The sequence below is a fragment of the Rutidosis leptorrhynchoides genome, chromosome 6 (genome assembly GCF_046630445.1).
Source record: "Rutidosis leptorrhynchoides isolate AG116_Rl617_1_P2 chromosome 6, CSIRO_AGI_Rlap_v1, whole genome shotgun sequence".
NCBI lineage: Eukaryota > Viridiplantae > Streptophyta > Magnoliopsida > Asterales > Asteraceae > Rutidosis > Rutidosis leptorrhynchoides.
In genome coordinates, this window is record NC_092338.1 from 411639645 (window position 1) to 411711733 (window position 72089).

The window sequence follows — 72089 nt, forward strand, 5'->3', positions numbered from 1 at the left end:
TATATTTAAGCCTAAGATAGTTAGGGAGTAGTGAATATTTATTTTGAGATTTTCTAATAGATAAAGTAAATGCGATAAAATTCGTAATTCAGATAAGGTTAAAGTGAGTGCATGCTATGACTTCATCAGTTATTCTGCCGAGATTATGGAATGATGGCTCATGAATAGGCAGAGGCACTGTATTCATTACACTGGTCCTAAACGCCCATGTCATAAGACATGTCACTGGGTACTGCGTTAGGCTTGAAGATTCTGAATAGACAGCAACATCCCTTACCCCCGACACCCGTGCAGTCTGACTACAGGCATACACGTTCAGACGGCTCATCCAATTGAGCGACTCGGTTGGGTGACGTATTAACATTCCAAAATGGTCTAAACTTTCTTAAGCATAGTAGAATACATGGTTTACCATATCCGAGAGACGTGATGCGTTTCAATGCTTTTGTTAATGATTGGTAAAAGATAGTTAGGCCCTTAAAAAGAGTTCAACAATAAAGAACACCATGGCCAAGTCAAGCTGACTTCTATGAACACGTTCGGTTATCCTAACGGTCCAATCCATTATGTGTCTAAACAAACAGTTCCTTAATTAACTAAGAATCCCTAAAGCGGGGTGCAATGCTTGAGACCGTGTTATGGTGCAGTGTACTGGTAAACACTAACCGGGTTCCATGGCCTTACTTAGCAGAGGTACAGCTTACAACAACTGCTGTGCTTCAGCGTGCACGTACGAAGTTTATATGCTTGCCTGCTTGGTGACTACACTAGGATGGTCTAGGACTGACAATGTACTAAGGGTCTAGTCAGATGTTTCACTACAAAAGAGTCCTCAGTCAGAATCCAAAGCTTGATAGACTTACTACAACCGGTGTGCCTCAATCGATCTTACGTTGTATCCGATAGACTTCTCTTACCAAGGGGTGACACATATAGTATACTCTGAATCGGGGTTCGCGACTTCCCAATAATAGAGCCTATAAATACGTTCTATTAGTTGGAAAAGCGATTGAGTTTAAAGCATAATCAAAAATCATTTCAACAGCATACACATACCATAATATTATTTCGGCATTATAACTGCTTACATCATAGCAAACACTAAAGATAACTACTCGCTAATCATGGAAACAATAACATAAAACATTATATAAGATAAAGGATAGAAGTACCAGTAGATTAAACGAGTTTCGAATACAAAAGTGACAACTTCAAGACTCCAGACCGCTCCTAATACAATCTTCAGCGTTCTTCTCCGGGTACTAGGTTTCCCGCACGGAGTCGAAGGTCTTGAGAGTATGACTAATATTGTACAAGAAAGAGAAAGAAGTGAATTGAAGTGTGTGTTGGAATGAATGATAAAGACCCTTTAAATAGACTAGGAATTTGCCAAAATACGACTGGCAGGCCGTATGGCAGCCCGTTTGGTGGCCCGTATTTGGCAGGCCGTTTTCCTGGCAGCCCGTATGGCAGGCCGCTTGGTGAGCCATATTTGGCAAGCCATTTACATACTGGCAGGCCGTATGGCATGCCGTTTTTAATGCTGGTCAGCCTTGATTCACTGTATCGTAACTTGATTTCTTGTCTTTCACCGTTTTTGCTCTAGAATCTTCGTTTTAGCTCTGATTCTCTTGATTCTTTTTGCACCGCCTTCGTAATTACGTGTCCTTCAATTCTAACTGACGAAGTGGGTATTTTTCCGATAAAGTTCGAATCTTTGTTATTTTTGGGCCTTAATACCGGGGTGAAAACGTGACTTTTTAGCTGATATCAAATATCCCACACTTAGACTTTGCTTGTCCTCAAGCAAACTCTCATTTTTTAAGAATCTTTTCGGTGTTTCTTTTCTAATAGCCTAAGCGGTTTGCTTTTATTATAAGAGCAGAAAGATAAGATGAGTTATCTATGTTAGGATTGAAGTTATCTCTACAAGCATGCGAGGAGGTTACATGACATAGGCTAGCTTTCACGGGTCACTCGAATCACTCAAGTGTTTAGGGTTCCCTATAGATCTAAGAAATGAATACACTCATAGCCAGTCATGCTGCACCCATCGTCATAGGCTTGATAAAGACTCAAATCCTTGCTGCTAATGCGAGAACGGTAGTAATCTTAGCTTTATAGGTCATTTGTCAATGATGGAAAAGGAATTTTGGAGTGGTAGTGAAGTTGTTTTTGAGGGGTGATATAAAAGGGTAATGCAGTCTTTATATAGACTTTTATTCGAAAAGATAGGAGTGCTGAAGTATTTTGAGAAGCACTTTGGAACTTTTCTTCAATTGATAATCATCTTTGGCCGAGTTCTCTTCGGCATTTCTCTTATTAAGTACTGCTCCTTTTCTCAGAACTAATATATATATATATATATATATATATATATATATATATATATATATATATATATATATATATATATATGTATAAATATATTTTGGAGACTTTATCTCGAGAAACTTTTTGCCGGCAAACTTTTTCAAGACCTTTTCCATGATTCTTGAGAGGTTTATAACATCGGGTTTTCGGAAGGAATCTCATTTTCTGAATTTTTCAAAGGTAATGTGGATGTGATAGTCAAGAATATATCAAGAATTAAAACTGGATGGGACATATTGACGAATGTTTTGGAAGTACGAAGAAAGGAAGAAAGTATAAAAGATGGGAGATGTGGAAATAAGGAAACGTAGGAGGTTGATTTATAGTAGAACATCCGACAGAGAAATCGAGACAGATTATTGCATTAAATCGAAGAGGATCATAATTTCCTTAATCGTCGAAGAATCAAATCTTATATCGATTACAAAGATTTTCTTTAATCCGGAGATCAACCGTGATGACGTCAAAAGATAAGACGAATCCCTATTTTCTCATTTCACTCTTTTACGATAGCTTCACTCATACGTTTCGAGTAATCGAATTATTTTATCCATATTTCTCAATCATGATAAAACCCTATGAATCAACTTATATTCGTCATAATAACATTCTTATTGTTAGCCATGACGACCTCCATCAAATTTCGGGACGAAATTTCTTTAACGGGTAGGTACTGTGACGACCCAAAAATTTCCGACCAAATTTAAACTTAATCTTTATATAATTCCGACTTGATAAGCAATGAATTTTAATAAATGTTGAACCTCTGGAAAGAGTTTTACACAAGCTTTTGGTATTCCGACGATTCACGAACGTCATAACTTGATTTAATTGTTTAATTGTTTAATTATTGTGTATATATATGGATTTATATATATTTAACTTGAAAATATGATAATTAAATATCTCATTAAGTATATTAACAAAGTATTATATATATATATTTTCATACTACTAATTTAAAGAGTTTTCAAACAATATATATGTTACTATTTAAATGACGTAATTAACTTATGTTAAAATGTATTTACATGTAATGTATTACGAGTGTAAATACATCCTTACAAGTATTGAATATACTTTATAATATACCAATACATATAAAGGATAGCTATACTCGTATTTCCATTTAATTTTCTCAAGAATTCTACTAGCATTCATAAAGTATTTTTACCCGTATTATACACAGCTTCTAGAAGTATTTACTATTGGTATATACCAATAGAAATCTGCAATTATTTGTGTAATATGTCATCTATGACCTAATCAATTTAATATGTCATGCATGACTTAATACAATTTAACTTATCTTAGATATTTTCACTAAAAGCCAAAATTATAAGCTTATAAATAAGGACCATTTTAACTCATTTTTACTCCACATTTTCTTAAACTAAAAACACACACTTGAATGCTCTCATATCATACTTTAATCTCAGCAACTTTCCTCTTCATAATCAAGGTAAAATACTTCTCAAAATCCTTGTTCAATTCCTTGTATAGTTGCTATCTTATTATACTTATAAAAACTTGTAAAAACTAGAACTTGTTTTGGTGAACACCAAGCTTGTTTGAAAAACTAATCTAATCTTTCTAACATAACTCTAACAACACTTATTTATATGTATTATGATATTATATTAAGTTAATATAAGAACTTATAACTTGTACATATGAAGAACACCTTGAAACTTAACGTATATCCTTTAATCTCCATTCGGTAAAAAGCGGGCTGTTTTGGGTTGAGAATTAAAAACCAATCTTAGACTTTGAGTTCTAGGATAAGACTTTGGAAATATGTTAATATATGTAAATAAGACTTTCAGTATTTTTTTCATGATTTTAGACAAAGTGAAAGTATTTTATCAAAAATCATATATTGGGTGGATGCCGGGATTTTTCCAAATCTGTCCACCGACACAAAAAGAGGTTAAAGCTCTAAAAATTACTACTTGGGATGAACTTTTCGAATTGGTTTTGTAAAACTTACTTCTTAAGAAATCCATAGCAATTTGATCCACTTTAAACGGAGTTGTAATGAATATTTGGCGAGCAAAACAAAATCTGCTAAAATTAACGTTGTATGGACGAAATTTATATTATAAAAACTATATTAACCATATCCTTGTTAACTTTTCCTATATCCTATATATATATTTGGACATGTTATCAGTAGTATAACAAAATATTATAATCTTGGTTAATTCTGTGATTGTATATATGTATAATAATATTCTTGGTACGTCCTAACACAATAAGTATACAATACGTTTTGATAAATCCTAAGACAATACGTACACAATACGTCTTAGTTATTTCTAAGATAATACGTATACAATACGTCTCTGGGTTGATGCAAAGACAATACGTATACAATACGTCGTGGGGGTAATTCTAAGATTATATATATATATATATATATATATATATATATATATATATACCGATTATTGGACTGTTGGACTTTTCGGACTATTTTAGACTACTAACAAAGGACTACTAACAATGGACGGACTACTAACATAAAATGTTAAAAATTATTATATAAGTATTCTATGAACTTGCTTTATTTTATTCATATGTCGTATTATTATCTGAATCATTATTATTGTTATAGGTTCGTGAATCCAAGGATGACGGTCATATTTTTAATAAGTTGAAAACTTATTATTAATATACTTTTACTACTGTGAGTATATAGTCCCATTTTTAAACTCTAAAAATATTTTGGGATGAGAATACATGCATTTTATGTTTTACGCCATGGACACAAGTACTTAAAATATATTCTACGTTGAGTTGTACCACATTGCATATCTTCCCTAATAGCTTGGTAACTAATATTTACATATTGTAAGAACATGTAAGCGCGAATCCTATTGATAGATCTATCGGGATTGACAACCCCAACCGGGCTAGTCGCTCTAGTATCGTAAATGGTTGCATAGTACTTCGTTTTTACTACACTTGGCACAGTGTAGGGAGATTTCATAATAAAGGGAATATGCCACATTAATGGTTAAGTATGGTTACCGAAGCGCTCAACAACTTATAAAATACTTTTATACACTTGCGAGTGTACATATATTTATAACTATGAAATCTTGTGGTCTATATTTATATCGATGCTAAACCTATATATCTCACCAACCTTTGTGTTGACTGTTTAAGCATGTTTATTCTCAGGTCCTTAAGAAAGTCCTCCGCTGTTGCATTATCTGAGCAAGCTGTGTATGGAGTCTCATGTTTTTGTTTAAATGAAGTGTTGCATTCAATAAAACCTTCGTCATGTATTATATTCAACTTTTATGTCACGTGTGTAGTATTTGGAAACCGATGTATTATGGGGATTATTTCTTAAATAATCGCCCACTTGTTTAAAACATGCATTATGTATAATAATGGTGTGCCTTTTATAAAACGAATGCAATAATTTCTAAAACGTATCATATAGAGGTCAAATACCTCGCTATGGGACCAATGAATAATGTACTGCGTTTATAGTGATATGAACGGGTCGTTTCAAATGATATACAGATTTATATTTTACAAGTGTTTAGTATACCAACTTATTTTACATGTTAAAAGTTATTTTTGGAAAATGCTAACAACTAGTCCCGTTCGGCCCGGGCGATGCGGCGGGGTATTTCGGCCTGCATATTCATATTTAACGTAGCGTTGTGTACATACGAAGGGGGAAACGACTCATATGTTAAGACCCGTTTAGACGCCAGTGTTCTTAGCATTTTTGAAAAAGTGTCCGTTTCGAACGTAGTTAGTCTCGTTTAATTCGTAAAATTATTTTAAGTTTAATGGTTGTAGCGGTGAAATTTAACACGCGTCGAGTAGGGAGATAAGGTCCGTGAAAGTTTACAGTGGGTGTTGGGTTTTGATTTAAATTAAAAATTAAAATTTATAGTTTATACCCCCGATGATATGTATAAGTTGAATATCTTTGAGGGGGTGAAGCGAAATTTCATAGTGTGAAAAGGGGTGGTGGGACGAAACCTTTTTGGCCTGGAATGACATTAAGTTCCATGGCATTTAGTATATAGTGGATAATTGCCTTAAGAGTCGTCGTTAAGGTGCGTAAAAATTTGTACTATTCAATAATCGCTACATTAAAGTCAAACGTAACTGCTGTATAAAAGTTATTTATGCATCTTAATGACAGTCCTTAAGACCGTCGTTAGCATTTTTCTTTATTTTTTACACAAGTTCTTGAAAATTCTGTTACTAAACAGCTTATAAAAATTTAAATATAAACTACAATAAGCTAGCATACAGTGTATGTCAAACAACGATTCTCAAATTTCATGTCATTAAGCAATTTGAGAACCACGCAGGCTTGCGTGAGTGATCACTGAGTTACTCGATTAAGCACACCACTTGGGTTTGAATCCTGGCAGAGCCAGTTCATTCAAAAAAGGAGTGTGACTAGAGTGTACACTTTGTGTGCAATTCACCCTGTACCAGATCTCGCGCTCAAGGGGCTTGATTATCCGAGGTTTTTACCCTGTATGGGGGAGTCAATGTACTCGCTCATAGGGAGTTTTCGAGCTAATCCAGAGAAAACAATTTGAGTAAGGTTTCTTGAAAAATGCCTTTTAAAGTAAAAACTATTATTTAATAGATAGGATATCACTGGGATACATTGCTAAGATGCTGTCAGGTAGGCGTTCCGTCATTATGCATTTAGGCATTTCGTCGTTACACATTTGTTACATTTGTTGAAGAAGCTGCCATGTCAGCCGTGTATACTCTTAATGGGTCTTGTGTGTTTGGTAAACCCATATATGTGGAATGACCTCGTAGGAAAGTGCAGGTATCATCCGGCAATCACGGGGTGCTTTCGGGTTCAAAACTTCATTGTTGTGTCTCTATAAATGTTGCCATTACTGGATAAATGGAGTGTTCGGTACTGATTGTTGACTCACTCCTTTTAAAGATGAAAAGGTAAAGAATTTTTTGATTAAACATAAGGTTGTTGTTAGTCATATAAGCCATTTCGGTTTATTTGCTTGTGTTTGTGTTTGCGGTAGTTCGGTTGGGGTAAATAAGATTATTGAGTGTGGGAAAGATGAATTCGCTTTAGCCATTCCGTTTGTTGATGTGGAGTTGACTTTTTGTCGTTTTACTTGGATCGAGGTCAAAGGTGTCTCGGCCACTTATTTTTCGGCCGCTAATGCTAAGGTTATTGGGGGTGTTTTAGACGAAGTTATAGCTGTGGCTAAATCCTCGGTCATGTTGGGTAACATCGGTTCTTTATTCTTGTTTATCAAGTCATCTAATGTGAAACAAATTCACGAATTGATTAGTGTTGATATTAAAGATCCGGAGTGTTCTAACTTTCAAGTTTGGGCATCTGAGATTAACGATTTGGCTGTGTTAAACCAAGCTCTTTTTGATGAGTTTGATAGCGATATGTTGGGGGACATTAACCAGGCGATTTTAATGGGATCGGGTTGTAATCATAGGGTGGAAATTCCTATTGTGTACGAGATCGTCACGCCCTTAATGAATAAGGTTACACCTTATTCAAATCACTACGAGAAGACTAAAAAAGTGGTTGATGTTGCTTGGCCGTCGCTTGGAGGCGGGGTTTCTTGTTCTGATTCTAAATTTAAGGGTGTTAATGGAGAACCCTTTAAAGGTGAAATTCGATTTGGTTCTTTAAACTTTGGTGATGCTAGTGAGCCTAAAAAGAATTCTGACTATGGTGTAGAAGATGGTGCGTTGAAGCAAGTGGACCCTGTTTATGTTGGTGAATCTAGTCAGTCTTTGAAGTTGAAGGCTGTTTCTCATGTTAAGTTCAAGGTCATTGAAGTACAGGCTAATTCTTGATGTGTTGGGACTGAGCCTGTTAAAAGTCCGTTAGTGGTTAGTATGGATCCTGAAATTGAAGATGAGGCGCCAATATCTTCGTTTATTGATAGGATTGGTAAGTTGATTAAGGAGAAGAAGAGAAAGAAGGTGATGGTTTCGGGTAATCGCGGTGAAGCTAATGGTCCCAAAGTTGTCATTGGGTTAAAGAAGAAGGCGTCGAGATTTAATGGGAAAGACGTGCACATTGAGAGTACTTTTTCTCTTAAAGATAATGCCGACGACATAGAATGTGGAGAGGAGATATAGAGGTCTTTCATGGAGTCCAACGATGGGGGTTCTTTCGGTGCCGAGCATATTGGTTTTTTTCAACAATTTAAGGATCAAGGAATGCCTTGGGTTCCCGAAAAATGTATAGGGAGTTCCTCGTCTAATGTTGTTTCATACAATTTTGAATCCCGTGGTGGCAAAGGGATTCATATCGACAAAATTGATGGTTTCACAAATCGACCAGACAAGAGGAATGGTACAAGCCTTCTTAATTCGGTTATTTTTCGTTTTATGTCTTTGTTGTTGTTATTTATAATTGTTTTTTCAAATAGCATTTGTTAGATTGGTAGTTTGTATTGATTTAGGTTTTGGAAGTCAAGGTTTGGCTCGGTTGGAGTGAGTGTCGACTTGTGACGTTTACTAGTTTCAAGCCTTCCCGGTCTCTTGTCGTTGTACGTTTCATTTAGGATCTTCATTTTCCGATGAAGATCTCATCTATATAGTTTTTGTTATTTTGCCCAAAAAAAAAAAACATTGCTAAGACATCTACAATCAAATGTTTTTTTTTTTTTTTTATGTTAGTAACATAGAAACATCATAAACAAGTTGGTGCTCCACATCTGAGTTTAGGTACTAAACATGTCTTTAACATCAAATGAACATAACGCATAATTTCTCTAAACATGTCTCTATACATGACCCAACTTTTTATAAGGGGGTAAATCATCTGATCTAGTAACTTGCACCAAAATTCTCCTTCGAGTTTTCAGCCATTAACGAGACCAAATATACTATTTGCTTAAATAGAGTATGTACAGTTCTGTCACGGTTCATATTCAGGCCCATAATCAGCACTAATACCAACTTCTTGCATATCGTAAAGTGCCTAAGCACTAATACCAACTTCTTGCATATCGTAAAATTAACCGAACTACGTAGACTTTGATGGTTCTGAGTTAGGTTGCAATCGAGATGCAGATGACGTGGCACCATTATTTGATGACTTAGATGGAGCTTACTTCTTGAACATCCTTTCTTTGTTTTCCTTCCACCACTCTTCAGCCTGTTGCGCTACGAACCTTCTTTTACTGCAAATAACAAAAAAAAAAAAAAAAATTATGATCAACTAGTGTGACTTAAAAACTTGCACAAAGGTAGCAATGTCTACCCAATTACATATAGATGGGTTGATTTGGGTTGTGTTTCAACTCTAACGGGTCAAATAGATTCAGCTTAAAACTTTTACATAAAAAAAGGAACATGTAAAATCGGTTATGCAGGTCAAATGAGTTAAAAGTCAACCAAATGTATCTAAATGCATAAAGCACCATATATAGATTTAGTTTCTACTCAAGAAAGGAACTCTTAGTGTAATATAATACTCTGTTGTAAGACCCGAATATTTATTTTGTATACTTGTTTATAAAAGACATACGAGAACGGGCTTCGTTTAATATTTATATTTAGTTAAAAAGCAAAAGAACCTGAAACTAACTACTTGCGCGCCGCGCGGGTCTGGTGCGCGCCGCGCCGAATCGCGCTGACAGAATCCTTTGTTTTTAATTATTTTAAATGAAGGGTAATTTGGTAAATTCACTTGGGGCCAGATTTGTGAGCCATATCAGTTGGTTTAGATCCAACTTTGGATCATTTCACATCCATTCATCATCTTCATCCATTCTTAGAGAGAGAGAGAGAGGTCTAGAGAGAGATTTGAGGTTTTGGTGAAGAAGAAGCTCGAATCGTTCAAAGTCCCGGGTTTTAAAGTTGTTCCTTTCGTTCCTAGCTACGTTGTGGTGGTATTGGTAAGCTCAAACTCCGAATTTCATTTATTTGATTTGATATTCAAGTTAGGGTTTTGAGTTAAATTGTTGTGTAACCCTTTTAGGTGATGAAATGGGTTTATGGTGACTAGTTATTCTTGTCACTTGGCGGGTTTTGGGTTGGATGACGATTTGGCCTTGATTAGGCTTTGGTTTGGAGTTTAATCACTAGGTATAGTGATTATTGAAGTATTGGAACCCATTTAGGGTATTATGGTTGACTAATTGTGACTTTGGGTCAAATTAGGGTTCGGTGGTAATTATGACCCAATTGGCGATTTAATGATGTTTATAAACTTAAAATGGATTAAGTTGAAGTATAGAACCGAGTTAAATGTGTTTAGGTGTCAAAACTTGTAAAGGATGAGATTTTGACCTTTATGGGTCAAAATTAGGGTTTAAGTGTCAAAATGGGTATGACACGTGTTTAACACTTGAGTTCGAGTTTAATTGACATATTGGGACCATTCTCACTTGTGTTAGTGATTATGGGTTAGTTTGGGCACGGTTTGTGCTTGGAAGTGCATTTGGGTCGAAATTGCACTAATGGTTGAATTGGGTTGAATTGTGAATCCACTCTAAGTGTAATGTTGTAATTGTGATAATGGATTAGGTATTTCCCATTGGCGACTTGCAGATTACTTGGAAGCACTCTTCAAGACTTCAAGGTGAGTGATATTATCCTATGTACATATGTATGTGTAGGATGGGTGCGGGTCGGGTGGAGTGATTCTCGGCTATAGAGCTCACTTCACATGTAGGTGGACTTGATGGACTTTTGTATAAGTCCAATTGGCACGGTTGTGCGTTTGGTTGACCATCTTTGGCGAAGTACACGTTCGTGTGTACATTATCACACGTGATTGTGATTTGGATGTTGTAGCCCCGATGTGGTGGATTTTATAATCCCGTGACCGTGGGTTTGAGTTGGAGATGTTAATCGCGTGTGGTTTCGGATTCACGATGACGCGTGTGGTTTCGGTCATCTTATCAAATGAATCTCGTGTAGTTCGGATTCATGGTGACTCGTGTAGTTCGGTCATCTTATTGAGGTAGTAATCTCGTGTGGTTTCGGATTACTGAGGCTCGTGTAGTTCGGCCAACCTCGATGTTGTGAAGATAGTAATCTCGTGTGGTTTCAGATTACTAAGGCTCGTATAGTTCGGCCAATCTTCATTGTGGTTTTTGGTTCTCGGTATTTGGGTTAAGGGGTTAACCTTGTGCGTTTTATATATTGTTATATTTATTGACGTGTTGTTGTGTTGTAGCTAACCCTTCGGGTGTAGCTATTTGGCGTTGTTCACATCGTTGTGGGTGAACTCATATTTATTGTTGTATCTTTAGCTCGTTGCTTAGATCGTACGGTACGCTTAGTGTAGATGCTTTATACTTGGATGCTTCGGTATGCGGTATTTGTTTTATGTGGCGTGTCCATTTTATACATATATATGTATGTAGTATATTATCATTCACTAAGCGTTAGCTTATCCTCTCGTTGTTGACTCTTTTTATAGATTGCATGCGGATGGTGGCTCGGGTAAGTGCGGGGACTAGAAGACTTGCATAGTTGCTTTAGAGACTCGCTTTTGGATTTATTAGGATTGGGTAGCGTATTCCCAATCGCCATGCTCGGCTTTGATTTGTATTAAAAGTCTTATGGTCGAACTTTATATTTTGGTACTTAAAGGGTAATTTGGGTCAATGTGGGCCCCGCTTCGTAAACTTAATTTTATTAATGGAACGCGCTAGTTTTTATATATTGAAAATGTGGTTAAAAGCGATTTGTCTAAATACGTCGGGAACTAGTCAATCTTTTTCGCATTTAAAAGTCCCGGGGACAGCCCGTTTTGGCGCGGCGCGCCAGGTAGGGGGCGCGGCGCGCGGGTATGCTGTTCAGGAAATTTTTTTTTATTTGTACATTTTAACGGGGTTTTTCCATGGATTGGTTTGGGTTGTTACATCTGTGTAATCATGTTTACTACACAACAACTAGAAAACAACCTGATCCAAACTGTTTTTGACTATTACCCCGAGATTGGATTGTTACCCATCACACTCAACCTGCCCATTAAGCCACATTTATGAACAAACTAGGATTCAACATATAAGTTAGTATAGATTCTAACGTAACTCTAGAAGTAAGTTATGTCAGCGTTACACGAGATACTAGATACATTGTGCGCATCAAAAGGCAAGACTATCACAAATCTAAATGTGATGTCTTATGACGTACCTGAATCTAACTCGCTTGAATATTTTGGAGCCATTTGAAAGTAAAACCAGATTTACGTATATGCCAAGTTCAAATTGTTCAATTACTTCTTTGAAGACGAATATATTACATGACATGACATGATCTTCTGTTCTCCTTCGCCAGAAGCATTGGCATCATAAAGGATAACCTATATGAATTACAACGGCAGTGACTAATAGAAGAGCGAAAAACTTGATGCATATTAGCTAATTAGCTAATGAATGAAAAATTAAGAAATTGAGCTGCATACAACATTGAGATTAAACCGTCCCAACATAGCCCATTGGTTGAAGTCTTGATAGGTCTCATGTTCGAACATCACTTGTAGCATATTTTGGGGTTGGAAACGGTCAGGAGATAATACAGTTGGTGTTGGACGGTGACATATTTTACACATTTAATATGTGTGGCTGAATTATTGAAGCAAAGAAGTCAAGTATCCTATTACTTTAGTGGCCACCTACCATGTTTGTTTTGACCACATGTTTGTTGCAGCTTATTTACATTCGTATGAATCAATGGGTAGATGGCATGCATGCATGAATTCAACTATAAAAGGAAGGCTGTGGAGCTTCATTCTAAGCATCCCAAAATCATTTCTTTCTTTCATGTACTAAAAGAGTTAAATAGAGAGTTTGTGAGTAATCTCCTAATTACAAGAGATATAAAGATTAATGTTTATCCTTGTAATTAGAGAGAAGTGTAATTCCTATTATTCTTATTAGTGAAGCGTTTCTTTCCTTGCCTGTGGTTTTTACCCTTTTGGGGTTTTCCACGTTAAATCTCGGTGTCCTATTATTGTCGTTATTTCAATTATTACTAGCGGTTTGCTATAATTTGGTGTCGCTTTTCTCAACAAGTGGTATCAGAGCTAAGGTTCTAATATCTAGTGTGTATTAATCTACTTATCGTATGCTCTGTGGTTGCCACAGGAGTGGATCGTCCACATCAGAAAATAAGTAAGATTAATTTCACTCTATAAAAGTTCTCGAGTACTATTTCTCAAAAAAATAGTATTGTCGAAAAGAAGATTGTGATTATAGTAATGTCTACGAAATTCGAAATTGAAAAGTTCAACGGGAGTAACTTCTCGTTATGGAAACTAAAGATGAAAGCCATCCTGAGAAAGGATAAGTGTTTGGCGGCCATCAGTGGACGTTCCGCCGAAGTCACTGATGAAGAATGGGAAGAGATGGACGGCCAGGCTATCGCAAATCTTCATCTGGCACTAGCATATGGCGTTTTGTCTAGCATAGAAGAAAAGAAGATGGCGAAAGAGATTTGGGATCACCTCGTAAAATTGTACGAGACCAAATCACTCCACAACAAAATATTCCTTAAGAGGAAACTTTATGCGCTACGAATGAATGAATCTACTTTAGTTAATGAGCACATTAATTCTTTGAATACTCTATTTTCTCAACTCGCTTCATTAAGTTGCAATATAGAGCCAAAAGAACGTGCTGAACTTTTACTTCAGAGTCTACCTGACTCGTATGATCAACTCATTATTAACTTAACCAATAATGTCCTCTCGGAGTATCTAGTCTATGATGAAGTTGCGGCTGCTATTCTAGAAGAAGAAAATTGGTGCAATAACAAGGAGGACAAACAGGCCGGTTCACGACAAGTAGAGGCCTTGGTGGTGTCAGGAGGGAGATCAACGGAACGTGGCCCAAGTGGGAGTCACATTCATGGTAAACCGAAGTCTAAAAAGAAGAAGACCTATACATGCTACAATTGTGGCAAGAAATGTCATCTGAAGAAGGATTATCGGAGTTTAAATAACTCTAATCCTCAAGGAAATATCGCAAGCATTTCAGAAGATGGGACTGCTTTGATTAGTGAAGCAGTGGTAGCAAATGAAGGCAGAAAGGCATTTGTTGATGTCTGGTTATTTGACTCAGGGGCTACTTTTCACATGACCCCTAGAAGAGAATGGTTCAAACAATATGAACGTATCTCAGGAGAATCTGTATACAGTTGTAGTGATCACAAACTAAAGATCATTGGAATTGGAGATATCATTCTGAAGATGCACGATGGTATAATTCGTACTATTCAAGGTGTACGACACGTGGAGGGTTTGAAGAAGAACTTAATGTCTTTAGGATAATTAGATGATCTTGGTTGTAAGATGGAGATACAAGACAAGATCATGAAAATCATGAAAGGCGCAGTTGTACTTATGAAAGGAGAAAAGGTGGGTGCTAATCTATACATTCTGAAAGGTGAGACGGTACGGGAAGCGGAATCATCCATTGCTTCGAATAGTTCAAATGATAAAGCTGCTATAACATGGCATCAAAAGCTTGGACACATGTCTGAACAAGGTATGAAGATTCTTGTTGAAAGAAATCTTATTCCTGGTCTTACAAAGGTATCGCTACCTTTTTGTGAGCATTGTGTAATCAGCAAGCAGCATCGCCTGAAGTTTAACACATCAAATTCTAGAAGTAAATTGGTTCTAGAATTGGTTCACTCTGATGTGTGGAAAGCACTAGTTCAATCCCTAAGAGGAGCAAAGTATTTTGTATCATTTATTATTACACTAGGAGATGTTGGGTGTACCCAATCAAGAGAAAGGCGGATGTGTTTGAAGTTTTCAAAGTTTACAAAGCGCGGGTTGAACTTGAATCTGGTAAAAAGATCAAGTGTTTAAGGACTGATAATGGAGGAGAATACACTGGTGATGAATTTGATAAGTTCTGCAAACAAGAAGGTATCAACAGGCAGTTCACGATGGCATACACTCCTCAACAAAACGGAGTGGCAGAGCGGATGAACAGAACCTTATTAGATAGAACAAGGGCGATGATGGCAACTGCAAGCTTAAGGAAATCATTCTGGGCAGAAGCAGTAAGTACTGCCTGTTACGTGATAAATTGGTCACCATCAACTGCAATTGAGTTGAAATCGCCGATGGAGATGTGGACTGGAAAACTAGTTGATTATTCTGACCTTCATGTATTTGGAAGTCCTGTGTACGCAATGTACAATTCTCAAGAAACGACAAAGTTAGATCCAACGTCCAGAAAGTGTTTGTTCTTGGGGTATGCTGATGGAGTTAAGGGGTATCGTTTGTGGGACCCCACATCCCACAAAGTAGTCATCAGCAGAGATATTGTCTTTATGGAAGACAAAGATCTTGAAGATGTTAGCACTTCAAAAGAAACTACACCGATACAGGTTGAAAATGAATTTCATAAAGATTCTTCTGAAGCAGTACCAGAGCACAATGAAAATTAAGTAGTCATTGATGAAGCTCCAGCGACTCGTATTTCTAATCGGGAACGAAAACGTCCAGGGTGGCACTCAGATTATATTATGGAAAGCAATGTTGCATATTGTCTTCTAACAGAGGAAGGAGAGCCAACAACTCTTCGCGAGGCACTGAATCATTCAGATGCATTTCAGTGGATGACAGCTATGCAGGAAGAAATTGAAGCTCTTCATAAAAATAAAATATGGGAACTTGTGCCATTGCCAAAAGGTAGAAAACCTATTGGAAATAAATGGGTGTATAAGATCAAGCGAAATGGAGATGATCAAGTGGAGTGGTATCGTGCAAGACTGGTGGTTAAAGGATATGCTCAGAAAGAAGGTACGGACTTTAATGGAATATTTTCTCCTGTAGTTCGACTTACGACAATTCGAGTAGTTCTAGCGATGTGTGCTATATTTGATTTCCATCTAGAGCAGCTAGATGTGAAAACTGCATTTCTTCATGAAAATCTTGAAGAAGAAATTTATATGCTTCAACCAGAAGGTTTTGAACTACAAGGAAAAAGAACTTGGTTTGCAGGTTAAAGAAATCTCTGTATAGTCTCAAACAGGTGCCGAGATGTTGGTACAAGAGATTTGATTCTTTCATAATGAGCCTTGAATATAACAGACTTTATGCAGACCCTTGTGCATATTTCAAGAGGTTTGGGGACAATGATTTTGTCTTTTTGCTATTATATGTAGACGAATGTTGGTTGCAGGCCCCAACAAAGATCGTATTAATAAGCCGAAGGCTCAATTGGCCAGGGAGTTTGAAATGAAAGACTTGGGTGCCGCAAACAAGATTCTAGGGATGCAAATTCACCGAGACAGAGATAATAGGAAGATTTGGCTTTCTCAAAAGAATTATTTGAGGAAAATCTTGGAGCGTTTCAATATGCAAGATAGTAAGCCAATCTCAACCCCACTTCCTACTAATCTCAAGTTATCCTCCATTATGTGTCCTAGCAGTGAATACGAGAGGAAGGAGATATCTCGTGTACCGTATGCATCAGCAGTGGGAAGTTTAATGTTCACAATGATATGTACGAGACCAGACATTGCACATGCAGTGAGAGTAGTTAGTCGGTTCATGGCGAATCCTGGTAAAGAGCATTGGAATGCGGTAAAGAGGATCCTTAGATACATCAAGAGAACCTTAGATATTGCATTATGTTATGGGGAACCGGAATTTATTGTCAAAGGGTATGTTGATTCAGATTATGCAGGCGATATCGATAAAAGTAAATCAACTACTGCATATGTTTTCACACTTTGTGGTGGAATAGTAAGCTGGGTTTTAAAACTGCAGTCAGTTGTAGCCACGTCAACAACAGAGGCAGAATATGTAGCAGCTACTCAAGCTACTAAAGAGGCAGTATGGTTGAAGATGTTGTTGGAGGAACTCGGGCACAAACAAGAGAATATCACTATATTTTGTGACAACCAGAGTGCCTTGCATCTTGCAAGGAATCCGACATTTCATTCAAAGACAAAGCATATACGAGTTCAGTATCACTTTTTTCGTGAGAAAGTGGAAGAAGGAACCGTGGATGTGCAGAAAATTCATACTGATAATAATGTGGCTGATTTTCTAACAAAGTCAATCAACAAAGACAAGTTTATTTGGTGCCGTTCCTCATGCGGCCTAGCAGAGACGTAAGCAACATCATTGGCAAGGAAGGATTATCGTGTGAAGATTGATTTGGTAACAATCAAATCTTCAAGTGGGAGATTGTTAGACGGTGACATATTTTACACATTTAATATGTGTGGCTGAATTATTAAAGCAAAGAAGTCAAGTATCCTATTGCTTTAGTGGCCACCTACCATGTTTGTTTTGACCACATGTTTGTTGCAGCTTATTTACATTCGTATGAATCAATGGGTAAATGGCATGCATGCATGAATTCAACTATAAAAGGAAGGCTATGGAGCTTCATTCTAAGCATCCCAAAATCATTTCTTTCTTTCATGTACTAAAAGAGTTAAATAGAGAGTTTGTGAGTAATCTCCTAATTACAAGAGATATAAAGATTAATGTTTATCCTTGTAATTAGAGAGAAGTGTAATTCCTATTATTCTTATTAGTGAAGGGTTTCTTTCCTTGCCCGTGGTTTTTTCCCTTTTGGGGTTTTCCACGTTAAATCTCGGTGTCCCATTATTGTCGTTATTTCAATTATTACTAGCGGTTTGCTATAATTCGGTATCGCTTTTCTCAACAGTTGGACCACATACATTTGAGTAGAAATAATCACCCTCCCCAGAGGAGGTATGTTTTGATCAGGGAAAACTTTATCCGTTTATCCATTTCGTTTATAAAACCTTGAGACTAATATAATATTTACCTTTAAAGGTTTCCATCGGGGATCGTTGTTTAATATTTTATGGATAAAATATGTTAGGAAGAGGGGATCGGCTGGACGTTGGGAGATACAAATTTGAGAGAAAAACAACTCTATTACTCACAAGAATAGATTTATAGAGTATTACAAAACTCTTAAAAAAAAACTCTCAAAACTCACACACACTATCTTGGTTGTGATTACACTTCTCTGAGTGATTTGGGATGATTTACAACTGAGGTTTGCACCTCTATTTATAGTAAAAATTCTATGGCAGTGGAATGGTGTGAACGGAGAAGGTTGGCGGCCGTCATCGTTATCAACTTTGCTACTTCCATATGAGTTGTCAAGGTTTCCTACTTTGAATATCTAGAAGGTGGGCTTCTAGATTGTAGGCTGGAAATCTTCAATTCTCCCCCTCCAGCCGAATCCACAAACATTCCAGTTATGTCTCTGCATAACTCCAACTTCTCTCGAGTCACCACCTTTGTTAACATATCCGCAGGATTCTCCTTTATATGGATCTTCACTAGTCTCAACAGTTGTCGATCAATTACCTTACGTATCCAATGATAGCGAATATCAATATGTTTTGTACGGGAATGGTACATGGAGTTCTTGCTCAAATCTAGAGCGCTCTGACTGTCACAATGTACCTTGTACTCCTTTTGCTTGATTCCAAATTCTTGGAGATAACGCTTTAACCACAACATTTCTTTTCCAGCTTCTGCGGCAGCAATATACTCTGCTTCAGTTGTGGATAATGCAACACACTTTTGTAGTCTTGACTGCCATGAAACAGCTCCTCCTGCAAAAGTGTAAATGAATCCTGAAGTAGATTTCCTACTATCAGGATCTTCGGCCATATCCGTATCTGTATAGCCTTCCAAGATTGGATCAGCTCCCCCGTAACAAAGACAAAGATTCGTTGTACCTTTAAGATATCTGAGAATCCATTTTACCGCATTTCAATGCTCTTTCCCGGGGTTCGAGAGAAAACGACTCACCATTCCCACTGCATGAGCAATATCGGGCCTTGTACACACCATTGCATACATCAAACTTCCAACTGCTGAAGAATATGGTACTGAAGACATCTCCCCGATCTCTTCCTTGGATGAGGGACAAGAACTCTTGCTTAACTTGAAATGGTTGGCTAATGGAATGCTAACAGGTTTGGCATTGTTCATATTGAAACGTGAAAGCACTCGTTCAATATACTTCTCCTGAGATAGCCATAACCTTTTATTCTTCCTGTCTCGGGTTATCTGCATTCCCAAAATCTGTTGAGCCTGTCCTAAGTCTTTCATGTCAAAAGACTTCGAGAGTTCCTTCTTCAGCTGGTTGATCTTCGTTGCGTCTTTCCCTACGATCAAAATATCGTCTACATATAGTAGAAGAGCAACGCAATTTCCTTCAGAAAACTTCTAAATGTAGACACACTCATCTGCTGCAGTTTTCCTGTACCCTTGACTCACCATGCACGAGTCAAACTTCTTGTACCACTGCCTAGGTGCCTGCTTCAAATCGTACAAACTTTTCTTCAACTTGCATACGAGGTTATCTCCTGAAACCTCAAAACCTTCTGGCTGCTCCATGTAAATTTCTTCTTGTAAATCTCCATGAAGAAAAGCTGTCTTTACATCCATCTGTTCAAGCTCCAAGTTCATACTTGCGACTAATCCAAGTATGACTCTAATTGAAGTCATCTTGACTACCGGTGAAAATATCTCATCAAAATCAATCCCTGTCTTCTGTTGGAATCCTTTGACTACAAGTCGTACTTTGAATTTCTCCACTTTTCCGATGCCATCCTTTTTCACCTTGTACACCCATTTATTTTTCAGTGCCTTCTTTCCGCGTGGAAGTTCTACAATCTCATAAGTTTGATTTTTCTGCAGAGAATCCATTTCATCCTGCATTGCGAGCAACCATTTTTCTTTATCCTTATGAGTTACTGCTTCATGAAAACTCTCCGGTTCTCCATATTCAGTAAGTAGAAGGTACTCGGATTCTGGATATCTACTCGATGGAATCCGACCTCGTTCAGATCTACGAACTTCTGGAATATACTGAGGAGATCCACCATCATCTTCGCCTTGTGATGGTCCTGGAACGTCTGACAGATGGGGTTGTGGCTCCCCCTGCTCAGCACCGTCATTTTCCTCATTTTCTTCTACTTCTGGCATTTCTTCCTGCACTGAAAATTCATTTCTCATGAATGATTCCGTTGTTGCCTCTGGCACCTGAGCAGCAACATTTGACTTCTGAGATATTGTGGGCTTTTCAATATCTTCTATTGTCTGGCTTTCATGGAACACCACGTCCCTACTTCTGATCACCTTTTTCTCCTTTGGATCCCATAATCTGTATCCAAATTCTTCATCTCCATAGCCTATGAATATGCATGGAGTGGTCCTTGCATCCAGCTTCTGCCTGAGCTCCTTGGATACATGTGCGTACGCCAAACATCCAAATACTCTTAAGTGAGAGTATGATGGATCCTTTCCAGACCAAAGTTTCTTCGGAACTTCAAAATTCAGTGGTACTGATGGAGATCGGTTGATCAAGTAACATGCGGCTCTGACTGCTTCTCCCCAGAATGGCTTTGGCAGCTTAGCCATACTGAGCATGCTCCGAACACGTTCCATGATTGTTTGGTTCATTCTTTCTGCTATACCATTGTGTTGAGGGGTACGTGGAACTGCCTTCTCATGTCGGATGCCATATGATCTGCAATAGGCATCGAACTTCCTGGAAGAGTATTCACCGCCGTTGTCGGATCGAAGACACTTTAACTTCTTTCCTGTCTCACGTTCTACCATGACATGGAACTGTTTGAAGTAATCGAAAACCTGGTCCTTCGTCCGCAAGAAATATACCCACACCTTTCGAGAAGCATCATCGATAAACGTTAGAAAATATCGATTGCCGCTAATTGATTTAACCTCCAAGGGACCGCAAACATCAGAGTGCACCAGACTGAGTAACTCTGATCTTTTCGTTGAAGAGGAATTAAACGAGACTCTATGCTGCTTACCAAACAGACAATGATTGCAAGGATTTAGTGCAGCGTCCTTGTCTACATTGATAAGCTCCTTCTTTATTAGGGTAGACAACCCTTTCTCACTCATGTGACCGAGTCTCTGGTGCCATAAATTTTGTGAAGCCTCCTTTTCTGCAACATTAATACTGTCTGTGCAGATCTTCACATGAGTTTTGTATAGTGTGCCACAAATGTGTCCTCGAGCGACTATCATAGCGCCTCTTGACAATTTCCACGTGCCTCTACTGAAATGACTATCATAGCCCTATTTGTCGAGAGCTACTCCAGAAAGTAAATTCAGCCGAAGATCTGGCACATGGCGGACATCCTTCAGAGTGATTGTGCTCCCGGAACTTGTCTTTATCTTGACATCACCAATTCCGACAATCTCAGCGGAACTGGAATTTCCCATCTTCACAGCTCCAAAGTCACCAACTTTGTATGTTGTGAAGTATTCCTTATATGGAGTCACGTGGTAGGAAGCTGCAGTATCTACCACCCATTCTGTTTCTTCTCGTGAGACGTGAATGCATGTCTCATCATTGGTTGAACAATAAGCTACATCACCAGGGACAGTCACTAATGTTTCTCCACCCTTATTCTTCGGTTGTAAACTGCTTTGACTTTGTTCCTCTTTCAATCTATAGCAGTTCTTCTTCATATGTCCCTCTAATCCACAATGATGGCATTTATATATTGGTTTTCTGCCATCAGCTGACCTGCCCCTGCTCTTGCTTCTGCCTCTCCATTTATTTTTGCTACTCATTCGTTGTCTCCCCTGATTCTCTGTGACAAAGGCATGGGTCTGATCTGTGCCCATGTCTTTTCTCCTTGCCTCTTCACTGAATAGGGCATCCTTGACCATTGACATGGTAAGTTTGCCATTCGGGGCTGAGTTGCTGAGTGTTACTACCAGCGTTTCCCAACTATCGGGAAGGGAACTAAGTAGTAGTAGCGCCTGAACTTCATCGTCAAGCGGCATCTCTACAGACGATAACTGGTTGACTAAGCTCTGGAACTCACTGGTATGCTCGGCAACTGAAGTTCCACTTTTGAGCTTCATGTTGACTAAACGCCTCATCATCAGGGCTTTATTTCGAGCAGTCTTGGCCTGGTACATGTCCTCCAACTTTTTCCAGAGGACATATGCGTCTGTCTCTTGTGCAACATGGTGGAAGACACTATGATCAATCCATTGATGGATCTGACCAATAGTTTTTCGGTTTGATTTCTTCCACTCTTTCTCTTTGGCAGAATCAGGGTTTATACCCTTCAATTCAATAGGATCGAACAAATCCTTACAGCTGAGGAGATCTTCCATCCGAGGTTTCCACAACGTGTAGTTTGTTGATGTGAGCATAATCATAGCTCCGGAAGATGATGTTGACTCTTCTGTGGACATTATCACCTTAAAAATAATTTTTCAACACAAACGGGGTTGAATTGTAGAAAACAGAGATCACCGTTACGTCTGGAACGGTTGAAAATGGTGGAATAGACACTTCGCGGCTTAAATTCCACTTATGGGGCAAAATTATAATTTTCTAAACTTTCAGGGACCAAAAATGAATTTCTGAAAATTTCAGGGACCAAATTGTAAAATTTCAGAATTGCTACAGTACTGCTACAGTACTGCTACAGTGACTTGCTACAATGCCGCCAGCTGCTACAGTGAATTGTACAGCGATCGTCTTCTCCGGCGAAAATTCCGGCACCGGTCGTCTTCTCCGGCGAGATTCCGGCGAGTTGACCAAACTTTGACCGCGTTTTCTGGGCTCGTTATAACTCCGTTTAAGTCGCTGTTTTTTGCGTTGGACTCGGTTCGTCGAGACGAATCCAATGGTACACTCAAAATTGAATTTTGAGAAAACTTCTGAAGACCCAAAAACTCAACCAACGTCTCTAACCAAGCTCTTGATACCACTTGTTAGGAAGAGGGGATCGCCTGGACGTTGGGAGATACAAATTTGAGAGAAAAACAACTCTATTACTCACAAGAATAGATTTACAGAGTATTACAAAACTCTTAAAAAAAAAAACTCTCAAAACTCACACACACTATCTAGGTTGTGATTACACTTCTCTGAGTGATTTGGGATGATTTACAACTGAGGTTTGCACATCTATTTATAGTAAAAATTCTATGGCGGTGGAATGGTGTGAACGGAGAAGGTTGGCGCCCGTCATCGTTATCAACTTTGCTACTTCCATATGAGTTGTCAAGGTTGCCTACTTTGAATATCTAGAAGGTGTGCTTCTATATTGTAGGCCGAAAATCTTCAAAATATTGTAGAGCAAGTGACAAAAAAAGACGTAAAGAAAAAACATTCGAGGAGTTCAAAGGTGATCACAACAAACCAATTAAGGTTCCACAACACAAACACATTGATAGGAACCTAAACCCAAAGGAAGAGCCTAGCCCAAAAGACATGTCTAGTGGTTAGGAGAACCCCTTAGGCTTAAGTACCCTCATGTAGTTTCCTACATGACCAATGTGGGATTGTATCATTGCACACCCCATCAAGTGCCGACGTCCTCGTTGGCCCGTTGGGTGCTCGTTGGCCCACTCTAGGTAGCTCTCACTCGGGTTTTTTTTTATTTCGCTAGGTCGCCCCTCCCACAACGCACGTTGGCCCGTTGGGTGCTCGTTAGCCCACTCTAGATGGCTTTCACTCTAGACTTTTTCGCTAGGTAGCCCTTTTCTAGGTCGCCTCTTCCGCTATGCGTGGTGCCCACTCTAGATATTCCAGGTAGCTCTCTCCTAGGTCGCCCCCTCCGAAAACGCGGCCTCTCAATGAAAGCACCAAATGATAGGAACCTAAAACCAAAGGAAGAGCCTAGCCCAAAAGACATGTCTAGTGGTTAGGAAAACCCCTTAGGCTTAAGTACCCTCATGTAGTTTCCTACATGACCAATATGGGATAGTATCACACATAGACTCTGATTTCATCACACAAATTAAACTCAAGTTGTAATCCAACATAACATGTAACTAGAACTAAAATCCTAACTCAGATACAAAAGGAAAAAAAAAACAAAAAACAAAGAAAAAAAAGATAGAGTAAAAGTTTCATTCTTGATAACCACCTTATATATTCCTATATACAAGAGAAATCAGAAATACATTATTCTTGCTCGTCTCTGTTACGTATTTCTTCATGTGATGTGATGGTTGAAGAAAAGAAATGTCCACTGCCAGCATTCTACTTGTTTTTTGACCCGTGGATATCAGCTCGGTCTCGAGTACGATAATTCCATTTTCATCTATATTTAAGCCAATGATTACATCCTGTGTGAAGGCAGGGGATGGTGGAATACCATCTAGATCAACCGATTCAAGCAAGAAGTTTTCATCTACGTTCATGCTCTCACCCTGATATACTTCAACTAATAGAGTTTGTCGATTTTCGGGGATTATCCAGTAGTCACGCTTCATGACGGTGGGTATCGGTGTGTTCCTTGGGACTATAACACTCATTTCATTTTCAAGAACCGGTATGCCAAGAGACAGAGGAGTCACATCAAATAGTATCAAATCCTTCACCTTTTCATTACCATTACCATTACCACTCAAGTTTGATGCCAATACTGCTGCACCATACGCCACAGCTTCATCCGTGTTGATGCTCTTGCAAAGTTGTTTCCCGCCAAAGAACTCTCTCAACATTTCTTGTACCTTTGGAATCCTTGTAGACCCACCAATAATAACTACATCATTAACATCCTTCTTGTCCATATTCCCATCTGTCAAACAGTTCTTCACATGCTCAATGCACTTGGTAAAGTAACCAACATTTAGCTTCTCAAATTCTGCCCGGGTGATTTTCATTGAAAAATCAACTCCGTCGTATAAGGAATCAACTTCAATTGATGTTTTAGTTGTTGACGACAGATCTCTCTTTGCTTTCTCACATGCAACCTTCAACTTCATCATTGATTTTGCACTAGTACTCATGTCCTTGTTTTCTTTCTTCTTAAATTCTTCTACACAGTGTTTCACCAATTCCTTGTCAAAATCTTCACCACCCAAATGAGTATCACCGCCCACTGCTTTAACAGTAATATTGTTGCCATCCTTGCTTATATTAAGAAGAGACACATCAAATGTCCCTCCGCCCAAATCAAAAATTAAAACATTTCTCTCTTTGTCAGAATTACCCTTATCTAGACCATAGGCAATTGCTGCTGATGTTGGCTCGTTAATCAACCTCAATACCTTGAGGCCCGTTAGTTTAGCAGCAGCCATGGTTGCCTGTCGTTGGTTGTTATTAAAATATGCAGGAACAGTAATCACCGCATCTGTGACTGTTGTTCCAAGGTAGGATTCAGCAGCCTCTTTTAAATGTTTTAAAATCGCTGAAGATAAGTATTGTGATGAAAATTCCCTGTCCCCATATTCATGTTCAAATACAATAATTGGCTCCTCTGCAGACCCTTTCTTTACCTTAAAAGGCCATAACTTCATGTCCTCCTGTACTCTACTATCACCAAATTTGTTTCCGATTAGACGTTTAACGTCTGAAATTTAGTAAAACAAATAGAGGTTAGCGAATTCGAACACAAAATTACTACAATATATAACTTGACAAAACTAACTGGAAAAAGCATGACAATTTTTTGGGTAAAGGGGATCAACCGGTGAATATAATAAATGATGCCAAACAATTACATGAGGAGTTCAACACTACACGAGTAAGCTCTATAGTCTAAAAATAAGCCAAAACAACCAAACCTAGCAAAAGCTAGAGACAACCAACATGGGCTGCAACCCAAAAAACAACAAGCCAACCCTAACATGAACAAGATGATCATACAATCTGCCATTTAGACCTTAGCTTCCGCACTATATCCGAGTCCTTGAAATTCAAAGACATTAACTTCATGCGAACCGTAGAAAATAATTTTGAACGCTTGATCTTCTGACAAAAGAGGGGTTAGACACGTTTTAGTAACTTTCAGGCATTGTTCGTTTCTCATTTATGTAAAATTTATTTTCTCTTTTTCAGATGGCATACTCTGTATTCTTACCATTGTATACAGTTTATCATCTTTCATCCAATAGTAAGTCAAAGATTGAAAGCAGGTAATGGTTTGTAAATAGAAGACTGACTGATCACTTAAACCCATCTTAGTTACTTTGAGACCATGTTAATTCCATGATTGGTATATCTAATAGTAATAAAAGTAGCTATATACTGTTTTTATTTTTGTCTACATTAAAAGACTACCTTATAATCCAAAATTCTAAATTCAAGATTCATCATCATCATCATCATCATCATCATCATCATCATCATCATCATCATCATCATCATCATAAGAATAAGATCGAATGTAAGTAACAGCAATATAAAAACATCAAATAATGAAAGGTAATTGATCAACTTACCAAAACCGGTGTTTTTAGGATTTCTGGTGTTTTGATTTTTTGCAGCCTCGCCTACCAAGAGGTCTGTGCCATCCCACGCAACACATGATGGAGTAATCTTGTTACCTTGTTCATTAGGAATTATCTCAAAACGATTGTGCTCATCAAACCACGCAGCAACACACGAATTTGTTGTTCCAAGATCAATGCCAACTGCAACTGATTTGGACGACATATTTACAAAACAATAACAAAAACTCGCAGTCCTAAATCCTAATGTTTTTGACCTTATTAAATAAACATAACAAACCTGGCTTTTTTGTTAAATCAAATAGCGGTGACGATGATGCATTTATTTATATTGATGATATACATAACTGTGTCGTAATCCGAATCCCAATCCAACTATATCTTCTATCTATCTAATCTATTCGAAGTGTTTTGACTTTACAAACAAATCGTACAAACGATAAAGCCAAAGCCCAAACCCACGTCTAACTCTGATTTTTATACTTTCCGGTTCTGACTCAGTCAATGTATCTATGATTTTTAGCTTTAACTAGGAAGGATTGTTATTTTTAATAATTTGATTTGATTATCAAATAATATAAGCATATTTCAAAAAATTCTTACCATGTTTTTAAAATGCCTTTCTCATAAAGACAAAATTACATGGATAATTAAATTAATGTGGTTTGTACCAAAATTGTTTTTATAGTCAAATAAAACTTTTGTATGCAGATAGTTTTTGTGGTTTGCACATGGAAAATCCAATTCACTAACGTCGTCAATTTATTTCGTTCAAATTTAGCACGTGAGTCGTGCGATGCATGTGAGACAACGTCTTTTCATTTTCCAACTCTTTCACCGTCTTCTCCATTTTCTCCATCTTCTTCATTCACTTCACCTTCATTCATCCCGAAAAATCAAACAAAACACAATTAAGAAAAAAATTGGGACTTCGCATAGATCTCAACAAAAACCCAATTAAACAAAACATCCATTGGGACTGCGAGGTTGGTAGTTTATCTAGAGCGCGGATGCCTCCTAAAGAGTGACAAGGGTGTGCGAAGGTCCGAAACAAGAGATCAAAGTGATATTTCTCCTTTTTCTCAATAAGTCGACGGTGGTACAAGCATTGGCGGAACATTGTGGAGACGAGGCGGGGCACCCGCCCCCAGCTGGATATTTTTTTAAAATAAAATTTACACTAAAAAAATAAAAAAATTTATTAAAAAAAAAGGTTTTTTAGTGCGCGCCAGCTGATATTAAAAAATTTAATAAAATATTAAACCAGCCACATCTGTGGTCGGGTTCAAGTTCCGCCACTGGGTACAAGCCATGATCCCAAGACTTGTTCGCATGTTTCCGAAACTTGTTCGCAAACACCAGATCAACATGTGGCTCTCTCATCAGACATGGCTATGCTTACCATATTGCAGTATAATGGGCAAGATCTCCTACGTTGTATACGTTCTTGAAAATTTCTTCACTAAACAGCTAATAAAAATGTAAATTTAAGTTACCGTAAGCGAGCATAAGCTCGTTTGTTAAACATAGTAATTCTCAGTTGGTTCCAAGACATCTACAATCAAATGGTTTATATTCAAGTTAGTAACTTAGTAACTTCATATATAATTTTGTGCTCCAGTGTATTTTTGAGTTTAGGTACTTAACATCAAATGAACACAAAGCAAAACATCTGTAAACATTGTCTCTACACAAGACTTAACTTTTTCATAAGGTTAAATTATCTGATCTAGTAACGTGCACTACAATTCTTCTTCAAGTTTTCAGCCGTTAAGGAGACCAAATAAGCTACTTGCTTAAATGGAGTATGTACAGTTCTGTCAGTTCATATTTGGGCCCATAATCAACACTAATACCAACTTCTTTACTTATGTAGACGTTGATGGTTCTGAGTTAGGTTGCGATCGAGATGCAGATGACGTGGCACCATTATTTGATGACGTGGCACCATTATTTGATGACTTAGATGGAGTATACTTCTTGAACACCCTTTCCTTGTTTTCCTTCCACCACTCTTCAGCCTGTTGCGCTACAAACCTTCTTTTGCTGCAAATATAAAAAAGGAAACATTATGATCAACTAGTATGACTTAAAAGCTTGCACAAAGGTAGCAATGTCTATCCAATTACATATAGATGGGTTGATTTGGGTTATTTTTCACCTCTAACGGGTTCTACCAAAAAGTTTTACTTCAAAAAATGAACATGTTAATTCGTTATGCAGGTCAAATGAGTTAAAAGTCAACCAAATGTATTAACATGTTAGATATACCCTCATGTGCCAGCCATATGATTAGTTTTAACGGACATATTTAACGAACTTTAGGATCAAGGACTGTACGCGCAAGAAGTGTAAACCACAAGGAGTGGCCAAGCAAGAAAAAAGGTTTAGGGACTGAGCGTGTAATCTGTACAAACAACACGGACTGCTCGAAAATTATGTCTTTATTTTTTACTCAAGAAAGGAACTATTAGTGTAATATAATACCCTCTGCAATCATGTTTACTACATAAAAATAATAACGCGTCAAAAGACTTTTACCCCGTGACTGGCCTATTACCCAACACGCTTAACCCGCCCATAATGCCACCTCAATGAACCAACTAGGATTCAACTTATAATTTAGTATAAATGTGATATCTTCTGAAGTACCTGAATTTAACTCGTTTGAATATTTTGGACCCATTTGAAAGTAGAACTAGAGTTACATACACGCCAGGTTCAAATTGTTCAATTACTTCTTTCCTTTCAACGTTTTGCGGATACCTAGGAACTCTCACGACACTTGTGCTCGGTTGACTTGCAGATTCTGCATTTGCATCAACCGAAGATCGTTTTTGCGCAGTGGCTTTACCTTTTTCATCCTTATATTTCTTCTTATTTATGATTTTGCTGGATGACGCAATCTGAGTTGGCAGATCAGATTGCAAAAAGTCATCAACTTTGGACGTTAACGCCTTAAACGTTTCATCCTCAGTTGTTTCAGGAGGCATCTTCTCTGTTAACTCTTTTAACTGACATAAAACATTAATAAAACAAGCTCCATCATTTAATATTTTCAAATTTATATAACTTATTGCGTCTTAAATAGCCTGTAGAATTTTCGATTACCTGAGATTGAACACATTTGAAAACATCGACAGCAACTAGACACTTTGCAGTGCTGTCAGATGCCAGCTCAGCAGATTCTTGAGCGTAGGATTGAACTTTTCTAATCTCTGCATCTTGACGGTCAGTCTTCTTTTTTAAACTTTTCACCTAACATTGAACAAAACAAAGCATAATATGTCAATTTTCACCTAACATTGAACCAATTCTTGTTCTAACTCAGTTCATACAACTGAGTTCGAACCAGTTCTTGTTCTAACTCAATTCAAACAACTGGTTCGGACTCATTTGAACTGAGTTAGAACAACAATTGGTTCGAACTTGACTTAGAACAACAATTGATTCGAACTTGAGTTAAAACAACAATTGGTTCGAACCCAGTGATTGGGTTCGACACATATTTTTACTGGTCATCAAGGAATAAAAGCACATTATTTGGAATTTGAAGATATAATGGCACGTTCGAACCAATGGTGTATTTTGACAATTCTTTTATAAAGAAAGTGTATTTTTGTTAATTTCCCGAAATAAGCAATCGTACTTGGGTCTGTAACTTGGACACTTCTTGGTTCAAAAGCTCATTCGACTTCTTTAAACTTTCCATTACACCCCTCGAGAACATAGGAGAACCAGAACATTGAGGACTCGGTCTTCTCGTGTATGGTGACGCAGGTCTCGTGTTAGTCGACATAGGTAACGGTGGAGGTTGCGGTTGAGGCTGAGGTGGCGGTTGTGGCGGCGGAAGAAACGGTGTCTGCATCTGAAACGACGATGACGGGCCACCAGGTTTCGCACCATTATGAAATCCGCCCAATGAACTTGGAAATGTAATATCTTTCAATTGTTGTGATGATGGAATTTGTGATGCTCTTGATGATGAAGCATAAGAACCGGATTTTGGCCCGTACATTGCTGACATAATCTCAAGATATTTGACCGGTTCAATATTGGGTGACATCAGCAGTCTCGAAGTTCTCCCGGGCCCACGATCTTTCCTACCGCTATCCGGATTACTAAATCTCCTATGATAATTCTGAATACTGTTATTACCAACATCTTCAGGCTTCTTCAACAGTTTCGTGTAGCACAAGTCACACACACGATGCGGTTTACCTGGAATCGGAGCTTGCGCGGCTTTTAACGCCTTTCTTGAACTACAAGCATGACAATGTACAAGACCACAGTTATAACAATTATGTCTTTTTCTAGTGAAACCGAACGCTTGTTTACACCCCGAACAAACCGATTGATCAACCCCAGACACCCATTTATGTATGCATATACTCGCAGTATAACTTGCACCACAAGATACACTTTTAACATGCCTATCTTTTAAAGATTCAACTAAAGTTGGCGTTTTTCGATCTTCATAATCCCCGTGTCCTAATCTTCCATTCGCACCCATTCCCCAAGTGTAAATTTCACTTCTTGATGTTAAACAAGCAGCATGGTAGGCCCCACACGCGATTTCTTCGACAAACTCACCTACTAATTCATCTTGTACTAAAGCCGGAACTTTTCCATCAGATTTTGGGTTACCCAATTGACCATACGAAGTACTACCAAACGAGTAAACATGTCCCGAAGTCGTTAAAGCTAACGTCATCGTATGTCCACACGCAAGTTGATGAAAATTGTAATCGATAAGAGCCGAAATACACGTCGGTTGCAAGTAACTATCTTTGTTACCATGACCCAATCGATATTTTTCCCCATCACCCCATGAAAACAGTTTTTTGCTAGTCGAAATCCCGCCTTGTTGATTCGCGATTTCTATAATCGCAACTGTATGCCAAACTCCACATGCAACTTTTAACACCTTTAACCCTTTTAAAGACTGCACTTCTTTTGGGAATTTTACGCTTTCGCGATCACCATGACCTAAAACACCAAATTTACCATCACCAAATGTAAATAACTTACCATCAACAGTTGCTAAAGCTGTATGCCACGTGCTACAAGCAACTGCAGATACAACAAGTCCTTCGAGTGGGCCCGAAACTCGTTTCGGTATCCAATGACTAGTATCGGTCCCATGACCAAGTAATCCAGCATTGTGGGACCCATCTCCCCAAGTATATAAATCCCCAGCTGTCGATATAGCACAAGTATGAAACTCGGCACACGCGACATAATCAACGTTAGTCACTGCAAGAAATTCAACAAGACGTGGTCGACCAAAGTCTTTTTCGAACCCATGTCCGAGTCTACCTCCAGATTCTTCACCCCAAGTAAAAAGCTCACCTTGTTTCGTTACTAAAGAAAAATGGCGGACCCCACAAGCGATTTGTTGGACGTCGATAACTACGTTTGATTCTAGAAGCCTAGGATACATAATGTCGGTTTTCGATGGAAATGTGTTTACGGATCCATCGGTTGAAGTTACATCGGACCAAACTTCACCCCATAGAAAAACATCTCCTAATGATTCGATGTCATCATGTCCGGAAGCAGTATGATTTGATGTTGAACAACTAGGAGTACTTGAAACACTAATCCTGAAACCATCTGCTGCACTTGTTCTTATTTGCATTTTTGCACCTCAAAATGTCACACAACTGTAATGATTATTTCAAAAGATTGTGTTACACTCAGAGCACCAAATACTACAAAATAAATAATCTCTTTCTGCATATATATAAAGCAAAACAAACATACTCACATTGTCAAATCGTACAAGTACAAGTTAATATTAATTTTTGACATTAACATTAAATTGCCTACCAAAAAACCTACACTCCATATACACAAGAGTTACTTATTGTCTGAAAACATTTTAAAATAAATAATTGATCTTCACATAATCAATATTTCAATATTAAATCTTACAATAACTCACAATTTTCTACATCTCAAGCATATGCCATTGGAAGGAACAAATATGATCAGGATCACCATTTATACATTATATATTCACATTTAATAATAATAATAATAATTAGATAATTAATAATAATAACAATAGTATGATGTAATCATAGCAATTATTTACCTTTTCTTTTAGGCAATCTTAACCTTAAATTCTTCGCAAATCGGTTGCCTGAAAATCTTTATAAGATGTGAATTGCAGAATTTTAAGAATATTCAACTGATTGGAAAGAAATGTTTGTGGAGAGAGGTTGAAGAAGAATCGAAAATTTGGGAAAAATGTTTGCAGCTCAAACAAAAGGAACCAATTTTGGCGGGGGCTTATTTGCCCCATTTCTTATTTATTTATTTATTTTGTTTACCCTTATAACAATTTATCGTATTTAATTTAATTATTTAATTTATTTATTTATATCTTTGTATTTCTAATCAATACATATACATATTAATAGGGAGATGATTCTTACACACACTTTTTTGATCCTCACACACCAATTGAGCATTATTAGAAGAGCAAAAGGTTAAAATAGGTGTGTGAGGATCAAAAAAGTGTGTGTAAGAATCATCCCCATATTAATATTAATATTAATATTAATAATTAATATTAATATTAATAATTATTAATAATTAATATTAATAATATTAATATTAATAATTAATATTAATAATTAATATTAATATTAATAATATTAATACAATTGAGCAAATTTTTTTACTATTCACAAATAGTAAGGGCGTTTTCGTCATTTCTCTATATCTCATTCTTAGTTACTCTGGAACCTTCCCCTGGTCTACATCGCTTACATCTGAATCTCATCTCATTTTTCATCTCACAATCACCTTCTTAACTCTCCATCTCCATTCACCGCCGCTTCACATCGTTAACCTTCACCCTCCCTCGAGAGATGTTTGACCCCCAAAATTGTCCGTTACGGTCATCGGATTCAGGAATCCATTTCAGATCTGATTTCGTTCTGTGCTACGCGACCGGATACGACACGGATCTTGCCACATTTCTAGACGGTTACATCAGAGTACGTTAAAGCTTCTTTTTTGTTGACTATGCAACGCTAGATACACCGTATTCTCTTTTGCTTTCGCCATTACTATATTGAAAATTATAAACATATCTGTGTTATTCAGACTTCTCTACCATTATTTTCCTTATTATAAGCTATAGAGTAATGTGGCCCATTTCAAATGAATTTGTTGTTTCATACGATAGTTAATGGCTAATATTAATGTATGCTAATGTCGCGTAGTCAGTGATATTCGTTAAAGAGCGATTCATGGTTAGAGTTTGGATTTACTTTTTAATTTGTTAGTATTTATTTGTTCTTTGATTTCATTATTGTTAGTTCAATTATGTCATTTTAGAAGAAGATTACGAAATGACCAAACTGATGCGAATATGGTACAATCCCGTATGATTCATAGCAAATCAATTGTTCATCATTTGATTATTCATATTCAATTTTTTTTTATCATATTTTTGTTTTCCTTTACGTTTTTAATTTTTAATGGTTTTGTTACAGGTATTATGATGAGTTGAATTGCAGGTGCAATGATGAACAAATCCTACTCTTCTCGATTCTATTGGTGAGTTATCATTTTGTGTTATTTGTATATATATATATATTTTTTGTGTTATTATTTGCTTGCAATTTTTGCAGGTGCAACGACGAGTCAATATCAAATTACATCTGCACCACAAACTTTTGGTTCCCGTGGAGCTGATGTAGACAGTAATGCCAGTCATCTTTCAAACACATAAAAGTTGGCAACCAAATCGGTGTCCACATCAGCAGTTGTTTAAAGTGTCAAGACCAAAAAAGATTATGACGAGGAAGAAGAGGAGAAGATGAAAGTTGAACACCGTCAAATGGTCCATCAAAGATGGCTAACGTGCAGTAAGTTTTTACTCCGTATAAATTAGTGTTTCTTTAACGTTTTCTGATGTGATGGTTTGTACGTTATCGGTTGGAAGTTTATATCGTCCTGGACCGTTTTCCTGATTTACTGTAATTTAAAAATCGTTTATTGCATCTTCATATTTGTTTTAGTGTGCTTGCTTGCTTTGTTTAGCTTTCTTGATGTCTGTAGCCTTTGGACCATGTTGCGTAGGTATTTTAAATATTTGTAGTTTTATACTACATACTCCATTGCGATTTCGGTATAGTTTAAATTGTAATTAACAAGATGCTATATGTTTTAGGGGGACTGCTATTATTGCCTATTTTGCTGCTCTTATAATGAGTTAGATAAAAGATAAATAAATTATGAGTATTCCGTCTCAGGAGTTTGATGCATTGGACGCCTTCCACTACAAATGAAAATCAGTCTAGATCATCCATTGTGTGTCTTCGGCTTCAGCACAAAGGTACACAACTTTTTTTTTTTTTAATAATATATTTTTTTTTTACTCTGACGGGTTATGTATGTATGCGTATGTTCTCTTTGTGCTTTAATGTGTTTGATATACTGCTACTTCTTAATAACTTATATTGTTCGTGTTGTGTTGTACAACACAGTAATGATCCGTTCACCATTATGTTGTATGAAACATGAATTGAAATTGGTTGTATTGGATTGGTCAAATCAATCAAAAGTCGCTTTAAGCATATTGAAATGCTTACGACCTCCTAAACTGCTCAATTTAGTATAAGCATATTATTCTTCTAACACTTTGATATCTTTAATTAAATCTGATTTATTGATAGTTCCTGTAAACTTATATTTATAGCTTTATATGTAAAGCTACTTTAACATGCACAATTACAGTATGATGAGTCATTTTACACATGTGTATGATGGTTTTTATATTGTATGTAGGTATCGTATGTAAGCAACGCACTGTTAGCAATTGACTGCCAAAAACACTCCCAGCCAATCAACAGCAAAAAGAGTCTTATTCTCATCCCAAGGTAATAAAATTATTAAGCTTCCTATTTGTGAAACACTAACAATTTCTATAACAGATGAATAAACCAGCTCCTCAAAGAAGAAGAAATAATTATGTGGGAGAATAACAGCGGTTACATATTTACCTTGAACATGTTTAATATTTATTATTATCATTGTTGTTGATATTATTATTAATTATTATCATCATTTATATAATTATTATGATTATGATTAATAGCATTATTATTATTATACTTATTTATTTATTAATACTAGAATCCAATATTTTGTTATACATTACCATCAAGTCAAAAATCCTATCTGTAAACTTGCACTGGGCGAATCTAAATCCACAGACACAAACAAAATTCAATTGAGAGTCATACTCAACTTTTACTGTTTCTTTATTCTAATTTATCTATTCCTGATTTTTACCTGATCGATCCATTCACAGAAACAAAACAAAAATTTATTGAATTGGGAGGGACAATTGATGTAATTTTTATTTAACAAACTAAGGATCGAATTTTATACCATAATGACCAAAATAAATAAAACTTACCATCACCTTCACATATACATTCGGTCACTATTGGTCATTGTTTGAATTCATTTCATCACTTGCAGAATATATATGATATATACATACGCATACTCGATAAACAAAACTTACCATCACCTTCACATATACATTCGATCACCAATCACCACCATCATAACAACCGTCACCCATTCACCTCACCACCATAGCCATTACATCCTCGACTAACCATCAAACGACTACCAACCACCTTCATGTTTCGACCAAATAATAACCACCATCATCGTTTAACGTACTGTTGTTCATTACTATCATGTCTTGTTAAAATATCCACAAACCCACGATCCATACATACGTAATGTGATTCGGTTTCAATATCCACACAACCCACGAAACCTTCTTGGTGATGATACCGTTTGAACATATAATCACTAAGTTGCTACTTTCTCCTGCTAAAACCAACCATCTCATTTCATCTTTAATCATTAAACCGTACGCCATCTTCGACTATTGTAAACCACCGGGAACCACCACTCAAATTCATCGACCCATCATCATCTAGCTACATGAAGCGACCCGTCCTAATCCATCTGAACGAATGCATTAACATATGATTACATCGCGAGGTATTTGACCTCTATATGATACATTTTACCAACGTTGCATTTGTTTTTAAAAGACAACCTTTCATTACATCAAAAGTTGACAGGTATGCATACCATTTCATAATATCCAACTTATAAATGACCTAATCTGTCATTTACTTAACAATAATCTCTATTGAACTCAACGACTTGAATGCAACGTCTTTTGAAATATGCCATGAATGACTCCAAGTAATATCTTTATAATGAGCAAATGCACAGCGGAAGATTTCTTTCAAACCTGAGAATAAACATACTTTAAAGTGTCAATCAAAAGGTTGGTGAGTTCATTAGTTTAACATAAATAATCATTTCCCTCATTTTAATAGACCACAAGAATTTCATTTCTAGTTCTCAAAAATATACGTCCCATGCATAGAGACAAAAATCATTCATATGGATTGAACACCTGGTAACCGACCTTAACAAGATGCATATAGAATATCCCCTATCATTTCGGGACTCCCTTCGGACATGATAAATTCGAAGTACTAAAGCATCCGGTACTTTGGACGGGGCTTGTTGGGCCCAATAGATCTATCTTTAGGATTCGTGTCAATTAGGGTGTCTGTTCCCTAATTTTTAAATTACCAGACTAAAAAAGGGGCATATTCGGTTTAATAATCCAGCCATAGAATGTAGTTTTAAGTACTTGTGTCTATTTCGTCAAACATTTATAAAAACAGCGCATGTATTCTCAGTCTCAAAAATATATATTGCTAAAGCATTTAAAAAGGGAGCAAATGAATACTGTATTTTGTAGTAAAAATACATATGACGACATTGAACAAGTGTAGGGTTGGCCTTGGATTCACGAACCTATATTTATTGCATTTCTATTAAAACATATAATAGAAATATCATAATTTCATTTATTAATATGTATTATTTATATATATTTTGTAGTTATATAAGATTTATACTAGGTTTCATTTAAAAACATATACTTTATGTTATATATTAAATTATAAAATGTCCCGTTCTTATTGATTAAAAACGTTCCATATTAATTGATTTCGTTGCGAGGTTTTGACCTCTATATGAGACGTTTTTCAAAGACTGCATTCATTTTAAAACAAACCATAACCTTTATTTCATCAATAAAGGTTTAAAAAGCTTTACGTAGATTATCAAATAATGATAATCTAAAATATCCTGTTTACACGCGACCATTACATAATGGTTTACAATACAAATATGTTACAACGAAATAAGTTTCTTGAATGCAGTTTTTACACAATATCATACAAGCATGAACTCCAAATCTCGTCTTTATATAAGTATGCGACAGCGGAAGCTCTTAATAATTACCTGAGAATAAACATGCTTAAAACGTCAACAAAAATGTTGGTGAGTTATAGGTTTAACCTATATATTATCAAATCATAATAATAGACCACAAGATTTCATATTTCAATACACATCCCATACATAGAGATAAAAATCATTCATATGGTGAACACCTGGTAACCGACATTAACAAGATGCATATATAAGAATATCTCCATCATTCCGGGATTCTCCTTCGGACATGATATAAATTTCGAAGTACTAAAACATCCGGTACTTTGGATGGGGTTTGTTAGGCCCAATAGATCTATCTTTAGGATTCGCGTCAATTATGGTGTCTGTTCCCTAATTCTTAGATTACCAGACTTAATAAAAAGGGGCATATTCGATTTCGATAATTCAACCATAGAATGTAGTTTTACGTACTTGTGTCTATTTTGTAAATCATTTATAAAACCTGCATGTATTCTCATCCCAAAAATATTAGATTTTAAAAGTGGGACTATAACTCACTTTTATAGATTTTTTACTTCGTCGGGAAGTAAGACTTGGTCACTGGTCGATTCACGAACCTATAAAAAATATGTACATATATATCAAAGTATGTTCAAAATATATTTACAACACTTTTAATACATTTTGATGTTTTAAGTTTATTAAGTCAGCTGTCCTCGTTAGTAACCTACAACTAGTTGTCCACAGTTAGATGTACAGAAATAAATCGATAAATATTATCTTGAATCAATCCACGACCCAGTGTATACGTATCTCAGTATTGATCACAACTCAAACTATATATATATATTTTGGAATCAACCTCAACCCTGTATAGCTAACTCCAACATTCACATATAGAGTGTCTATGGTTGTTCCGCAATATATATATAGATGGGTCGACATGATAGGTCGAAACATTGTATACGTGTCTATGGTATCTCAAGATTACATAATATACAATATAAGTTGATTAGGTTATGGTTGGAATAGATTTATTACTAACTTTCACGTAGGTAAAATGAGTAGTTTTTATCAATCTTGTTTTACTCGCCATTTCTTCGTTTCTAATCCGTTTTGAGTGATTTCAGTGGCCACAGTTTCGTATTGAACTTAACTTTATGAATCCAAACATAAAAAGTATAAGTTTATAGTCGGAAATACAAGTTACAAGTCGTTTTTGAAAGAGGTAGTCATTTCCGTCGAAAGAACGACATCTTGATGACCATTTTGAAAAACATACTTTCAGTTTGAGTTTAACCATGATTTTTGGATATAGTTTCATGTTCATAAGAAAAATCATTTTTCCAGAAGTATAGCTTTTAAATAAAAGTTCTTCTTAGCTTTTAATTATCCCAACCAAAACAGCCCCCGGTTATACTACGATGGCGTATATCTAGTTTTATGGTGTTTATCGTGTTTCCGGGTTTTAAATCATTAAGTTATCATATCATATAGATATAGAACATGTGTTTAGTTAATTTTATAAGTCTAGTTAGAAGGATTAACTTTATTTGCAAACAAGTTTAGAATTAACTAAACTATGTTCTAGTGATTACAAGTTTATAACGTTGAATAAGACAGCTTTTTATGTATGAATCGAATGATGTTATGAACATCATTACTACCTCAAGTTCCTTGGATAAAACTACTGGAAATGATAAAAATGGATCTAGCTTCAAAGGATCCTTGGATGGCTTGAAAGTTATTGAAGCAGAATCATGACACGAAAACAATTTCAAGTAAGATTTTCACTCGAAATAAGATTGTTATAGTTATAGAAATTGAATTAAAGTTTAAATATGATTATTACCTTGTATTAGAAAGATAACCTACTGTAAGTAACAAAGGTTTCTTGATCTTGGATGATTACTTGAAATGGATTTAGAAAACTTGGAAGTAAACTTGCAATCTTGGAAGTATTCTTGATTTTATGAAACTAGAACTTTTGGAATTTATGAAGAACACTTAGAACTTGAAGATAGAACTTGAGAGAGATCAATTAGGTGAAGAAAATTGAAGAATTAAAGTGTTTTTAGGTGTTTTTGGTCGTTGGTGTATGGATTAGATATAAAGGATATGTAATTTTGTTTTCATGTAAATAAGTCATGAATGATTACTCATATTTTTGTAATTTTATGAGATATTTCATGCTAGATGCCAAATAATGGTTCCCACATGTGTTAGGTGACTCACATGGGCTACTAAGAGCTGATCATTGGAGTGTATATACCAATAGTACATACATCTAAAAGCTGTGTAATGTACGAGTACGAATACGGGTGCATACGAGTAGAATTGTTGATGAAACTGAACGAGGATGTAATTGTAAGCATTTTTGTTAAGTAGAAGTATTTTGATAAGTGTCTTGAAGTCTTTCAAAAGTGTACGAATACATATTAAAACACTACATGTATATACATTTTAACTGAGTCGTTAAGTCATCGTTAATCGTTACATGTAAGTGTTGTTTTGAAACCTTTAGGTTAACGATCTTGTTAAATGTTATTAACCCAAAGTTTATAATATAAAATGAGATTTTAAATTATTATATTATCATGATATTATGATATATTAATATATCTTAATATGATATATACATTTAAATGTCGTTACAACGATAATCGTTACATATATGTCTCGTTTCGAAATCCTTAAGTTAGTAGTCTTGTTTTTACTTATGTAGTTCATTGTTAATACACTTAATGATATATTTAATTATCATATTATCATGTTATATATAATATAACAATGTATTAATATGCTTCATATATATTTAGTAAGACGTGGTTATAACGATAATCGTTATATGTATCGTTTCGAGTTTCATACGTCAATAGTCTCCTTTTTAAGTATATAATGTGACAACCCGGAAATTTCCAACCAAATTTAAACTTTAATCTTTATATGTTTCCGACACGATAAGCAATATTTGTTAAGTTAAATTGCAAGAATTTTAAACTATGTTCATACATTCATTCAACCTCGACCAAGTTCCAACGATTCACGAACCATTAAACGAATATGATTATATATGTATATGTGTATATATATTATAACTTGAAACGTAAATAAAATATTAGATTAAATACTTTATATGATTGTATCTGTTTCAAAATGTTTATCAATGGAATTAGAAGATAAGATCAAATGATTGAATTATCAGATATATTGAATTATGATTACAAGTCTCGGTTGAAAGGCCCACGTTGATTTGAGAAATCTTTCCATTTTAACAATATTCCGAAAATGGTAAAGTGATTTATAAATAAGAACAAATTGTCAATCATTGAGAACTAGACAAAGGATAGTGGAAGATTGAATATCATAAAGACTCGATTGATCTATTTAGTTTCAAACGTACAAAAACGTTTTCAGTTTAAAAAAAACTTTATTATTAAAACGTATATAACTTTTATAAATATCTAGAACCATTTTTGACAACTCATTACTTAACTAGTATGATAAAGATAACGATATTTATATTTTATTTTATTAAATATATATAACGATTTAAATTAATATTATATATATTTATACGCGTATTATACGTACATAGTTTTATACTTTTACTATACTTAAACTTTACCTTTACTTTATTTTTACTTTACTTTAACTTTAATAATTTACTTTAATAATTCATACTTTAATAATTCACTTTAATAATTCATACTTTAATAATTCACTTTAATAATTCATACTTTAATAATTCACTTTAATAATTCATACTTTAATAATTCACTTTAATAATTCAAAAATCTATTATAAATAGAATTTAATAGGTTTCATTATTTCATAGAAACTTGAAAATATTTTTCTCTAAACTCTCTCAATCGATTTACATATATATATTTACTCCGTATTATTTCAAGATATTATTAGTATACATAAAATATTACGACGGAGTGCTGTCCGAGTGGTTTCGAAATTGTTTTTCGAGTAGGATAGGATTAAGGAAATTATGGGTTATAGCTATGGAGGTGATTGAGTATGGTTCATGGGTATGCTCATGAGGTCAATATAGTGTTTATCATTTCCGTTGCGTCTACATACCTTTCCTGCAATATTGAATCTCAATATTGATACGTGAGTACTCATAATTTAACTTTTACATACTAATAGTGTATCCCTGACTAGTGCTCGAGTATTTAGGATTATGCATGCTTGTACTTTTGATATTGCCCTTAGACAGGTTAGGTTGAATATTGAATTAGTTACACTTGCGGTTGAGATAAGGTATAAGATATGCATGTCCTTGGAAAGCTAGCGAAAAATTAAGAACTTTTCCTTTAGATATCGAATAGTTTCGATGAACGGATTAGAAGTTATAATCAATTGAATTTTTGATATTTTTATTAAAAATGATTATTATTATCGTCGTTTTTTATCGTCGTTCTAGTTTTATCTTATTATTATCATTATTATTATCTTTATCAATAAAAGGGATTTATCATTAAAAATTATTAATTTTTTTTAATTATTACTATCGTTATTATCGTTAAAGTTATAATTAGTATTATTATTATTATCCAATTATTATCATTATTATTATCATTATTATTATTATTATTATTATTATCATTATTAATATATATCATTATTTAAAAATGGTTATTGTTATTGTTATTATTATTATTACTATATTATCATTAAGATAATTATTAGTATTATCGTTAATAATGTTATAGTAACTATCATTATTAATATAAGTGTAATTAAAATAAATATTTGTAACACCTAATTATTTTGATTACTATTATTATCATTATTATGAACACGATATAAAAGACGATTAAAAGCTATTAAACGAAACGATTAGGAAATAATGAGTAAGAGTATCATGATGAAATTAAAATATTATAAGATATTGATTTAGATAAAATTATCGTTCTTATTATTTTTATCATTACTATTATTATTAAAAGTATCGTTAGTATTAAAACTATCATTTTAACAAAAATTATCATTTTAATAGAAATGTCATTGTTACTATAAAATATCATTATTATTATTATTTTAAATTGAATTATTATTTTAAAGATAATATTAAAAATTATCGTAAATATTAAAGTTATCATAATTAGAATTATCGTTTTATCATAATGTCATCTTAGTAATTATAAATATTGATATTTTTATAATAATAATTATTATTACAAAATAATACAACTTTTACTTACTATCATTATAGATATTATTTTATCAAATAAATATGTGATACAAATATATTTTACTACGTGTAATAACTTACTTTAATAATACCTTTCATATTATCTTTATGATATTAAATGAACCCTATAAATTTTATTACTTAATATATATAAAAGTATATTTTATTACATAAATTTAATATAAAATTTTATTTATTAATAAATAAATTATATTATTACTCTAATAAATCTTTTAAAAATATTTAAAAATATAAAACGACGATATTTAAACTATATATTAATCATGTATAGATTTTTGGAAATTATTTTGAGTCAAATTTACTTTTGTTGACTTTTGCATATTAGTCTCGAGCATTAGGATTGTGGTACACTATGACTTGACCTAATTTGTTAGACAAATATTGACCAACACATAATTATATATAATTAATTTAGGTTCGTGAATCCGAGGCCAACCTTGCACTTGTTCAATGACGTTATATGTATTTTTACTACGAAATACAGTATGGTGAGTTTCATTTGCCTTTTTATCCTTTATATTTTTGGGACTGAGAATACATGCGCTTTTATAAATGTTTGACGAAATAGACACAAGTAATTGAAACTACATTCTATGGTTGAATTATCGAAATCGAATATGCCCCTTTTTATTAAAGTCTGGTAATCTAAGAATTAGGGAACAGACACCCTAATTGATGCGAATCATAAAGATAGATCTATTGGGCCTAACAAACCCCATCCAAAGTACCAGATGCTTTAGTACTTCGAAATTTATATCATGTCCGAAGGAGGATCCCGGAATGATTGGGGATATTCTTATATGTATCTAGTTAATGTCGGTTACCAGGTGTTCACCATATGAATGATTATTTTTGTCTCTATGCATGGGACGTATATTTATGAGAACTGAAAATGAAATTCTTGTGGTATATTAAAATGATGGAAATAAATGATTATGATAAACTAATGAACTCACCAACCTTTTGGTTGACACTTTAAAGCATGTTTATTCTCAGGTGTTAAAGAAATCTTCCGCTGTGCATTTGCTCATTTTAAAGATATTACTTGGAGTCTTTCATAGCATATTTCGAAGAACGTTGCATTCGAGTCATTGAGTTCATCAAAGATTATTATTAAATCAATTTATAGTTGGATAGTGGATATAATGAAATGGAATGCATGCCTGTCAATTTTCAATGTAAAGAAAGTTCGTATTTTAAAAACGAATGCAATGTTTGTAAAATGTATCATATAGAGGTCAAATATCTCGCAATGTAATCAACTATTGTGAATCGTTTATAATGTATATGAACGGGTCCTTACAGTTGGTATCAGAGCGGTGGTCTTAGCGAACCATGTCTGCATTAGTGTCTAACTGATAAGTCGTTAGGATGCATTAGTGAGTCTGGACTTCGACCGTGTCTGCATGTCAAAAGTTTTGCTTATCATTTTTAGTCGGAAATCATCTGCTTATCATTCTTAGGAAATTACCTGCTTATCATTACTAGTCTAGACATGTCTTGCTACATTAATTGCATGAGTAGTGTATAGACACAATTCATATCTTAGCGTATCTGCTAAATCATATCTTATCGTATCTGTTACTTTAAACTTTACCTAACATATCCCGCAAATTCCTCCGTAATCTACCAAAATCTTTTGTTCTATATCTATGGATATTCTATGTTATTAGAATACCATCCGATAACCGAAAATCATTTCATATCGAAAAAAAAAAACCTTATTCAATCGTACAAAATGGAATTCATCATTAATTCAAGTTTCTCGGATTCCGAAATGGAATCCCACTCCAGCTCTGAAAGCAGTGTGACTGGAATGGATCAACCAATCAGCCATCATCTATTCTGGATGAATTGGGGATGGGTTCGTAGCCTCCTCAATCATTGGAGACAAGAAGAAGGTGATCCATTCCATCCACCCCATTGCCCTCTTAACGAAGAACCTGAAGCACTTACCGGCGAACCAATCCGAAACACCATTTTCTCTCTCATTTCTAGAGTATCTCGTCACGATTATATACTACATCAAATTCTAGATTATATTTATCCGCTCATCCAAACCGACAATCACCCCGGTATAATAGAAGAAGTCAACGAGCTTCGCGCTCGGGTAGTGGCTTTGGAGAATATGGTGCAAAGATTACAAACACCAGCAGCAGCACCAGCAGCATAACCAGTACCACCATCATCAACGCTAACAGTACCATTACCACCTCCAACCACAACCGCGTCGTAAACCTCAACTTCACAATCTGTCCCGCGAGCATCAACGCCATACGCACCATAGATACCAAGGAGTACCAACAACAATAACTGACGAAGTATTAATTCATAACTTCATTGGAGAAACATTCCGCGGCGATTATGTAATCTCTAAAGTCTTAGAGATTATCTAATCTAGCCCTAACCATAAATCAGTTAAGCGAACCAAAATGATAGAAGGAAGAGTAGAAACCCTGACAAAAATGGTGTGTGATTAACAAGCTAAACTTGCTTTACCAACAACATCAACAGTACCGTCAGCGTTACCAGCATCGTCAGTACAGTCAACATCCGAATCAACAACACAGATAACATCACAAACTACGTTAGTTCAAGAATCATTGTGGACATCATTACGAATCAATAACTTGTATATTGTATCAACGAGTTATGAAGAATTAACTCATTCCCTCTGAAGAAATTATATGTATATTATATATATATATATATATATTGAAATAAATCTTTCCGTGCTAAGCTATTGTGTGTGAATCTTAACTACTCGGTTAATTCATATTACAAATATGCAATAATGTACGTCCTTCGGCCGTAACTTAACCATCGTTAACTACAATCTCTGTCGCAATTCAACAAATTCCAATTCATAATAAATCAAGTATATATTTGATTTTACACTTTCATCATCGATGTACCTGAAACTTTTCAGATAACATCATTCGTACTTTGCGAAATTCACAAGAATTTCACGAACCGAACATCATACATCAACACATAACGAAGTATTGATTCATAATTTCAATGTCATTAAATAAATACTGCGTAAAAGTTATGTACTTTTTAAAGCCTTTAGGTATTATTCAATTATAGTTTCAACCGTAAATCAAATGAGTTTAATTTAACACTAACTCATTAAATCTATGTTACATCTGAAGAAAATATACATATATATATTTTCATAAAGACTGTAATAAAATTCTTTTGTACAAAATATTAATTGTGAAATTTTTTTTAACGGGTAGGTAATACCCGAGAGATATATAAATTCACAATTAATATGTTACATTCTTCGAATCTGATTCAGCAAATCATCCATTATACTCCCTACTTTCACAACAATATACATTCTTTTATAGAAATCAAAACAACCATACTCATTCAAAATTTAATTACATATTCTGATTTTGAAATCTCAAAATTCAACTTGAGATATGACCAAAATCATCATTCTTAGATCCTTACATCTTTCACAAGCTATATTTTGACTTCAAAACTGTGTTAGAACATCAAATGTATGTTAACGATTACAATCTGTGTTCAAACCCTTCGAAAATTTCTGAAGACACTTCGAATGATGAGCAATCGAGATGATGATCCAACCACATGTTACCCACAGTTATGTACCCGAAAAACTCTTGAAACTAAAGTAAAAGTTTAAACAACGTATCCGCTTCAGATTCTTTGGCATTTATTAGCAAAAATAACTTTGCGACTCCTATTCAAAGTAGCCAGTTTTGTCACAGCTCCAGCAAGTCAACTTCGACTTTTCAGTCAGACTAACCTTATTATAACCTTAAGATATACACCATCGTTACCAGAGAACCTTTTACATTCCACCACATTATTAGCAGATGTACCAACAACTTCATTACCCTTTGACTTTAGCCTCTCCAAAAAGTCATTATAATTATTCATTGAAACCCCATCATTTACTCATTCGCATCTTGTAATGAGAATTTCCATACGAATCATTGGGAATTAGCAATCAGTATTTTGAAATCTCGCAGCATGTCTACGCCAATAGTTATATGTGTATATATAACGTCTATCTTCTGGACTTAATTTGAATGTGAAGTTTCTGAAAAACACTCCGAACTACGAATTGGTTCTCCGAAAAAAAAAAAATGCTGATGAAGCAGCAAAAACTATAAACGACTTTAAATGGTAAAAGCTGGATGATAATGATGAAGTGTGCTGGCAAAGCGCAGAAAAAGAGAAGTTTTGGAACTGGAAAACGAATTGAGCAAAGTAGGAAGGAGGCTGTGGACAAATTACAAAGACTGAACCTGACTTCAAAGGATCCAAATGATTCAGTACCTGCTGAAGTCATTAACGAATACCTTGCTCCTGACTCTAAACCCCTGCGAACAATATTCTTCATCATCCTCTGATATTAGAAATTCTAAAATATCATCATATCTTTCATTATAAATATCCTTCATATTTCTGAAGATATTTTCTTAATTTTTCTTATTTGAAATCATTTACCTCTTCGCGCTACCTGTATTACATCATAAAAGAAACTATTTTAGTTTCTAAATTCTGAAACATTCAAGTTTAAAATAGGAATATTTTGAAGTAGTGTTGGGAATTGAAGCATGAATTAGTATAATATAATGACACTTGATCAATGTGATTATATTACAGTAAGTCATGCTGATTTTCTAAATGAAACGTGATGATTCACAGATCATAACATCATCATGTGCCATGTTATATGACTCTTGTATTCTATTTAACCTCTAAAATATCAAGAAAATATTTCTTGATGATTCGGCCTTTTCCAAGGTATTCTAGTAATTTGACAAGTTAAGATCGTGCCATCACAATTTTCTTCCTAGAACATTAACAATGTTCATTCCGAAATTCATATCTGTGAATTCTGGACCATTACAAGCGGTGCTTAATTGCAAGAAGAAGAAACAAAAGGACAAAACTCCGAAATAGAAATTGGGGCATAAATTGCAGCAAATAAAAGAGAGCATTAACTGTGAATGATAATGATTATAGAAGACAGAAGCAGAGACTTTGAAATATAAGGGAACATATAAAGCCCAACGACAAACCAGAAATTATAAACTATATATATCGATGCATATAGCAGTATAAAGACACGGGAGAACTAGAAACACTATAAACCCAAGAGTATAGTAGAAGTAAATAGATTCTTTCGGTGGTAGATGAAAAAGAAGAATGACCGATATGAAAGTTAGAAGTATATCGAGAATCAGAACTGGATGGAGCATATTGATGAATACTTTAAAATATGAGTTGAGGGAGAAAGAATAGAAGGTGATGAAACATGACTAGGAACTTAGAAATCAACAGATTTAACTCACACAATGGCGGAATAAGTGAATCAAACCCTCTACTGAATAGGTTAAGTTTTTTTTTTTTTTTTTTTGATTAATTTAGTCAAACCACAACTAAATCAAGTATGATTAGATCAACACCTAGAGCTATTATTCACCACCTGGGTGATTTGGACTGAGAGAGAATCGGAGGAGCTCACTAGATCTGAGTGTGTGTAACAAATGAGAGGCTTAACCTAAAATGAAGAACATAAGACTTTATATACCCCTGCTGTTGACTCACCCATATGATTCATTCATCACACGTACGAGTTGGCTTCATCAGCCGTACGGGTGATCACTCACTCGTGTCTTCTTATTTAGATTGTAATTGTGACTTAGCTCAGCATCAACCGCGCATATGAGCCTGTCAGCCGTACTATTGAGGTTTCACTCGTACGTCTGACTAAGTCTAACATAGTCAAACATCTAAATCTCATTTCTGCAGTTCCTGTAACCACATACAAACACGGATAGGATAATAACGAGCAATCATGGTGGCCTGTAAACTGTTGTACCTGCAATGGACGTGGGTAGATGTCTAGGGAGTTGCATAAAATGCATCAACAGAAGGTGTGAGTTGTAAGGAAACGAAGGAGGTGAATTTATAAGAAAATCTCCGATAGAACAATTAAAATGGACGATCGCATTTAAAGCGGATCATAATTCCCTTGATTACCGGAGAGTCAAATCTTATTAAGAAGATTTTCTTCAAATCCCTTGAAATCTGGGAATGAATCATATCTACGTCAAATGATAAGATGAATCTACACTTACTCATTTCACTCTTCTATGTTAGCTTCATTCGTACTCTTCATATAAATGAATTGTTTATCCAAATTAATCGCTGATGATAAAACTCTAATTTTCAGCCCGTATGCATCATAAAAACATACTTATTATCACTCACGACCTTTCCACTCAAATTTCGGGACGAAATTTCTTTAACGGGTAGGTACTGTGACAACCCGGAAATTTCCAACCAAATTTAAACTTTAATCTTTATATGTTTCCGACACGATAAGCAATATTTGTTAAGTTAAATTGCAAGAATTTTAAACTGTGTTCATACATTCATTCAACCTCGACCAAGTTCCAACGATTCACGAACCATTAAACGAATATGATTATATATGTATATGTGTATATATATTATAACTTGAAACGTAAATAAAATATTAGATTAAATACTTTATATGATTGTATCTGTTTCAAAATGTTTATCAATGGAATTAGAAGATAAGATCAAATGATTGAATTATCAGATATATTGAATTATGATTACAAGTCTCGGTTGAAAGGCCCACGTTGATTTGAGAAATCTTTCCATTTTAACAATATTCGGAAAATGGTAAAGTGATTTATAAATAAGAACAAATTGTCAATCATTGAGAACTAGACAAAGGATAGTGGAAGATTGAATCTCATAAAGACTCGATTGATCTATTTAGTTTCAAACGTACAAAAACGTTTTCAGTTTAAAAAGAACTTTATTATTAAAACGTATATAACTTTTATAAATATCTAGAACCATTTTTGACAACTCATTACTTAACTAGTATGATAAAGATAACGATATTTATATTTTATTTTATTAAATATATATAACGATTTAAATTAATATTATATATATTTATACGCGTATTATACGTACATAGTTTTATACTTTTACTATACTTAAACTTTACCTTTACTTTATTTTTACTTTAATTTAACTTTAATAATTCACTTTAATAATTCATACTTTAATAATTCACTTTAATAATTCATACTTTAATAATTCACTTTAATAATTCATACTTTAATAATTCACTTTAATAATTCATACTTTAATAATTCACTTTAATAATTCAAAAATCTATTATAAATAGAATTCAATAGGTTTCATTATTTCATAGAAACTTGAAAATATTTTTCTCTAAACTCTCTCAATCGATTTACATATATATATTTACTCCGTATTATTTCAAGATATTATTAGTATACATAAAATATTACGACGGAGTGCTGTCCGAGTGGTTTCGAAATTGTTTTTCGAGTAGGATAGGATTAAGGAAATTATGGGTTATAGCTATGGAGGTGATTGAGTATGGTTCATGGGTATGCTCATGAGGTCAATATAGTGTTTATCATTTCCGTTGCGTCTACATACCTTTCCTGCAATATTGAATCTCAATATTGATACGTGAGTACTCATAATTTAACTTTTACATACTAATAGTGTATCCCTGACTAGTGCTCGAGTATTTAGGATTATGCATGCTTGTACTTTTGATATTGCCCTTAGACAGGTTAGGTTGAATATTGAATTAGTTACACTTGCGGTTGAGATAAGGTATACGATATGCATGTCCTTGGAAAGCTAGCGAAAAATTAAGAACTTTTCCTTTAGATATCGAATAGTTTCGATGAACGGATTAGAAGTTATAATCAATTGAATTTTTGATATTTTTATTAAAAATGATTATTATTATCGTCGTTTTTTATCGTCGTTCTAGTTTTATCTTATTATTATCATTATTATTATCTTTATCAATAAAAGGGATTTATCATTAAAAATTGTTAATTTTTTTTAATTATTACTATCGTTATTATCGTTAAAGTTATAATTAGTATTATTATTATTATCCAATTATTATCATTATTATTATTATTAGTATTATTATTATTATTATTATCATTATTAATATATATCATTATTTAAAAATGGTTATTGTTATTGTTATTATTATTATTATTACTATATTATCATTAAGATAATTATTAGTATTATCGTTAATAATGTTATAGTAACTATCATTATTAATATAAGTGTAATTAAAACAAATATTTGTAACACCTAATTATTTTGATTACTATTATTATCATTATTATGAACACGATATAAAAGACGATTAAAAGCTATTAAACGAAACGATTAGGAAATAATGAGTAAGAGTATCATGATGAAATTAAAATATTATAAGATATTGATTTAGATAAAATTATTGTTCTTATTATTTTTATCATTACTATTATTATTAAAAGTATCGTTAGTATTAAACTATCATTTTAACAAAAATTATCATTTTAATAGAAATGTCATTGTTACTATAAAATATCATTATTATTATTATTTTAAATTGAATTATTATTTTAAAGATAATATTAAAAATTATCGTAAATATTAAAGTTATCATAATTAGAATTATCGTTTTATCATAATGTCATCTTAGTAATTATAAATATTGATATTTTTATAATAATAATTATTATTACAAAATAATACAACTTTTACTTACTATCATTATAGATATTATTTTATCAAATAAATATGTGATACAAATATATTTTACTACGTGTAATAACTTACTTTAATAATACCTATCATATTATCTTTATGATATTAAATGAACCCTATAAATTTTATTACTTAATATATATAAAAGTATATTTTATTACATAAATTTAATATAAAATTTTATTTATTAATAAATAAATTATATTATTACTCTAATAAATCTTTTAAAAATATTTAAAAATATAAAACGACGATATTTAAACTATATATTAATCATGTATAGATTTTTGGAAATTATTTTGAGTCAAATTTACTTTTGTTGACTTTTGCATATTAGTCTCGAGCATTAGGATTGTGGTACACTATGACTTGACCTAATTTGTTAGACAAATATTGACCAACACATAATTATATATAATTAATTTAGGTTCGTGAATCCGAGGCTAACCTTGCACTTGTTCAATGACGTTATATGTATTTTTACTACGAAATACAGTATGGTGAGTTTCATTTGCCTTTTTATCCTTTATATTTTTGGGACTGAGAATACATGCGCTTTTATAAATGTTTGACGAAATAGACACAAGTAATTGAAACTACATTCTATGGTTGAATTATCGAAATCGAATATGCCCCTTTTTATTAAAGTCTGGTAATCTAAGAATTAGGGAACAGACACCCTAATTGACGCGAATCATAAATATAGATCTATTGGGCCTAACAAACCCCATCCAAAGTACCGGATGCTTTAGTACTTTGAAATTTATATCATGTCCGAAGGAGGATTCCGGAATGATAGGGGATATTCTTATATGTATCTAATTAATGTTGGTTACCAGGTGTTCACCATATGAATGATTATTTTTGTCTCTATGCATGGGACGTATATTTATGAGAACTGAAAATGAAATTCTTGTGGTCTATTAAAATGATGGAAATAAATGATTATGATAAACTAATGAACTCACCAACCTTTTGGTTGACACTTTAAAGCATGTTTATTCTCAGGTGTTAAAGAAATCTTCCGCTGTGCATTTGCTCATTTTAAAGATATTACTTGGAGTCTTTCATAGCATATTTCGAAGAACGTTGCATTCGAGTCATTGAGTTCATCAAAGATTATTATTAAATCAATTTATAGTTGGATAGTGGATATAATGAAATGGAATGCATGCCTGTCAATTTTCAATGTAAAGAAAGTTCGTATTTTAAAAACGAATGCAATGTTTGTAAAATGTATCATATAGAGGTCAAATACCTCGCAATGTAATCAACTATTGTGAATCGTTTATAATGTATATGAACGGGTCCTTACATATAACTTATTGTTACTATTTTTAATGAGATACTTGATGATCATTATATCATGTTAAACATATATATTTATTCATTTATGTATCATCATGTCATATACAACTTATAGCGTTCGTGAGTCATTGGTCAAACTGGGTAATCAGACGTTTACAAAATTTCCGTTTCAATTAGCCAAGTCTTAACAAGTTTGATTGCTTAACATGTTGAAAACATTTAATCTTGTAAATATAGTTTTTATTAAACATATAATCATAGAAAGGTTCGGAAAAGTTCGGGTCACTACAGTACCTACCCGTTAAATAAATTTCGTCCCGAAATTTTAAGCGATTGGAGGTGTTGGCTCATCTTCTGGAAATAAGTGCGGGTACTTCTTCTTCATCTGATCTTCTTGTTCCCAGGTGAACTCGGGTCCTCTACGAGCATTCCATCGAACCTTAACAATCGGTATCTTGTTTTGTTTAAGTCTCTTAACCTCGCGATCCATTATTTCAACGGGTTCTTCAATGAATTGAAGTTTTTCATTGATTTGGATTTCGTCCAACGGAATAGTGAGATCTTCTTTAGCAAAAAATTTCTTCCAATTCGAGACGTGAAAAGTGTTATGTACAGCCGCGAGTTGTTGAGGTAACTCAAGTCGGTAAGCTACTGGTCTGACACGATCAATAATCTTGAATGGTCCAATATACCTTGGATTTAATTTCCCTCGTTTACCAAATCGAACAACACCTTTCCAAGGTGCAACCTTAAGCATGACCATCTCTCCAATTTCAAATTCTATATCTTTTCTTTTAATGTCGGCGTAGCTCTTTTGTCGACTTTGGGCGGTTTTCAACCGTTGTTGTATTTGGATGATCTTCTCGGTAGTTTCTTGTATTATCTTCGGACCCGTAATCTGTCTATCCCCCACTTCACTCCAACAAATCGGAGACCTGCACTTTCTACCATAAAGTACTTCAAACGGCGCCATCTCAATGCTTGAATGGTAGCTGTTGTTGTAGGAAAATTCCGCTAACGGTAGATGTCGATCCCAACTGTTTCCGAAATCAATAACACATGCTCGTAGCATGTCTTCAAGCGTTTGTATCGTCCTTTTGCTCTGCCCATCAGTTTGTGGATGATAGGCAGTACTCATGTCTAGATGAGTTCCTAATGCTTGCTGTAATGTCTGCCAGAATCTTGAAATAAATCTGCCATCCCTATCAGAGATAATAGAGATTGGTATTCCATGTCTGGAGATGACTTCCTTCAAATACAGTCGTGCTAACTTCTCTATCTTGTCATCTTCTCTTATTGGCAGGAAGTGTGCTGATTTGGTGAGACGATCAACTATTACCCAAATAGTATCAAAACCACTTGCAGTCCTTGGCAATTTAGTGATGAAATCCATGGTAATGTTTTCCCATTTCCATTCCGGGATTTCGGGTTGTTGAAGTAGACCTGATGGTTTCTGATGCTCAGCTTTGACCTTAGAACATGTCAAACATTCTCCTACGTATTTAGCAACATCGGCTTTCATACCCGGCCACCAAAAATGTTTCTTGAGATCCTTGTACATCTTCCCCGTTCCAGGATGTATTGAGTATCTGGTTTTATGAGCTTCTCTAAGTACCATTTCTCTCATATCTCCAAATTTTGGTACCCAAATCCTTTCAGCCCTATACCGGGTTCCGTCTTCCCAAATATTAAGATGCTTCTCCGATCCTTTGGGTATTTCATCCTTTAAATTTCCCTCTTTTAAAACTCCTTGTTGCGCCTCCTTTATTTGAGTAGTAAGGTTAGTGTGAATCATTATATTCATAGATTTTACTCGAATGGGTTCTCTGTCCTTTCTGCTCAAGGCGTCGGCTACCACATTTGCCTTCCCCGGGTGGTAACGAATCTCAAAGTAGTAATCATTCAACAATTCAATCCACCTACGCTGCCTCATATTCAGTTGTTTCTGATTAAATATATGTTGAAGACTTTTTTGGTCGGTATATATAATACTTTTGACCCCATATAAGTAGTGCCTCCAAGTCTTTAATGCAAAAACATCCGCGCCTAATTCCAAATCATGCGTCGTATAATTTTGCTCGTGAATCTTCAATTGTCTAGATGCATAAGCAATCACCTTCGTTCGTTGCATTAATACACAACCGAGACCTTGCTTTGATGCGTCACAATAAATCACAAAATCATCATTCCCTTCAGGCAATGACAATATAGGTGCTGTAGTTAGCTTTTTCTTCAATAACTGAAACGCCTTCTCTTGTTCATCCTTCCATTCAAATTTATTTCCTTTATGCGTTAATGCAGTCAAGAGTTTTGCTATTTTGGAGAAATCTTGGATGAATCTTCTGTAGTAACCAGCCAATCCTAAAAATTGACGTATATGCTTCGGAGTTTTTGGGGTTTCCCACTTTTCAACAGTTTCGATCTTTGCCGGGTCCACCTGGATACCTTCTTTGTTCACTATGTGACCAAAGAATTGAACTTCTTCCAACCAAAATGCACACTTTGAAAACTTAGCGTACAGTTTTTCTTTTCTCAATACTTCTAGCACTTTTCTCAAATGTTCTTCGTGCTCTTGATCATTCTTTGAGTAAATAAGTATGTCATCGATGAAAACAATGACAAACTTGTCAAGATATAGCCCACACACTCGGTTCATAAGGTCCATGAACACAGCTGGTGCGTTAGTCAATCCAAACGGCATAATCATAAACTCGTAATGACCATAACGCGTCCTAAAAGCAGTCTTTGGAATATCATCTTCTTTCACCCGCATTTGATGATACCCGGAACGTAAGTCAATCTTTGAATAAACAGACGAGCCTTGTAGTTGATCAAATAAGTCGTCAATTCTCGGTAGTGGGTAGCGGTTCTTGATGGTAAGTTTGTTCAACTCTCTGTAGTCAATACACAACCTAAATGTACCATCTTTCTTCTTGACAAACAAAACAGGAGCTTCCCATGGTGATGTGCTTGGTCGAATGAAACCACGTTCTAATAGTTCTTGCAGTTGGCTTTGCAGTTCTTTCATCTCGCTGGGTACGAGTCTGTAAGGAGCACGAGCTATTGGTGCAGCTCCTGGTACAAGATCTATTTGAAATTCAACGGATCGATGTGGAGGTAGTCCCGGTAATTCTTTCGGAAATACATCGGGAAATTCTTTTGCGACAAAAACATCATTGATGCTCTTTTCTTCAGTTTGTACTTTCTCGACATGTGCTAGAACAGCATAGCAACCTTTTCTTATTAGTTTTTGTGCCTTCAAATTACTAATAAGATGTAGCTTCGTGTTGCCCTTTTCTCCGTACACCATTAAGGGTTTTCTTTTTTCTCGTATAATGCGAATTGCATTTTTGTAACAAACGATCTCTGCTTTCACTTCTTTCAACCAGTCCATACCGATTATCACATCAAAACTCCCTAACTCTACTGGTATCAAGTCAATCTTAAATGTTTCGCTAACCAGTTTAATTTCTCGATTCCGACATATATTATCTGCTGAAATTAATTTACCATTTGCTAATTCGAGTAAAAATTTACTATCCAAAGGCGTCAATGGGCAACTTAATTTAGCACAAAAATCTCTACTCATATAGCTTCTATCCGCACCCGAATCAAATAAAACGTAAGCAGATTTATTGTCAATAAGAAACGTACCCGTAACAAGCTCCGGGTTTTCCTATGCCTCTGCCGCATTAATATTGAAAACTCTTCCACGGACTTGTCCATTCGTGTTCTCCTGGTTCGGACAATTTCTAATAATGTGGCCCGGTTTTCCACATTTATAACAAACTACATTGGCATAACTTGCTCCGACACTACTTGCTCCACCATTACTCGTTCTGACACCATTTGTTCCTTTCGTTCTGTTAACCCCTGGTCCGTATACCTCACACTTCGCCGCGCTATGACCATTTCTTTTACACTTGTTGCAAAATTTGGTGCAGAACCCCGAGTGATACTTTTCACACCTTTGGCATAGCTGCTTCTGATTATTGTTGTTGTTGCGGTTATTATTGTTGTTGGGATGATTGTTGTAGTTGCTGTTGTTGTTGTTGTTGTTGTTGTTGTTGTTGTTGTTGTTGTTGGGCCGTTTGTTGTAGTTGCGATTGTTGGGATAGTTGTTGCGATTATTGTTGTAATTGCTGTTGTTGTATTGGTGATTCTTATCACCGTTTTCCTCCCACTTTCTTTTGACTTGCTTCACATTGGCCTCTTCAGCAGTCTATTCTTTAATTCTTTCTTCAATCTGGTTCACTAGTTTGTGAGCCATTCTACATGCCTGTTGTATGGAGGCGGGCTCGTGTGAACTTATATCTTCTTGGATTCTTTCCGGTAATCCTTTCACAAATGCGTCGATCTTCTCTTCCTCATCTTCGAACGCTCCCGGACACAATAGGCACAATTCTGTGAATCGTCTTTCATACGTGGTAATATCAAATCCTCGGGTTCGTAACCCTCTAAGTTCTGTCTTGAGCTTATTAACCTCGGTTCTGGGACTGTACTTCTCGTTCATCAAGTGCTTGAATGCTGACCACGGTAGTGCGTAAGCATCATCTTGTCCCACTTGCTCTAGATAGGTATTCCACCATGTTAACGCAGTACCTGTGAAGGTATGCGTAGCGTACTTCACTTTGTCCTCTTCAGTACACTTACTTATGGCAAACACCGATTCGACCTTCTCGGTCCACCGTTTCAATCCGATCGGTCCTTCGGTTCCATCAAATTCCAAAGGTTTGCAGGCAGTGAATTCTTTGTAGGTGCATCCTACACGATTTCCTGTACTGCTAGATCCAAGGTTATTGTTGGTATGTAGCGCAGCCTGTACTGCGGCTATGTTTGAAGCAAGAAAGGCACGAAATTCCTCATCGCTCATATTCAAGGTGTGTCGAGTAGTTGGTGCCATTTCCTTCAAAATAGTCAAATGAAACAAGTTAATCATACAGAATATTAAGAGTAGTCAATAGTATCTCGTAGCATAATATGAACTCATTTATAAAAGTTTTTTCTTCATATTAGCGTTTTATAAGTTTAAATTCGGGTAGTACCTACCCGTTAAGTTCATACTTAGTAGCTAATATACAATTCCACTACTACAATTCTATATGAAAAACTGATTATAATAATATTTCGCGTTCAAACTTTTTCACAATATTTTACAAACTTACAATACCGCTTATTTTACATATAACATGAAATATAGCACACAATAACTTTGATACAAGATAGTTGTGAAGATAATTCTAGCTAGTACACAAGTCGTTCAGCAAAGGCAATAAAGACACGTAATTCATACGTCCAGAAATAAGTCATGCATTCTGGTTTTACTAGGACTACTTCCCATCCTTGGTCTTGTGGAACATAACCGTTATGGCCGTTGATAAGACAGCGTGTTGTAACGTCGTCAAAGGGACGAGGGTTACGTAATGTCCAACAGTCCCGTAACAATCTAAAAACCTCATTTCTTACCCCAATTACCGACTCCGTCACTTGTGGGAACGTTTCGTTTAATAGTTGTAGCCCGATGTTCTTGTTCTCACTTTGGTGAGAAGCGAACATTACTAACCCGTAAGCATAACATGCTTCTTTATGTTGCATGTTAGCCGCTTTTTCTAAATCACGAAGTCCTATATTCGGATATATTGAGTCAAAATAATTTCTTAACCCGTTGCGTAAAATAGCATTTGGGTTTCCCGCAATATATGCGTCAAAGTAAACACATCGTAACTTATGGATTTCCCAATGTGATATCCCCCATCTTTCGAACGAAAGCCTTTTATAAACCAATGCATTCTTGGAACGTTCTTCAAATGTCTTACAAACTGATCTCGCCTTAAATAGTTGTGCCGAGGAATTCTGACCGACTCTAGACAAGATTTCATCAATCATGTCTCCGGGTAGGTCTCTTAAAATATTGGGTTGTCTATCCATTTTGTGTTTTTATACTGTAAAATAGACAAGAGTTAGATTCATAAAAAAAAAATTATTATTAATACAAGCAATTTTTACATATATCATAAAACATAAGCACACTATATTACATATATTACACCACACGAATACAACTATCTTATTCCGACTCGCTCATTTATTCTTCTTCGGTTTTGGTTCGTTTTGCCAAGTTTCTTGGGATATATGATGTTCCCCTAATATGAGCCATCGTTTTCCACATTGGTTTAAAAAAACCTGGTGGTTTAGAGGTTCCCGGGTTATTGTCACAACTTAAGAAATACGGGTGTTGACGATACATATAAAGTTCATCGGGTTTGGAATCAAATTTCTCTATTTTTATGCCCTTTCTCTTATTGTTCTCTTTTGCCTTATTAAATTGTGTTGGGGTAATTTCTATAACATCATCGGAATCCTTGTCGGGATCCGATTCATCGGAGAATTGGTAATCCTCCCAATACTTTGATTCCTTGACGGAAACATCATTGACCATAATTAACTTTGGTCGGTTGGTTGGGGATTTTCTTCTACTTAACCATTTTATTATTTCCCCCACTGGTTCTATTTCTTCTTCCGGTTCTGATTCTTCTTCCGGTTCCGATTCTTCTTCCGGTTCCGACTCTTCTTCCGGTTCCTCTTCGGAAACTTGTGAATCAGTCCACGAATCATTCCAATTTACATTTGACTCTTCATTATTATTAGGTGAGTCAATGGGACTAGTTTTAGAGGTAGACATCTATCACATAATATCAAACACGTTAAGAGATTAATATATCACATAATATTCACATGTTAAAAATATATAGTTTCCAACAAAATTTGTTAAGCAATCATTTTTCAAGTAAACACGGTCGAAGTTCAGATTCACTAATGCATCCTAAAAAACTCGATAAGACACACTAATGCAAAATTCTGGTTCTCTAAGACCAACGCTCGGATACCAACTGAAATGTCCCGTTCTTATTGATTAAAAACGTTCCATATTAATTGATTTCGTTGCGAGGTTTTGACCTCTATATGAGACGTTTTTCAAAGACTGCATTCATTTTAAAACAAACCATAACCTTTATTTCATCAATAAAGGTTTAAAAAGCTTTACATAGATTATCAAATAATGATAATCTAAAATATCCTGTTTACACGCGACCATTACATAATGGTTTACAATACAAATATGTTACAACGAAATAAGTTTCTTGAATGCAGTTTTTACACAATATCATACAAGCATGGACTCCAAATCTCGTCCTTATTTAAGTATGCGACAGCGGAAGCTCTTAATAATCACCTGAGAATAAACATGCTTAAAACGTCAACAAAAATGTTGGTGAGTTATAGGTTTAACCTATATATTTTCAAATCATAATAATAGATCACAAGATTTCATATTTCAATACACATTCCATACATAGAGATAAAAATCATTCATATGGTGAACACCTGGTAACCGACATTAACAAGATGCATATATAAGAATATCCCCATCATTCCGGGATTCTCCTTCGGACATGATATAAATTTCGAAGTACTAAAGCATCCGGTACTTTGGATGGGATTTGTTAGGCCCAATAGGTCTATCTTTAGGATTCGCGTCAATTAGGGTGTCTGTTCCCTAATTCTTAGATTACCAGACTTAATAAAAAGGGGCATATTCGATTTCGATAATTCAACTATAGAATGTAGTTTTACGTACTTGTATCTATTTTGTAAATCATTTATAAAACCTGCATGTATTCTCATCCCAAAAATATTAGATTTTAAAAGTGGGACTATAACTCACTTTTACAGATTTTTTACTTCGTCGGGAAGTAAGACTTGGTCACTGGTCGATTCACGAACCTATAACAAATATGTACATATATATCAAAGTATGTTCAAAATATATTTACAACACTTTTAATACATTTTGAAGTTTTAAGTTTATTAAGTCAGTTGTCCTCGTTAGTAACCTACAACTAGTTGTCCACAGTTAGATGTACAGAAATAAATCGATAAATATTATCTTGAATCAATCCACGACCCAGTGTATACGTATCTCAATATTGATCACAACTCAAACTATATATATATATTTTGGAATCAACCTCAACCCTGTATAGCTAACTCCAACATTCACATATAGAGTGTCTATGGTTGTTCCGCAATATATATATATAGATGGGTCGACATGATAGGTCGAAACATTGTATACGTGTCTATGGTATCTCAAGATTACATAATATACAATATAAGTTGATTAGGTTATGGTTGGAATAGATTTATTACTAACTTTCACGTAGGTAAAATGAGTAGTTTTTATCAATCTTGTTTTACTCACCATTTCTTCGTTTCTAATCATTTTTGAGTGATTCCAGTGGCCACGGTTTCGTATTGAACTTAACTTTATGAATTCAAACATAAAAAGTATAAATTTATAGTCGGAAATACAAGTTACAAGTCATTTTTGAAAGAGGTAGTCATTTCCGTCGAAAGAACGACATCTTGATGACCATTTTGAAAAACATACTTTCAGTTTGAGTTTAACCATGATTTTTGGATATAGTTTCATGTTCATAAGAAAAATCATTTTTCCAGAAGTATAACTTTTAAATCAAAGTTCTTCTTAGCTTTTAATTATCCCAACCAAAACAGCCCCCCGTTTTACTACGACGGCGTATATCTAGTTTTATGGTGTTTATCGTGTTTCCGGGTTTTAAATCATTAAGTTAGCATATCATATAGATATAGAACATGTGTTTAGTTAATTTAAAAGTCTAGTTAGAAGGATTAACTTTATTTGCAAACAAGTTTAGAATTAACTAAACTATGTTCTAGTGATTACAAGTTTATAACGTTGAATAAGACAGCTTTTTATGTATGAATCGAATGATGTTATGAACATCATTACTACCTCAAGTTCCTTGGATAAACCTACTGGAAATGAGAAAAATGGATCTAGCTTCAAAGGATCCTTGGATGGCTTGAAAGTTCTTGAAGCAGAATCATAACACGAAAACAATTTCAAGTAAGATTTCCACTCGAAATAAGATTGTTATAGTTATAGAAATTTAATTAAAGTTTAAATATGATTATTACCTTGTATTAGAAAGATAACCTACTGTAATTAACAAAAGTTTCTTGATCTTGGATGATTACTTGGAATGGATTTAGAAAACTTGGAAGTAAACTTGCAATCTTGGAAGTATTCTTGATTTTATGAAACTAGAACTTTCGGAATTTATGAAGAACACTTAGAACTTGAAGATAGAACTTGAGAGAGATCAATTAGATGAAGAAAATTGAAGAATTAAAGTGTTTTTAGGTGTTTTTGGTCGTTGGTGTATGGATTAGATATAAAGGATATGTAATTTTGTTTTCATGTAAATAAGTCATGAATGATTACTCATATTTTTGTAATTTTATGAGATATTTCATGCTAGATGCCAAATGATGGTTCCCACATGTGTTAGGTGACTCACATGGGCTACTAAGAGCTGATAATTGGAGTGTATATACCAATAGTACATACATCTAAAAGCTGTGTAATGTACGAGTACGAATACGGGTGCATACGAGTAGAATTGTTGATGAAACTGAACGATGATGTAATTGTAAGCATTTTTGTTAAGTAGAAGTATTTTGATAAGTGTCTTGAAGTCTTTCAAAAGTGTATGAATACATATTAAAACACTACATGTATATACATTTTAACTGAGTCGTTAAGTCATCGTTAATCGTTACATGTAAGTGTTGTTTTGAAACCTTTAGGTTAACGATCTTGTTAAATGTTATTAACCCAAAGTTTATAATATCAAATGAGATTTTAAATTATTATATTATCATGATATTATGATATATTAATATATCTTAATATGATATATACATTTAAATGTCGTTACAACGATAATCGTTACATATATGTCTCGTTTCGAAATCCTTAAGTTAGTAGTCTTGTTTTTACTTATGTAGTTCATTGTTAATACACTTAATGATATATTTAATTATCATATTATCATGTTATATATAATATAACAATGTATTAATATGCTTCATATATATTTAGTAAGACGTGGTTATAACGATAATCGTTATATGTATCGTTTCGAGTTTCATACGTCAATAGTCTCCTTTTTAAGTATATAACTTATTGTTACTATTTTTAATGAGATACTTGATGATCATTATATCATGTTAAACATATATATTTATTCATTTATGTATCATCATGTCATATACAACTTATAGCGTTCGTGAATCATTGGTCAAACTGGGTAATCAGACGTTTTCAAAATTTCCGTTTCAATTAACCAAGTCTTAACAAGTTTGATTGCTTAACATGTTGGAAACATTTAATCATGTAAATATAGTTTTCATTAAACATATAATCATAGAAAGGTTCAGAAAAGTTCGGGTCACTACAAATTATATGTTATATATATATATATATATATATATATATATATATATATATATATATATATATATATATATATATTGTATATACTAAAAATTAATATTTATTTATATAGTTATATTAATATATGTATATAAGTAATCAATAATTTATTAGATGTAATATTTATATAATTAATGTTAATATGTTTATTCAATATTTTATGTTATACTAATATAATTATGTATCAAATATGTTTTTATGTATTTAAAATAATATTAATAATAATAAAAATAATAAAATCATGTTAATGATAAAAATAATAATAATAATAATACTAATAATGATAAATAACATGATTGCTTTAATAAAAATGATAATTTTAATAATAATGGAAATTTTAATAACAATAATAATAATAATCTTACTACTAATGATAATAATATTACTAATAATGATATTCATAATAATAATGATAATAATAATGATTTTTATAATAATAATGATACTTTTACTAAAAATGATATTTTTATCAATTAATGATAACAATAATAATGTCAATAATGTTAATAATAATAATAATAATAATAATAATAATAATAATAATAATAATAATAATAATAATAATAATAATAATAATTGTAATAATAATAAATAATAAAAAATGCTACCTTTAAAAGAATTCATAAGCTTCCCAAAAAAATTATAACTGCCACTGCCCGGGTTCGAACCCACAACCTCTCGCTAAACCAAACAACTCCCTACCATTGAACAGATAGTTATTTTCTGTTTATATCTCGCATGTCTATATCTTATTATATACCAAACCGGTTATCTTCTTCCTCATTACCTAATTGTAGTCCATTCAAATTGCAAGTCCACCTAAAATCCCTAGTGACCCAATATACAATCTGTCGTCTTCATACTTTCCCATTGTAACAGAAATAGAATTGATCGAAAGGCAGCAGAAAGAAAAATCGATTGCAGCATCAAGTAGTTGGGCTTCGAAAATAGAAAACAAATTGGGTTTGGTATATGGCCCAAAAGCATTAGTCCATTAAAAAAAGAAACCCAATTAATTTATTTAATCGGTCCAAGATGATTTTTGTATGAATCGTTTTCATTCTTCAGAAAAATAATAATAATACGAGTGGTGTTAACTGATTTAGAGTTGTCGGCCATAGTGAAAAAGCAAAAAGGGAACGTGTAATCAACATCAATATTGTTATTATTCATCACCATCATCGTTTATTATAAAAGAGAAACAGAAAAAGATCGCTTGAATGTACGAGTTGCAGTCGTGGTGGGTCGTTGGTTATAAAAGAAACAGAAGCTAAAGTTGTTGCAGTAACAGCGGTTTGGTTCTTGAGCAACAGAAGGAACAAGTAGATAATGATGTTTTGTTGTGATCGAGCAGAAAATTTCGGGTGGTCTTGGCATCGGTTTTCCATCATAAATAACATTGATAGTGATGGTTATCTGATCAACACAACAACAGAATTGAAAGTAGTTGAAACAAATGGCTGTTGGGTTTGATTCTGGATTACGACAGAGAAGAGAAACGAAGCGACAACAAACAATTCGAAAAGGTTAACTATCAGAATAGTAGCAATCAATTGATTAAATAGGTGTTGTGTGTTGGATTCAATCAGGCACACACGTACAGGTTTATTCATCATCCTCGCTCATCATTCATTATCATATCAATGTTCAATAGTTGTAGGTTCTCAATAATGTAAACAGTAGCGAAATATCACATGTAGGTTTTGTTGGTTGATCGTTTATGATAATGAGGGTGGTTTGATGGTGGGTTTTAATGGTGGTTGTGGTGGTGTTTCACTGCAGTAACAGGAACCAAAAATAGCGATTACAACAATAATAAATGAAGCTGTAAAAGACGAGTAACGGTGGCAATTTGTGGTGTTTGATGGGTACATGGTGGTGTTGGATTAGTAACTGATTGTGGTGATCAACAAAGAAACATAAATAATCAATGGTGTTAGGTTGTGAGGTATTCCCGGATAAATAAAAAAAATATAAAGAACAATGATGGTGATGGTTTCCTGGACAAGAGAAAAAGGGGAAAAGAAGGTGTTGCGGTGGAGGCAGCACATACACGCGGCTGTTGTAGCCGATGGGTTAATGATGGTGGACGGTGGTGGATTGAAATGTCCCATTCATATTGATTATAAACGTTCCATATTAATTGATTTCGTTGCGAGGTTTTGACCTCTATATGAGAAATTTTTCAAAGACTGCATTCATTTTTAAAACAACCATAACCTTTATTTTATCTATAAAGGTTTAAAAAGCATTACGTAGATTATCAAATAATGATAATCTAAAATATACCGTTTACACACGACCATTACATAATGGTTTACAATAAGAATATATTACATCAAAAATAAGTTTCTTGAATACAGTTTTTACATAATATCATACAAGCATGGACTCCAAATCTTGTCCTTATTTTAGTATGCAACAGCGAAAGCTCTTAATAATCACCTGAGAATAAACATGCTTAAAGCGTCAACAAAAATGTTGGTGAGTTATAGGTTTAACCTATATATTATCAAATCATAATAATAGACCACAAGATTTCATATTTCAATATACATCTCATACATAGAGATAAAAATATTCATATGGTGAACACCTGGTAACCGACATTAACAAGATGCATATAAGAATATCCCCTATCATTCCGGAAAATCCTTCGAACATGATAAAAATGAATTCGAAGTACTAAAGCATCCGGTACTTTGGATGGGGTTCGTTAGGCCCAATAGATCTATCTTTAGGATTCGCGTCAATTAGTAGATCGGTTTACTAATTCTTAGGTTACCAAGCAAAAGGGGCATATTCGGCTTCGATCATTCACTCATATAATGTAGTTTCAATTACTTGTGTCTATTTCGTAAAACATTTATAAAACTGCAAATATTCTCATCCCAAAATATTAGATTTTTAAAAGTGGGACTATAACTCACTTTCACAGATTTTTACTTCGTCGAAAAGTAAGATTTGGCCACTGGTCGATTCACGAACCTATAACAAATATGTACATATATATCAAAGTATGTACAAAATATATTTACAACACTTTTAATACATTTTGATGTTTTAAGTTTATTAAGTCGGCTGTCCTCGTTAGTAACCTACAACTAGTTGTCCATAGTTAGATGTACAGAAATAAATCGATATATATTATCTTGAATCAATCCACGACCCAGTGTATACACGTCTCAGGCTAGATCACAACTCAAAGTATATATATTTTTAGAATCAACCTCAACCCTGTATAGCTAACTCCAACATTATTGCATATAGAGTGTCTATGGTTGTTCCAAATAATATATATAGATGGGTCGATATGATATGTCAAAACATTTGCATACGTATCTATGGTATCCCAAGATTACATAATATATTAGAATACATGTATAATACAATATAAGTTAGCTAGGATATGATTTGTATAGAATTGTTACAATATTTCCCGTAGCTACAACAATCAAAAAATATCCAATCTTGTTTTACCTATAACTTCTTCGTTTTAAATCCGTTTTGAGTGAATCAAATTGCTATGGTTTCATATTGAACTCTATTTTATGTATCTAAACAGAAAAGTATAGGTTTATAGTCGGAAATATAAGTTACAAGTCGTTTTTGTAAGAGGTAGTCATTTCAGTCGAAAGAACGACGTCTTGATGACCATTTTGAAAAACATACTTCCACTTTGAGTTTAACCATGATTTTTGGATATAGTTTCATGTTCATAAGAAAAATAATTTTCCCAGAAGAACAACTTTTAAATCAAAGTTTATCATAGTTTTTAATTAACTAACCCAAAACAGCCCGCGGTGTTACTACTACGGCGTATATCCGGGTTTACGGTGTTTTTCGATTTTAAATCATTAAGTTAGCATATCATATAGATATAGAACATGTGTTTAGTTGATTTTAAAAGTCAATTTAGAAGGATTAACTTTTATTTGCGAACAAGTTTAGAATTAACTAAACTATGTTCTAGTGATTACAAGTTTAAACCTTCGAATAAGGTAGTTTTATATATATGAATCGAATGATGTTATGAATATCATTACTACCTCAAGTTTTGTGGATAAACCTACTGGAAATGAGAAAATTAGATCTAGCTTCAAAGGATCCTTGGATGGCTTGAAAGTTCTTGAAGCAAAATCATGACACGGAAACAAGTTCAAGTAAGATTTCCACTCGAAATAAGATTGTTATAGTTATAGAAATTGAATCAAAGTTTGAATATGAGTATTACCTTGTATTAGAAAGATATCTTACTGTAAATAAGAAAGATTTCTTGAGGTTGGATGATCACTTTACAAGATTGGAAGTAAGCTAGCAAACTTGGAAGTATTCTTGATTTTATGAAACTAGAACTTATAGAATTTATGAAGAACACTTAGAACTTGAAGATAGAACTTGAGAGAGATCAATTAGATGAAGAAAATTGAAGAATGAAAGTGTTTGTAGGTGTTTTTGGTCGTTGGTATATGGATTAGATATAAAGGATGTGTAATTTTGTTTACATGTAAATAAGTCATGAATGATTACTAATATTTTTGTAATTTTATGAGATATTTCATGCTAGTTGCCAAATGATGGTTCCCACGTGTGTTAGGTGACTCACATGGGCTGCTAAGAACTGATCATTGGAGTGTATATATCAATAGTACATACATCTAAAAGCTGTGTATTGTACGAGTACGAATACAGGTGAATACGAGTAGAATTGTTGATGAAATTGAACGAGGATGTAATTGTAAGCATTTTTGTTAAGTAGAAGTATTTTGATAAGTGTCTTGAAGTCTTTCAAAAATGTATGAATACATATTAAAACACTACATGTATATAGATTTTAGCTGAGTCGTTAAATCATCGTTAGTCGTTACATGTAAATGTTGTTTTGAAACCTTTACGTTAACGATCTTGTTAAATGTTGTTAACCCATTGTTTATTATATCTAAATAGATGTTAAATTATTACATTATCATGATATTATGATATATTAATATATCTTAGTATGATATATATACAGTAAAATGTTGTTACAACGATAATCGTTATATATATGTCTCGTTTCGAAATCATTAAGTTAGTAGTCTTATTTTTACATATGTAGTTCATTGTTAATACACTTAATGACATGTTTACTTATCATTTATCATGATTAAACATAGTGTATCAATATCTTAATATGATTCATATGTATTCAGTAAGACGTTGTTATAACGATAATCGTTATATATATCGTTTCGAGTTTCTTAATTCAATAAACTCAATTTTATGTATATAACTCATTGTTAAAATACCTAATGAGATATTTACTTATCATAATATCATGTTAACTATATATATAATCATATATATGTCATCATATAGTTTTTACAAGTTTTAACGTTCGTGAATCACCGGTCAACTTGGGTGGTCAATTGTCTATATGAAACCTATTTCAATTAATCAAGTCTTAACAAGTTTGATTGCTTAACATGTTGGAAACACTTAATCATATAAATAACAATTTCATTTAATATATATAAACATGGAAAAGTTCGGGTCACTACATGGATCACCTTGGTTAACAACACAGTAAAAGAAAAAAAATAAAAATAAAAATAAATATTGAATGTTGGTGGTGACCTGGTGGTTGTTCATGGTGGTTAGGGGTTGTCACAACAACATGTGGGTTGATCACTAACATTAACCGTTCGAATAAGACTGAGCAAAAAAACGTTTACATAGCATGTTCTTTGGTGTTTTAATGGTGATTTATGCCTCGGTCAAGAGAAGAGAAAAGAAGGAGGTATATACTTGAAGTAAATATGTAAAATTTTCATTCTATGATGAGTTGCAGGAGATGTTCAACGGTGGGGGTTTCAAGGTGGTTATGGATTTGTGTTGGTGATTGAAGGTGATGGTTTAAGTGGGTTTGATGGTTGCCAATAATGACGGGTGGTTTGCCGGAGGTGGTTGAGTGATCGGTGTTACTTGGTTGACAGAAACAAGAAAGGAAAAGAATATGACAATGTTTTTCCCCAAGTGCATTCTTATCTATCGACCTATATATATATATATATATATATATGGAATTATATGAATATAATATCCAATATGGTACTAATATATATATATATATATATATATATATATATATATATATATATATATATATATATATATATATATATATATATATATATATATATGGAATTATATGAATATAATATCCAATATGGTACTAATCATCATCTAATAAAAATCACATACAGTTTCAATAATTAATTTGACACAGTTAAAGTAGCATAGGATAGCAGCCATTTTGTTTTATTAGTATCGACATCTACTCATATGGACATTATTTCGTTCCAGTTGCTAATCAGTCACGGATAAACTTATTCAGAAAACAAATTCAAAATTTTTTTATAATAAATATAAATATTTAATCTAATCATATTTTATAAAAATGATCGTTAATTTAACTAATGATTTTTGTTCGTGAATTAATTGTTATAAAAATTAAGTTAACAAATATATATATATATAGAATTATAGAATTTATAAACATATAACATATTTGTACACTAATAAATATATTATTATAGTTATTCTCATAATACAAATCTATTTACACATATCTATTTACAATTAATTGTTCGTGAATCGTCGGGAATTGTCAAAGGTCAAATGAATATATGAAACAGTCCAAAATTTTTGAGACTCAACATTACAGACTTTGCTTATCGTGTCGAAATCATATAAGAATGGAGTTTAAATTTGATCAGAAATTTCGGGGTCGTCACAGTACCTACCCGTTAAAGAAATTTCGTCCCGAAATTTGATTGGGATCGTCATGGCTAACAATAAGAATGTTTTCATGACAAATATGAGTTGATAAATAGAATTTTATCATTATTGATTAATATAGACAAAACGATTCGATTATGTGAAGCGTACAAGTGAAGCTGTCACAAAAGATTGAGATAGAGATTTAACTTTTGACGTAGTCACGATTGAATTCCGGAATTCAAGGGATTTAAAAGAAAATTTTCGTAATAAGATTTGATTCTTCGGTAATTAAGGAAATTGGGATCCTTTCTAGTTAAATGCGATAATTTGTCTCGATTGCTCTGTCTGATATTTCGCTATAAATCCACCCTCTTCGTTTCCTTGTTTCCACATTCCCATCTTCTATACTTTATTTCCCAATTCATATATTTTTTTAAAAAAAAAAGCATTCGTCAATATCCTCCATCCGACACTCCTAAATTTTATATATGTCATTCTTCTTTTTCATCTGCCCCCGGAAGAATCTATTCATTTCTACTATACTCTTGGTTTTATAGTATTTTTAGTTCTCCCGTGTCTTTACGTTGCCATATACACAGTTTGTAATTTCTTGTGTTGTTATCAGGCTTTATATTTTCTTTATATTTAAAAGTCCCATGCTTTTGTCTCCTTCCCCGACTTCAAGTCAAGCGAATAATGGTCCAGAATTCTGAGGTAGGAAGTTTCAAATGAACATGACTAATGTTCTAAGAGAAAAATCGTAATAGCACGATCTGGATTGGTTAAATTACCAGAATTCAAGAGATAAGATAGAACTATCAAGAAATTATGTTTTTGATATATTTGAAGATTAAGTAGAATGTAAGAGTCGTGTAACATGACACATGATGACGGTAAGATCTGTGAATCATCACGTTCCATTAGAAACTCAGCATGACTTACTGTAATATAATCACGTTGATCAAGTGTCATTATATTATACTAACTCATGCATCAGTTCCCAACACTTCTTCAAAAGCATTCATATTTTAAATTCGAATCTTTCAAGGTTTAGAAACTAAAAACAGTTTCCTTTCTGATGTAACACTGATATCGTGAAAAGATAAATGATTTCAGATAATAATAGTTATGAAAATATCTTCAGAAATATCAAGGATACTTATGATGCTATCTTAGAATTTCTAATATCGATAAATGGTGAATAAGATTTGTTCGTAAAGGTTTAGAGTTAGAAACAAGGTATTCATTAATAACTTCAGCAGATACTGAATCATTTGGATTCTTTGAAGGCAGGTTTAGTCTTTGTGAGTTGTCCACAGTCTCCCTCATAGTTTGCTCAATCCATTTTCCAGTACCAAATTTTCTTTTGAGCTTTTCTAACGTATCCATCTTTATCATCAAACTTTTGACTGTTAAAGTCATCTATAGTTTTTGCTGCTTCATTCAGCTTTTTCAAAATTTAGAGTATTGATTCGTAGGTTGGGTGCTTTTCAGAATTTCGGAATTGGAAATCATAATTCTAAGAGATAAATGTTATATGTATACATATAACTATTGTTGTAGATACGTTGCGAGATTCAAAATACTGATTGCTGATTTCCCGATACTTGGTATGGCAATTCTCGTTACAAGATACGGATGAGTATATGAATAGGTTTTAACGAACAAATATAATGGTTTTTCGGAGAAACTTAAGCCAATGAGTAATGAAGTTGCTGGTAATTTACTGTTAATGTGGTGGAATATAAATGGTTCTCTGGTAATGATGATGAAGGGCGAACTTATATATCAAAGTTATAGTAGAGTTCATTCGAATGAGAAGTCAAAGTTGACTTGCTGAAGCTGTGACAAAATTGGCTAATTTGGAAAAG

General features: G+C 34.1%; 2 protein-coding genes and 1 long non-coding RNA gene across 3 annotated transcripts; 1 reads left to right on the forward strand and 2 right to left on the reverse strand.

Moving 5' to 3' along the window:
- Positions 1 to 9481: 9481 nt before the first annotated feature.
- Positions 9482 to 26022, reverse strand: LOC139855109 (heat shock 70 kDa protein 3-like). The gene is made up of 4 exons (XM_071844359.1): positions 26013 to 26022; positions 24323 to 25716; positions 24071 to 24138; positions 9482 to 9554 (listed from the first exon to the last, which is right to left on the reverse strand). The coding sequence occupies exons 1-4, from the start codon at positions 26020 to 26022 to the stop codon at positions 9482 to 9484; spliced, it is 1545 nt and encodes a 514-aa protein (XP_071700460.1).
- A 2442-nt stretch (positions 26023 to 28464) lies between these two features.
- Positions 28465 to 32237, reverse strand: LOC139855110 (PH, RCC1 and FYVE domains-containing protein 1-like). Its single transcript, XM_071844360.1, has 4 exons — positions 30246 to 32237; positions 29708 to 29854; positions 29249 to 29610; positions 28465 to 28642 (listed from the first exon to the last, which is right to left on the reverse strand). The coding sequence occupies exons 1-4, from the start codon at positions 32235 to 32237 to the stop codon at positions 28465 to 28467; spliced, it is 2679 nt and encodes an 892-aa protein (XP_071700461.1).
- Positions 32238 to 33417: 1180 nt separating this feature from the next.
- On the forward strand, positions 33418 to 35645 carry LOC139851294 (uncharacterized). Its single transcript, XR_011760585.1, has 5 exons — positions 33418 to 33606; positions 34108 to 34171; positions 34246 to 34482; positions 34870 to 34952; positions 35405 to 35645. It is a non-coding gene; the product is annotated as an uncharacterized lncRNA (long non-coding RNA).
- The last annotated feature ends 36444 nt before the right edge of the window (positions 35646 to 72089 follow it).

Bases quoted from the DNA above. Each gene is read 5' to 3' on its own strand.
- LOC139855109 (XM_071844359.1), bottom strand. The intron at 24,139-24,322 runs GTATTTCTGATT...TGATGAAATCAG, and splicing joins CAGAGACGAGCAAGAATAAT to AGTCTATGTGTGATACTATC. The intron at 9,555-24,070 runs GTTTTCCTAACC...TGTTATTTGCAG, and splicing joins AGGGTACTTAAGCCTAAGGG to TAAAAGAAGGTTCGTAGCGC.
- LOC139855110 (XM_071844360.1), bottom strand. From the start codon at position 32,237: ATGCAAATAAGAACAAGTGCAGCAGATGGTTTCAGGATTAGTGTTTCA. The intron at 29,855-30,245 runs GTACGATTGCTT...GTTCAATGTTAG, and splicing joins TGTCCAAGTTACAGACCCAA to GTGAAAAGTTTAAAAAAGAA. The intron at 29,611-29,707 runs GTAATCGAAAAT...GTTTTATGTCAG, and splicing joins TCAAATGTGTTCAATCTCAG to TTAAAAGAGTTAACAGAGAA.